At 41.9% G+C, this 72,089-nt stretch overlaps 1 protein-coding gene and 1 long non-coding RNA gene across 3 annotated transcripts; one reads left to right on the forward strand and one right to left on the reverse strand.

Annotated features, from left to right (window-relative positions):
* Nucleotides 1–41,923: 41,923 nt before the first annotated feature.
* Nucleotides 41,924–44,649, reverse strand: MSC (musculin). Its single transcript, XM_060035177.1, has 2 exons — nt 43,947–44,649; nt 41,924–43,078 (listed from the first exon to the last, which is right to left on the reverse strand). Exons 1-2 carry the CDS (start codon nt 44,454–44,456, stop codon nt 42,992–42,994), a joined length of 597 nt encoding a protein of 198 aa, XP_059891160.1. The 5' UTR covers nt 44,457–44,649; the 3' UTR covers nt 41,924–42,991.
* Nucleotides 44,650–44,803: 154 nt separating this feature from the next.
* On the forward strand, nt 44,804–49,200 carry LOC132440203 (uncharacterized). 2 transcript variants are annotated; one of them, XR_009522537.1, is made up of 5 exons: nt 44,804–44,910; nt 45,291–45,345; nt 47,576–47,801; nt 48,336–48,589; nt 48,883–49,200. It is a non-coding gene; the product is annotated as an uncharacterized lncRNA (long non-coding RNA). The 2 variants fall into 2 exon arrangements; XR_009522538.1 differs by lacking the exon at nt 48,336–48,589.
* The last annotated feature ends 22,889 nt before the right edge of the window (nt 49,201–72,089 follow it).

The raw sequence follows: 72,089 nt of genomic DNA on the forward strand, positions 1-72,089 counted from the left end.
AAATCCCAGAATCTAGTCTTCCCCACTACAAGAAATAAGCAATAGGTCCCCAAAAGAAAGATGTTCTTATGCTACTTCTTCTCTACCTAGAGTCACCATTGAACGTCAGGGGAAGAACACTAAATAATGATCAGGGGATCAATCCAAGAAGAAGATATAACAATTGTAAATATTTATGCACCCAACACAGGAGCACCTCAATACATAAGGCAAATGTTAACAGCCATAAAAGGGGAAATCGACAGTAACACAATCATAGTAGGGGACTTTAACATCCCACTTTCACCAATGGTCAGATCATCCAAAATGAAAATAGATAAGGAAACACAAACTTTAAATGATACATTAAACAAGATGGACTTAGTTGATATTTATAGGACATTCCATCCAAAAACAACAGAATACACTCTCTTCTCAAGTGCTCATGGAACATTCTCCAGGATAGATCATATCCTCGGGTCACAAATCAAGCCTTGGTAAATCGAAGAAAATTGAAATCGTACCAAGTAACTTTTCTGACCACAATGCTATGAGACTACATATCAATTACAGGAAAAAATCTGTAAAAAATACAAACACATGGAGGCTAAACAATACACTATTTAATAACCAAGAGATCACTCAGGAAATCAAAAATACCTAGAAACAAATGACAATGAAAACACGACAACACAAAACCTATGGGATGCAGCAAAAGCAGTTCTAAGAGGGAAGTTTATAGCAATACAATCCTACCTCAAGAAACATCTCAAATAAACAAACTAACCTTACACCTAAAGCAATTAGAGAAAGAAGAACAAAAAACGCCAAAATTAGTAGAAGGAAAGAAATCATAAAGGTCAGATCAGAAATAAATGAAAAAGAAATGAAGGAAACAACAGCAAAGATCAATAAAACTAAAACCTGGTTCTTCGAGAAGATAAACAAAATTGATAAACCTTCAGCCAGACTCATCAAGAAAAAAGGGAGAAGACTCAAATCAATAGAATTAGAAATGAAAAAGGAGAAGTAACAACTGACACTGCAGAAATACAAAAGACCATGAGAGATTACAACAAGCAACTATATGCCAATAAAATGGACAACCTGGAAGGAATGGACAAATTCTTAGAAAAGCACAATGTTCCAAGACTGAACCAGGAAGAGATAGAAAATATAAACAGACCAATCACAAGCAATGAAATTGAAACTGTGATTAAAAATCTTCCAGCAAACAAAAGCCCAAGACTAGATGGCTTCACAGGCGAATTATATCAAACATTTAGAGAAGAGCTAACACCTATACTTCTCAAACTCTTCCAAAATATAGCAGAGGGAGGAACACTCCCAAACTCATTCGACGAGGCCACCATCACCCTGATACAAAAACCAGACAAAGATGTCACAAAGAAAGAAAACTACAGGCCAATATCACTGATGAACATAGATGCAAAAATCCTCAACAAAATACTAGCAAACAGAATCCAACAGCACATTAAAAGGATCATACACCATGATCAAGAGGGGTTCATCCCAAGAATGCAAGGATTCTTCAATATACGCAAATCAATCAATGTGATAAACCATATTAACAAATTGAAGGAGAAAAACCATATGATCATCTCAACAGATGCAGAGAAAGCTCTCAACAAAATTCAACACCCATTTATGATAAAAACCCTCCAGAAAGTGGGCATAGAGGGAACTTACCTCAACATAATAATGGCCATATATGACAAACCCACAGCCAACATCATTCTCAATGGTGAAAAGCTGAAACCATTTCAACTAAGATCAGGAGCAAGACAAGGTTGCCCACTCTCACCACTATTATTCAACATAGTTTAGGAAGTTTTAGCCACAGCGGTCAGAAGAAAAAGAAATAAAAGGAATCCAAATCGGAAAAGAAGAAGTAAAGCTGTCACTGTTTGCAGATGACATGATACTATACATAGAGAATCCTAAAGATGATACCAGAAAACTACTAGAGCTAATCAATGAATTTGGTAAAGCAGCAGAATACAAAATTAATGCACAGAAATCTCTTGCATTCCTATACACTAATGATGAACAATCTGAAAGAGAAATTAGGGAAACACTCTCATTTACCATGGCAACAAAAAGAATAAAATACCTAGGAATAGACCTACCTAAGGAGACAGAAGACCTGTATGCAGAAAACTATAAGACACTGATGAAAGAAATTAAAGATGATACAAACAGATGGAGAGATATACCATGTTCTTCGATTGGAAAAAGCAACATTGTGAAAATGACTCTACTGTCCAAAGAAATATAAAAATTCAGTGCAGTCTCTATCAAACTACCAATGGCATTTTCCATAGCACTAAAACAAATAATTTCACAATTTGTATGGAAACACTAAAGACCCAGAAGAGCCAAAGCAATCTTGAGAATGAAAAACAAAGCTGGAGGAATCAGGCGCCTTGATTTCTGACTATACTACAAAGCTACAATAATCAAGACAGTATGGTACTGGCACAAAAACAGAAATATAGATCAATGGAAAGGGACAGAAAGCCCAGAGATAAATCCACACACATATGTCACCTTCTTTTTGATAAAGGAGGCAAGAATATACAATGGAGAAAAGACAGCCTCTTCAATAAGTGGTGCTGGGAAAACTGGACAGCTCCATGTAAAAGAAGGAAATTAGAACACTACCTAACACCATACACAAAAATAAACTCAAAATGGATTAAAGACCTAAACGTAAGGCCAGACACTATAAAACTCTTAGAGGAAAACATAGGCAGAACACTCTATGACATAAATCAGAGCAAGATCCTTTTTGACCCACCTCCTAGAGAAATGGAAGTAAAAACAGAAATAAACAAATGGGACCTAATGAAACATAAAAGCTGTTGCACAGCAAAGGACACCATAAACAAGATGAAAAGACAGCCCTCAGAATGGGAGAAAATATTTGCAAATGAAGCAACTGACAAAGGATTAATCTCCAAAATTTAGAAGCAGCTCATGCAGCTCAATATCAAATAAACAAACAACCCAATCCAAAAATGGGCAGAAGACCTAAATAGACATTTCTCCAAAGAAGATATACAGATTGCCAACAAACACATGAAAGGATGCTCAACATCACTAATCATTAGAGAAATGCAAATCAAAACTACAATGAGGTATCACCTCACACCAGTTAGAATGGTCATCATTAAAAATCTATAAACAATAAATGCTGGAGAGGATGTGGAGAAAAAGGAACGCTCTTGCATTGTTGGTGGGAATGTAAATTGATACAGCCACTATGGAGAACAGTATGGAGGTGCCTTAAAGAACTAAAAATAGAATTACCATACAACCCAGCAATCTCACTACTGGGTATATACCCTGAGAAAACCATAATTCAGAAAGAGTCATGTACCACAATGTTCACTGCAGCTCTATTTACAATAGCCAGGACATGGAAGCAACCTACGTGTCCATCGACAGATGAATGGATAAAGAAGATGTGGCACATATATACTATGGGATATTACTCAGCCATAAAAAGAAACGAAATTGAGTTATCTGTAGTGCAGTGGATGGACCTAGAGTCTGTCATACAGAGTGAAGTAAGTCAGAAAAACAAAAACCGTATGCTAACACATATATATGGAATCTAAAAGAAAAAAAATGGTTCTGAAGAACCTAGGGGCAGGACAGGAATAAAGACGCTGACTTAGAGAATGGACTTGAGGACATGGGGAAGGTTAAGGGGAAGCTGGGATGAAGTGAGAGAGTGGCATGGACATATATACACTACCAAATGTAAAACAGATAGCTAGTGGGAAGCAGCCGCATAGCACAGGGAGATCAGCTCGGTGCTTTGTGACCACCTAGAGGGGTGGGATAGGGAGGGTGGGAGGGAGATGCAAGAGGGAGGGGATATGGGGATATATGTATATGTATACCTGATTCACTTTGTTATAAAGCAGAAACTAACACACCATTGTAAAGCAATACTCCAATAAGGATGTTAAAAAAAAAAAGTCAAGGGGCAGTTTTACTTTTAAAAAGTTGTTTTTATGCTACTCTAAAATTGGTCGTCTCACCTCCAAACTTTTTATAGTTTTTTTTCTGTTTTTTGGGGGGGCATTTCACCGGTTTTTCACCTATCATAGGGAAAGTACAGAGCACACTTTCTTTGGGGAGAATTTCTTCCAGCGAAAAGGAAAAGCCTAAAAATAAATCTGAACAATCCAAACATCCATAAGTGTTTAAAAGCAAATATTAGGATCCCCATATTTATACACATCCAGAGATAGACATATTTTCCTGAAGGTTGGACAAGATCCAACTCCGGCAGTTTCTGCAGTGATGAGAAAAAATAAATAAATGCATATGGAGCTGTGATATAGTGAAACTCTTAGAAGCCTTATTGTTTCATGCCAGATAAAATAAAAGTGAACTGATTGGGAAAGAATTCCTAATAATGCCAGCATCATCAAGAAATAGGCTAAAAGATTTGGGATTGAAATGAGGGCCAAAACAGATAATCATGGGCTTATTCTATAAATAATAATATGTCCTCATATTGTGGTTGTGGCCCATAAATCTTGATTCATTTTTCTGGCAATAGGGATGAATGTGCACTGACCCCCTTCACAGTCTTGTCTGGACCACCTTGTGCTGAGGGTCAGGAATTTATGGATAACAGGTGGGATCTGAGTGTAATCCAGAACATGAATCAGGGGCGTGGCTTTCTGGTCCAAACCTTGTCCTGGCCATGCTGCCATGCGGCTCTAAGCAAATGAGTTAGCACAGGAAGCTGATAGCTTCAACACAATATTTCCAGGGTTACAAAGGATGTTTCATTTACATTCATTGAACTCACACTTCTAAAAAGGTAGCTCCCGGTAGGACTGACATTCAGCAGGCATGGACCAGGACTCCAGCATTTCCTCTGAATATGGTGTCCACGAGTTACAGGTTAGTAAGTATTTTGAATGTCACCCCAAATGATTGCATGGTACAACGTAACCTGATTGTACAACATACCTGTCAAAAGTCTGAAAGCATATTAGATTTGAAAAGATCAATGCAAAATCAGACATTCAGAATCTGATATCTAAAACTGGCCTTGCTTTGTCCACCTAGATATGAGATTTTTAATTTTTGGCTTTGCAGATGAATCTCGTTCCAGAGTTGCCAGTTGATAAATGATTCTTACATGAAGGTATAGGCTTACATCATTAAAGAAATGGTTTAAGTCAACCTTCTATGACCATAGGATCTACCTGCTTAAGTCAATCACTGAGTCTAGAGACAATCTAGACTTCACAGCAGTCTCAAAGTATATATTTAGACATCACAGTTTTGAAAAACTTCCAATACATTTGCCAAGTGCCTTCCCCCCCCACCTTTTAATATTTGAGCAGATTTAAGGGAAATCTAATCCATATGCTTCTGACTTATTTACACTTGAACCATAAATATATTATTATCTAAGAGGCATTTAATATCCAACAGCTTTTTGTCACTTGCAAAAATTTTCAACCTTCTTCCCTTGAAGACAAAACAAAACAAAACAAAAACCAACTTTGAGCAAACTAACATAGAAAATAGGTACAATTCTAGTCCAAAGTTTCTGTTTTGGGTTCATCTTAAACTTGGCAAAGGGTGCTCCTTACATGTTCTCTATTTGTTATGTTAACTTCAGAAGCATGCCAATTTTTCATTCTTTTACTATATAATTATTAACTTTAGTGCCATTGTGGTTCCTGTTAATTCATTCCACACGTTGAATATCCTCTGGAGGCTTTTATTTTTCAAGTATCTTTAAGCTTAGGTCATTTGGGGCTTAAGTAGTAAAAGAAATGGTTTGGGGGGGCAATTTTGCTGTTTTTGGAATGTGAATAATTTTTCGGCAAATAATTTCTTAAAAGGCATATACACTGTGTGATCCACAGCCAGCTCTGAATTATTTTTTTCTTCATTCTGAAAACAAATAAAATTCCAGACAGCACAATCATCCTAGGAAAATCCTCCAAGGAGGCCAACAGCCGTTAATACAGTCCTTGAATTTAAGGTGATTTGAATCGGTATCTGCTGTTTCCAACACACTCATGAATAAAGAGGATTGAAGGACTGGGAACCTCAGAAACACTAGTATTACACATTACTGTATGACAGCCAAAAAGCTTTTATTTTTTTAGCAAATATTATTTTTTCACTTTCTCCAAAAAGTTCATCTTGTTTAATGCATTTCAGTAATGGCCATAGATATGTTTATATTTCTCACTGAAAATATTTCTATTAATTGCTTCCATGTGTTGGTATCCATGCTGATGTAAAGCTGTCTTTGCTGGGAAGCACCCAGTTATTTACTTTGACATGACATTTTAAGTATCCTGTCTTTTCCTTTACATTTAACAGCTTCATATACTTGATGTAGTTCAATTGCTATCAGATTTATAGATCTATCTTGAGAAATAAAATGGAGCCAAAGAATCTTCAGAAGAATTACTGTTGGCCCCTTGAGATATTCCATGCGTCTGTATGTGATCTGGCAAGCGATTTTCCAATGAGTATTTATCATGAGGTATAATTAATACATGACAAGAATATCCAGGCTCCATTAAGCTATTTAATTCAAGATTTAAAAATTCACTTTTCATTAAAAAGGCAACTATAAGCATTCAAATACATCCATGAAGGTTAATTTTGACTCGGAGGTATATCAGAGGTTACTACAGGATTAAGTAAAAACAGTTCAGACTATGTCTACATGGCAAACTCATGGCAGTCTCACAATATGTGAGTCTGCAGTAATACATGGTAGATGCAAAATCAATGGCATGATCAAAAGAACGGTTGGTGTGAGTGGCCTTGTCTTTGTAGCCAGTGATTTGCTGTCCCCACCCCCCTCCAGGAGCCATTTCATCAGCTTATGCACTTGACTGACAGCATCTCAGGACTTTTCTTTCTATTCTCCCATTTCCTTGACACTTGCTCCAGTGCCATCTCTCACCCTCCCTGTCATAATTACACATCCTATTCCCTTCCGAAGCTCCTACCAACATATACAGAAGGAGCTAATATTTTTGAAGAACTCACAGCAATTGAGAAGGCTTTTGTTATCATTTTCCATGACTGATCCAAGTTGGAGAACATAGGAAACTTTCAGTGACCAATAAAATCCTAGGATCACAATGCCTTGCATACCTAAGCATGCTTTGGAGAATCACCTGCTCACTGATAATCTACACAGTGTAATTCACCTCTATGGCTTGGGTGTTTCAAGGAGACACACACAAAAGGTTTTGTCAACTCCTTTCGGAGCCACAGTGCTTAAACGTGAATGGCACGTGTCAAAGAAAAAAAACACTAATATGAGCAGTGCCAGGAATAGCCAATGCTATAATTAAATCCATGTTTTAGATTCCTGATCTTGTCTTAGAAATGAAAATTGCTCTTTTTGATTCCTACTTCAAGCCAGTGAAACAGAACATATATTTTGGGAGTATTGGACAGTATTAAGAAAGTCTCCAAGCAGAAGCCATCTCCCTTAGAGTAGACATTCCAAAGGCTTATTTCTTAAGGACCCATAGTCAATGTTCAGAGAATTTATGTTCTGCATTTCTGACTCCGTCACTGGCTTGGCACACAGCCTAGGGCATGTCACTTGGATACCAAAGTATCGTGAAAAAGTACTATGGAGTATGAAACCGTAGGGTCTTGGTGGAAGGGCCAGCCTGTACTCAGGCCTAGGTATGATTACAAACATTCAAATAGGGGAACCCCTGGTGGTTCACAGTATGGCTGGGGAGCAGAGACAGAGAGGAAGTAGCAGAAGAGATGACCTGGGACCAGACTGAGATAAATTCTTTAAGCCATGATCTTGAGTTTGTACTTCATCCTCATGGCCACAGGCGGCCACTGACATGATTAAGCAGGGGGTTGACAGTCATTTTAGAAAGCTCACTCTGGCTGAAAACAGGGTATTATTGAAGTCTGAGTTCAACAGAAGCACTATGGACCTTACAAGGCAACTCAGCATTATTCTACCAGGCTCAAGGGGGAGGCCACCACTTAACCAAGACCTACATTTTTTTTTTTTTTTTTTTTTTTTTTTTTTTTGCGGTACGCGGGCCTCTCACTGTTGTGGCCTCTCCCATTGCAGAGCACAGGCTCCGGATGCGCAGGCTCAGTGGCCATGGCTCACGGGCCCAGCCACTCCGCGGCATGTGGGATCTTCCCGGACCGGGGCACGAACCCATGTCCCCTGCATCGGCAGGCGGACTCTCAACCACTGCGCCACCAGGGAAGCCCAAGACCTACCTTTTTAATTCTGATAATTATAAAATAGAATAAGGCAGATGGTATTGCATGAGTTATTTTTAATGACAAAAAAGCTTGAAAACTAAGTGCTTCCTCTGTGCACTAAATTCTATGGTTAAAAGAAGAGTCTAGTAACTGTTTTCACCACCTGATTTATCTTTAATACTGCTATTTCTATCTACCAAATTATCAAGTTTATACTAGGTGATAATAAAAGTAAATTATTCCATCTTCTTCTAGGTTATCTTTGGGAGTGAGACAAATTCATCAAATTCTCAATATGATCTTCAGATGTCCTCATGTGACAGTGACTCTGAATAAATTGCTAATGTTACTAAGGGACCAATTTCCTCTTATTCCAAATAAAATATTTTATTGAAGCAGCCATTCCTTTGAATCAATTCCAAACCCATTCCTGGACCACTCGGCTCCTTTAAAACCTATCAGCCTCACTAATATTTCTTTAACTGTGGCACCTGGAAGAGGCTACTGGAAAACTTGTTATGGTGGTCAGAAAGAGAAGGAACGGGAGAAAGACAGCTTGAGGTACCAGCTGAAAGACGATCAAGTGGAGAAAGAGAGTCATTAATCTGCAGGAAGAATTTTGCTCAATTAAACTAGGCCCAAGCTGGGGAGAACAGTTGTTCTGTGATCGCTATTACTTCTGATTGTCATACATTCATTTTCCACTAGAAAAAAAAATTTATTCCACTAGCTGCTCCATATGACTAATAAATAATAAATGGAAACAAGAACTCCATTTGGTACAATTTATTTCAGTGGGTCAAGGCACGTTTTTATTGCTTGCTGTCTAGGACCTTACGTTTGGAGTATGTTCATGTGTCTATTTATCAAGAAACAGGTACTGATATAGGCGGAAGAGGGGGACAACAGGAAATAATCAATTCCAACCCTGTGGTTTCTTTCGAGTTCTCCTGCTGCCAATGCACAGGCTGCATTCAACATTCTAAGAGCCTAGGAAACCACAAGCCAGTAAAATCTGCTTTCCTCTTGCAGTTCTACATCCTGTAGAAGGACAGATTTCCCTGGTTCGGGGTGCACTGTGACATTTGGTGGTGGGGAGGAGGTGGGGGCTGACACTGGCCTTCAGAGAAGGCCTGGCACTATTGACTGTTCAGCCAGCTGTCTGGCGTCACATTACTTGGAAAACAACCCTTCATTTTTCACTCCCCTGAAGCTGGAGGGCGGTAATTCTTGGGCTCATTACCCTTGTCTGTAAAATACTGGAATGTGAGAATGTGCTGGAGTAGGTTTCAAAGCCCTTGGACTTTGTGGTCTTGATATCTACTTGGGTGCCCAGCTCTGCATTTTATGGAACCCTCATCTTGTGTGCTTTGTGGGCATCAGGCTGGACAAGCAGTCTGCTGCAGCCACAGCCCAGAGGACCTGAAGTGACCAGACTATCAGGCTGTCTGTCATAAACACTCTGATTGCATGGAGATAGTTCTAGGCTCTACATTGTGATATGAAAAGAAAGGCTATAAAAGATGGGCAGATATCTGTATGCATATATATGTATGTACTTATGTATATATAAATTTTATAAGTAATACTCATAGGGGGAAATCTGGAAAGCTACACAACAGCGATGTTATAAATAGTTCCTTCTGAATAGCGGGATTTAGGTTAGTTTTTCACATGTTTATTGCCTGTACTATTTTAAGATAGCCAACTCTGGGTTTGAGTTCTGCCTCCACACACAATAATAGCTGGTGATTTGGGATATTACTTAACTTCTCTAAATCTCAGCTTTTCTCTTTGTACAAGTGGAAATAATAATAGTATCCGCTATGAAATGAAATGAAATGAAATATGAGGTTAGGTATATAAAAAGCTTAGTTCAAGTCCTGGTTCGCAATAGGTACTCCACAAATGTTCGTTATTGCTCATATAGTGCTATTCTGTTGGTGCTGTTGTTGTTATTGGTGCAGTATATATATTTGGTGAAACTAATAGGGGCATTTCCCCAGATCTGTGATTTCCTGCTCACATGTGTGTGTCACTCATAGACCCTACGGGCTGGTGTTGTGCCAGCAGCACTTGCCTAGAAGGGTGGAATTGGTGAGTTCCAAGCCCACCTACACCACTCATCAAACTGGCTTGGTCCATCCTTTATCTAAGAAAATCATGTTTTTGCCTTAACTAAAAAGAAAATAGTCTTCAGAGCATAGCTACTCACCAGGATCCTTTGCATTCTCTTCAATCACTAGGGTTGTATTAAATGTCACAGGCAACTTAATCAAAGAGTCCCATGAGGGAATTCAAGAATGAACATCTTGCTCTTATGATCAAGTCCCTCATCTTTATGAAACAAGGAGAAATATCCTCTAGTGCATCATTCTGAGTACAACAGCTGAGAATTGCATACTTGCAAACTATGTTTCATTAGGATGCTGGAAATCCTTACACTTTCAGATGCATCAAAATTGAGACATGTAGGAAGGGTTGTTGACATTTCAGATTGGCCTCTAAGTATTTTGAGCTTCTCCACAAGGTTCAAGATATTTTACCTGAATCTCCACTCTATAAAGCCATGTTGACAAAGCTATGTGCATTTTTATAAGGATAACTGATCTTATGTGAAGGCACCTTCCCACAGATGAGACTCCAAGAACCTCAAACCTCTTCCAAAACAGCAGTTACCATGTGGCTATAGACTGTGTAGATATAGATCCCCCAGCTTCAACCCCACACACACACTCAAGGCCACGTAAACAGAAGACCCAGATCCATAATGTTCTCTAACTCAGTCTCAGACCCAATCCAGAACCAGAAAAGGGCAGGGTAATAACCCTTCATCTGCACAACCATGAGAGCAAGTGTCCACAGAAGGCTCTCGCCCTGCCTCCTTTTCTCCTACCATGGAGGTGGCCAGAGAATCCTGGTCCCGGTGCAACAAGCCATGACAGGATCAGTCCTCATGGTCACCCATCATCCAGTGCAGAAACCTCATCAACAGCTTGTCTCTGGGATAGAAGTTTCATCTGTAGAGATGACTCTACAGATCTTCTACTTAAAGCCAAATTACAGTGGAAAACACCATATTCTTTAGACAAGGCTGTCTAGACATGATTTAGATGATCTCTGAATGTTTTCTGGCCACTCTCTGAAGCTCCCCAGTCACAAGTGGCTTCCCCCCAGGTTGATCAGTGTGGTGATCCTAACTCCAGCAGCACCCAACTTCACGGTCTAAGCTATTCCGTGGGAAAGGGCCTCAAAATCACAGTGAGGGCAGGACACTATGCTTGAAGACCGATGGTAGGGGGCTCAGGCTTGTTCTTTTTTATTTTTTTTTTTTTTTTTTTTTTTGCGGTACACGGGCCTCTCACTGTTGTGGCCTCTCCCATTGCGGAGCACAGGCTCTGGACGCGCAGGCTCAGCGGCCATGGCTCACGAGCCCAGTCGCTCCGCGGCATGTGGGATCTTCCCGGACTGGGGCACAAACCCGTGTCCCCTGCATCGGCAGGCGGACTCTCAACCACTGCACCACCAGGGAAGCCCTCAGGCTTGTTCTTTGACAGAGAGGGCTTCTGAAAGTACAGTGGGGCAACCAGTGGAGCCCTGGTATCTTGAGCTGACAAATGTGAATGATACCCTGTGTCTGTGGACATCATTCAACTCAATCCTTTGAATCCTCAAATTCTTATATTTGACTCAGACAAGATCAGGGTAACAGGACATGGTCGGAAGCTTCCTTGTTCACCTCTAAGTCTCGCGTGAGGGAAAACCCACGTTGATAATTAGAAAAATCAGAGAGTGGCAAAATAAAACAAATGAGATTTTAAAAAATATTTAACAGGGAGAAGCTTGCTGTAACAATAAATCAAGCAGTTAAATAAAGTAGTAGAAAGAGATTTGAAGTCTCTCTCTCAACACACACATGCACACACACACAAATGTACCGAGAATTGACATAACACCAGAAATTTTTTTAAAAAGCCAAAACACTGGAAAAAGGACAAGTCCAGAGTAACTGAATTGTGATGTAGAAGTTGAAAAAATATTAGAAGACGTTATAAAAACACAGAGTCAATGCTTCTGTTCGCAAATTTTGACATTTTGGCTGCCAATCCTATCATTCTGAACTTTGCCATATAAGTCTGCAGAATTAAAAACTAAGCTCCCAATAATGCTTTTCTTCATTATTTGCCCATCATTATAAATGTGTTTTAGAATATTTAGAGACTGTTTTGCTCCGAGAGATTTAATCATAATATTTAGGTACCTGATTCACGCAGGGTGGCAACACTCCCATTCCTCCACCCATACCTTCATGCACTGATGCATTCTTTCATTCTTATGCATGTATTCATTCACCTACTGAGATTTAGAAGCTGAATTCCACTCCAAAATGATCTCATCCTCCTCGCTTAAATCATCCTCTTCTCCGATGTAGATTGTCTCCGGAATGGCAATCCTGTCCTCCACGTCCCTCTTCTCCTTACTAACCACCCCTTTCCCAACACCATGACAAGAATTCTTGAAAATCTAAGTATTGGCTAAATTACCCCCTGCCTCAAACAAGGATCCTCTGATTTTTCTTTGAAGCCCTTATACAAAGAAGATACCTGGTCAGAGTAGGTGTTTAATAAAAATGGAAGGAATGAATGAATGATTCATCCTCTAATTTCTCTCACATCCACATCTTCTTTTTACCCCCAGGATCATAATTCAGGTCTCTAACCCTCTGAGCAGACCATCAAGTCACTTACCAACACAATCTCCATTTCTGTTTTCTCTCCACCACCATCCATTCCTGGCACCATCCCCCTTCAAGCATGTTTCTGATCTCACCACATCTCATGAAGTTTAAAGTCCTTAAGCCGGCATTCATAGCCCTCCACAGCTGGGCTCCAATTTATCTTTTCAGTCCCAACTCTTGCTACACCCCATTAAATCCCTCTTGCTACACCCCATTAAATCCCTGCCTTAACCAGTCCAGGCTACAAAAATGGCTTTGCCAGTGTCTGAATCTTTCTCTCTCTCTAGAATGTTCCTGCCTGTGCACCCATGGCCACCCAATCTCATCCTATCCAAATTCTACTCACTTTGAAGGCTTATTTATACAGAGTCTTAATTAGTGGTTTACTCTGTCTCCTCGGGGTAAATTTTCCTTATTGCATTCATCACATTCTTTCTTACCTTTTGGATTTTGTGACCATATTTTATCTTCCGCTACTATAGTATCATGATGCGGAAAATGTGTGTGTCTTATCTTTCCCCCAGTGTCTAGAAAATGCCTTATACATTTTAGGCGCCCAATAAACGATTCTCATTGAATTGAGCTGAACACGGAAATGCAATATAGTCCTTACCCTTAAAAGAATCAGGGAGAAAATACATGAAAGAACACAGTAGAGTGAAAGCCATCAGTTTTGGGCCCTGGAGATATTTTACTACTAACTAGAAAATGCAGATTTATATACCATGTACTATCAGTGTGCCTGACACCGACAGTATAGGGTTCTCTCTGTTCTAATACCTCTGGCCCAATCAAGATATTAGCAATAAAAAGTTAAACACACATATAAGTTAGCATTTTCAATTGCTAGTGGACTTAAAAGATCTCTTCTAAATCCCTCATATCAAACATGAAGACGCTGAATGAAGTCCAAGGAAGTGAATAACATCCTTGTACATTTATTCAATACTACCTGCCAGGTGCTGTGCTAAATGCTTTATACGCAATTCACCTTGAATATTTATCACCCAATGAAGTGGGCACAGTTATGAGTCCACATTTCATAGGTATGGAAGCTGAGGCTTGAAGAGGTTGAATAACTTGCCCAAGTTACATAAAGCAAGGAGCAGGCAGAATCAGGGTTGAAATATATATTGTCTAGCTCAAACATATTCTTTATTACGTAGGTAATGCAATGTTTTCAAGATCTTTCAATAAATTAGGTAGGTACGAGATGACAACTCGAAATTTCCAACATCTGTTCCACGTCTTCTTCATTTATCACTTTCATTCAGATTTGGCTAGTAAATATCACAAGTTTGCAAGTGCTTAGGAAATGCAAATTAAAATCGAATACAATTTGCTTCATATCCGTGAGTGGTGGTGGGTATTCTTTATCTGTTGTAATGTCTGCTGTGCTTTTCTACATGTTTGAAATTTTCTATAATTAAAAAAGGCTAGGGGCTTCCCTGGTGGCACAGTGGTTAAGAATCCGCCTGCCAATGTAGGGGACACGGGTTCGATCCCTGATACAGGAAGATCCCACATGCCGCGGAGCAACTAAGCCCGTGCGCCACAACTACTGAGCCTGCGCTCTAGAGCCTGCGAGCCACAACAACTGAGCCTGTGTGCTGCAACTACTGAAGCCCGTGTGCTTAGAGACCATGCTCCGCAACAAGAGAAGGCACTGCAGTGAGAAGCCCACGCACCGTAACGAAGAGAAGCCCCCACTTGATGCAACTAGAAGAAAACCTGCGTGCAGCAACGAAGATGCAGCACAGCCAAAAATTTAAAAAATAAAGGAAAATAAAAGAAAAATAAAATTAAAAAGGCTATTCAGCTGATATTTTATAATAACTATAAATGGAGTATAACCTTTAAAACTGTGAATCACTGTATAACTTACATAATATTGTATATCAACTATAGCTCAATTTAAAAAGGAAAAAATTTTAATTAAAAGGCTATGTCCAATAAAATAAAACAAAATAAAATAGGATTTATTATTCTTTAACACTACTAGAGAATCATTCTTTAGGGAAGGGCCGTGTCAAAAGCTCCTTGGCAGGCTTTATTTTATCAAAAATAATCTTTTTTAAGATGATTTTCTACTGAGACTCATCTGGGAGCACAAATTTTAATTTAGCTGTTAAGTTGGCAGAAAAGTGTATCAGAAGGTGAGGGAAGATCAGCATATGTTTGAGATCTGCGAGGGAGCACAACCTTATTCCTTTCACAGGCTGAGCCTGCCCTCTGCTGTAAGAAATAAGCTTTTACAGACCCTCATCGGATTCAACAGCAGAACTCTTATATCAGATGTGCAGCATAAAAGATTGTAGGGTACTAGTGCAACACTTACATTCACCATGTGAAAATCTTATTGCCTTGGATCTGAGAGGCAGAATCTGAGCTTCAGATTGGTGGATTCAGTTAATGAGATGATTTTCATGCACACCTTAAAAATCACCTTTTTTACTTTACAATGATTCCCCAAATGACCAAATCTTATTTCGTGGGAGGTCAGAGCCACTAGCCAGAGCACTTCTTTTACTTTCCTGTCAGAAGGAAGTGCCAAGTCCCCATCGCAGAATAATGGTCCAGATTAAATGAAGTATACAAAGCCCCCAAGCACAAAGCCAGGCACACAGTAATTGCTCAGCAAATACAAGTTTTCCTTATTATCTTTATCTTCATCATACTCATATTAAGAGCAGTATATTCACTTGCTAGCACTGCCACAACAAAATACTCAGGCTGGGTGGCTTAAACAACAGACATTTATTTTCTCACAGTTCTGGAGCGTACAAGTCCAAGATCAGGCGCCATTGGGGTTGGTTTCTGGAGAGACATCTCTTTCTGGCTTGCAGACGGCCACCTTCTCACTGTGTCTGCACGTGGCTTTTCCCCTGTGCATGTGTGAGAAGAGCGAGCTTTCATCTCTTCTTCGTTATGTAAGGATATCAGTCCCATTGGATTAGGTCCCACCCTTATGACCTCACTTAACCTTAATTACCTCTGTAAAGTGCCCGTCTCCAAATATAGTAATGTTGAGGGTGGGGCTTCGACATATGAACTTTGGGAGAACACAGTTTGGTCCATAACAAGGAGGATAATAAAAACATCTCTTGGGCACATCTTGGGATGCACAGACAGGCTGGTTGCCTGCCCTTCCGTCATTTAGATCTGCAGCTAGGTAAAATAAGCACTCAGGTGTGATAAAATAACCCCAAAGCATTGTCCAATTCCCCTGGATCTTCTAGCATGGAATTCACAGGCTGGTCTCCCACATTTCAGGAAGATTTTCAATGAAGACTAAAACAGTTTATATTTAATATAAAAGGGGTTGGATGTATCTTAATTTAAGTTGAAGATTCAACAAGAAAAATCCAGTCCTCAAAGCCATCTGATTAACGGAAGTTTCACTTTTTAAAATTTTTCAGCGGTTTCACCTCACATCTTAAAGCTGGAATAGATTCTAGGGCTGACCAACTACAGAGTGGTCAGCCTGGCCGTGTCGGCATCAGCACTCCAATAGAAGTGAAGCAACTCTTGGTCCTTAGAGGGAGGTTGCTTTGTACTGGAAATAAACATCATGTTGTGCCCACAGGACAATTTTTTGGCCTCCCAAGTTGCTGTTTCATTCACAAGTCATTTAAGATCCAAGGCACTATTTGGCAGAGGGTAGTAACCACAGCAGAAACACTGAACATGCTAAGATCTTTGTGGATTTAGTTTAAAAAACATTCTTATGAGTGCTTCAGCCAGAACATCAACTTTCACGGGGCCCACACCACATTTCTTTTCAAAGAATAACTCAGGAAAATGGGACAAAACATCAACATCACTCCTATTTTGCCTGCTGAGGTTTAAATCTTCCTTGTGCTTTGGGGGTAAGAAATCAAGTAAGAAAAGGGAACAAATTAATACAGAGAAGAAGACAATGAAGCTGTATGTTTGGAACAATGGGCATCGGGCCTCTTCCTTCCCTTACTGTGGAAGTTATTTCATCCTTTGACAAGCAGTCAAAGCTTGTTGCCATAGAGTGCTTTCCTTTCAGAAAATAAAAATCTTTGTGGTTTTAAAAACCTTCTTTGTCCACCCAAAATTATTCCCATCAGTTTCCTGAGGTGTAGCTGATACTTTGGAACTTCATTCTTTCAGGGATCTCAAGGGACTTTCTAGGGATGAGACTTCTCAGCCAGGCCAGCCAGGCTCTTGAGAATCCAGCTTCAGGCTCCCTTTCCAGACACACCTACCCTCACCTTCTCCTCCCTCTGACCAACCAACTCACTGGTCCCTAAGCATGCTGGAATTACTCTCTTCAATCTCCATACCTTTGCATAAGTTGCAAAGAAGACGAAGACGTTCTGTCTAGAACGTCTCTCCAACCCCATCTTGCTTGCCTGTCAAACTTGTAATCATTTACATTTTAGATTAAATCTTCTGACCCTCTGGAACATCTTCATGATCACTACAGAATTCATTTTTTAATAGAACATACTTCTCTTACAGCACTTCTTATAATGAAAGGCAACTATTTCTTTACATAATAATAGGTAATATTTTTCGAGTACATAATATGGTAAGAACACTGTTGTATATTTTACATGCATTATTTCTACTCTTCCTACTAAATTGTACAGATGTGGAAACTGAGGCTTAGAGGAATTAAGTGATTTGCCTGTGATGACACAGCTTGGGTGTGTGGAGCTCAGATGTAAACCTGTTTTCTTTCAGTTCGCAAGCCATGCAATTTGTCACTACCTTACGCTGCCATTCTATTCACCGTCCCCACTAGATGATGAACTCCTTTATGTCAGGCTCACAATGGATTCCTTTTGGTAGTCCTACTGTAAAGCACGGTGCCCTGTATATAATTGTTGTGTTAAAATGCATGCTGAATGAATAAATGGAAATTAACAAATCACTGTAAAAGTTTTTTGAAATAAAGATTAATTAATAAGAACTCTACTTTCTAAGGTTGAGAAAGGAGGTGCTCCGAGGTAGTCAACATGAACTACTCCCGGTCCAGCCCCATATCCTCTCCTCCCACCCACTTCCCTGACTGTTCCCTGTCCCTTGCAATTCAGTCTAACAGAGCTGTTTGATGTCCACTTCCTCAGAACTGCCAGTGCAGCTGCCCAAGTTACACTGGCTGTTCCCACTCCTCTCTCACCTTCCTCGCCAAGTCCCTTCTCTTTTTCATCCATGCAGCTTGTAAAACCCAGACTCCCTGACAACAACACTTTCCTGGATTAATCAGACGAGGAGTAAAGCACGAATACGAAAAGCTGTAAAGGGCCAACCCATGGGGCAGCAGTGTGGAGTGGTCAGATGTGAAGGCTCTGGAGTCAGACACACTTGAGTTCATTCGACGGTGCTGCCACTTACTGCTGCATCATTCTGGAAAAGTAGCTAAAGATCTCCACGTTAGGGAACCGCTGACCAAAACCACCCACCTTGGCCAGGCATGATCATAATTACTTGCATGAGTTATCTCACCACAGGGGGTCCCGGTAAGAACACAGTGCTGCCACCAAAAATTAACCTGGAGAATTCGGGAAGGGCCAGAAGGAGGGAGGAGATGCCAGCCCATAATATGTCCTGCCAACTTCCCAGAAACCCTCACACTAGAATCCATCTGGGCTGAGAGATGTGCGCACCACCAGGAAGGACCCTGAGTCAGACCAAATATGGGGACAACCAAGATGATTGGCCAGAAACAACCCAGAAACTAACCCCATTACCATAAACCCTGAGACTGCGAGCCATGTGGCAGAGCAGTTCTCCTGGGTTCCCTTACCCTGCTGCTCTCTACCTGGGTGCCCTTTCCCAATAAAGCCTTTTGCTTTGTCAGTACATGTGTCTCCTTGGACAATTCATTTCCTGGTGTTAGACAAGAGCCCACTCTCGGGCCCTGGAAGGGGTCTCCCTCCCTACAACATACACGGCAATCATTCTAAGTCTGTCCATCTCCTAGGGTACTTCTGAGAATTCACTCCTCTAAAGCTTAGGATCTGGTACAATATAAACACTCAAGGAATATTAGCTAATATTATTAATAAAACAGAAAAGGAAACTGTAACCTTTTGCAGATGAGTGGTCGTGCAGAATGGGAAGGGAGGAGTGATTTTTAACCTCTCTCCAGAGTTCAAGGCCCAACTTTTAGTGTTGTTATGAAAAAAAGTAACTCCTGGTCTATGCACATGGATGTGACCATTGTCTATGAGTCTTTCCTTGAAAGCACGTTGAAATTTGGGATCAGAAAGCAAAAACTATAGACCTCCATCTAGTAAGTCAGGTCCCAACTCCACACCCTGTGATTTTTGGCAGGAAGATGGATTCTTGGGCAACAGTTCAGGAAAAACAAGCTATTTCTTGTTTTATGGAAACGGCTCATAAACACATGGGCTATAGTCTTTGAACTCAAGCACGTCAGGTCTCCAGAGACTCATGTTCATAGAAATTCTTAATTGCAAGGCAGGGACGCTTAACAAGTGTTGAGTCTCATAGAAAATTAAATTAATGATGATTTCTTCAGAGCTACAAAGAGGGAACATGGTGGAGTGTGGGTGAGAAAAAACAGGCTCCTACAAGGAGCAGGGACGCATGCAAAGACAAGTGGGAATGTTATTAAACGCCAAGTCCGTGTGCCCGACCCACAGTGAGGTCAAACAGTACCTGAAGGTCGGAGTTTGGAGCAGAGAAAGGTTTACTGCAGGGCCACGCAAGGAGACGGGTGGCTCAGGCCTTAACCCCAAACTCCCCGAAAGTAAAGCCCTTTTATAGGAAAGGTGAGCGAGGGGCGTGCTTAGTTGGTGCAAACTTCTTGGTGTCAGATCCTTTGTTCCTGAGGTCAGAGAACGATGTTCCTGTAAACCTCCACCGAAACAAATGTTATTCTCTGTTCTGACGAGAAAGGGCAAGGTCCCAAGGCTCAACTTTCGCCCTCCGAGGTCCAGGCCCTGGCTTGGTTACCCTGCCCAGGAGCGTTCCTCCAGCACCAGGTCTGGGTCCTCCCGCCAGTGCCCAGGCCCAGCTGAGGAGGCAGATCCCAGCTGGTGGCGCCCTCAGGGCCAGGTCCCCAGACCCTAACCCAGCCGTCATCACTGAGGGAGCCAGGTGCCCAAGACCCAGCCGGCCCTCAGGCTTTTCATTTAAACTGGAGAGAATCATTGTATAGGATCAATAGGAATACGTGTTGCAGCGAACACCGATCCCCAGCTCACAATAACTGCCCTTCGTTGACAACAGTGCCAACCACGGAGGAGGACGTGAAGTAGTGATGGGCGAAGTCCTGGCAACTTACCCCTGACCTCTGGCCACCTGCTAGGGGTCGACAACTGACCCAAGCTGTACCAATTTCTGACACATGAATGGAGAGACTTAAGCTGGTTGAAGCTCTTACCTGAATAGCAGTGTCTATATCCTCCAGCTGCTGAGGCCTCCATGGACCGCGACCCGTGGAGACGGCCTCCACCATTACGTCAAGGCCCGGGCGTGGTCAGCGGGCAGCTGTGGCGAGGGCTCTGGAGCTCTGCACGACACAGCCCTCTGCCTGTCGCCGGGTCCCCCAGCTCCCCTGCCGGCCCCGAGGCCGGAGGGCCTGGAGCGCTCCAGGGAGAAAGCCGCAGCCCACCTCTCTCCACATTCTCCGGCACTGCGAGGCTGCCTTTTGGCGGACCAGGCCCGCTCGCGCCGCCGAAGGTCTCGCGATAACGGCTGCGGGCTTGCTCTGCCCCTATTGCCGGACGAGAGTACTGCCCCACAGGCTTCATTTCTAATCTTTCTTCTCGTAGTGAGCTACGTACGTCGTCGTTTACTCTTTGACCTATAGATTTCCCAACAACTTTTTTAACAAATAAAGGGAGCATTTTCTCTTCCTAAGTGTCCCTTTGAACTAAAGGCTATGCCCCCAAACAATGCTTCCTTGGGGGAAAAAAAAAACACAAAACTTTGGAGGAAGCAGTAGAATGTGGTCAAAGCAAGAGCTTGAAGTGAGGTAGCCCTGGCTTCGATCCCAGCTCTGTCGCTCAGGCAACCTTGGCACTTAATCTCCCTGAATCTTGGGTTTTTTCACTGTAGTAATGTGGATAAATAATTTCCACTTCAGAAAGTTATTGTAGGGATTCAATGCAAACATCTATGAAACATCCTTAGCCTGGTGCTGGCACTCAACATTTGCTAACTATTTATATAAATAGATAAATAAACAAACAAATAAATATTTGTAATTAACCAAAACTATATTTCTGGTAGATTCTCAATGCCCTATGATAATACATCTATTTTATTTTAATTTTTATTTTTTATTGAAGCATAGCTGATTTACAATATTGTGTTAGTTTCTGATGTACAGCAAAGTGATTCGTGTATCACTTTTTCAGGTTCTTTTCCATTATACATTATTATAAGATATTGAATATAGTCCCCTGTGCTATAAAGTAAATCCTTGTTGTTTATTTTATATATAGTGGCGTGTATCTGTTAATCCCATCCTCCTAATTTATCCCTTCCTCCCCCTTCCCCTTTAGTAACCATAAGTTTGTTTTTTATGTCTATTTTAAATGCTAAACAGAATGACAAAGTCCATCCATAGTCCATTCATTCCCAAAGTCATCTTGCTACTCTAGGGATCATCACAGGTGCATGGATATGTCAGGTTGGCATAGTTTTCATCTTAGGGGATCTTCCAGTTTGGTTATAATTGGTGGAAAAATCCAGCTCATTATTCTGAGGGAGCAAGCAACTTGACCAAGTTAAGCTGAGTCTGATTTTCTTTGTAAGCAATTCAAGCCCTGGCTCAAGAGAGAAAGCTACTGTGTAGAAATTGCTAGAGAGTGCTAGCGATAGATTGTTTGGGTTCCTACCCTAGAAGTGAAAACATTGCAGGTCACTCACTGGGGCAAGCATCTGACTGTGCTTGAGAATGATCCAACTGTCCTACTAGAATAGTCAGCATTGGCTTCTCAGTAATAATCTTAGGTTAAGGAGAGAAGGTATTGAGAAAACTAGCATAAAATGGAATAAGCTCAAATTCAGCATCTCCACCTTAATAGAAATTGCTGTACATGTTACCCTTCTCTCCTCCTTCTTCCTCAACTAGAGCAAAAGCTTCTGAGGGTGGGGAGCAGATCTCGTGCTAAGCGCCCCAGGCAGAAGGTACTCAATAAAAGTCTATGGAATTGAGTCGAATTTACTGTGACATTGAAACACAAACTTTCAAGAGTATAGTACTGTCTGTTCCTGCTCTGTCTTCACAGGGAATTGTATTTGCCAAGCTCCACTTCCCCTGATTATAGTCAGGAAAAAAGGCACGTGAGTATTGCATTGGCTAAGAGCCCATCCTAATGAGAATGTCTGAACCGTAAATTGTGTGTTTGCTGGAAATGAATAAAAACAAGTTAAGTTTTAAAAAGACAAATCGGGCTTCCCTGGTGGCGCAGTGGTTGAGGGTCCGCCTGCCGATGCAGGGGACGTGGGTTCGTGCCCCGGTCCGGGAAGATCCCACATGCCGCGGAGCAGCTGGGCCCGTGAGCCATGGCCATTGAGCCTGCGTGTCCGGAATCTGTGCTCCGCAACAGGAGAGGCCACAACAGTGAGAGGCCCACATACTGCAAAAAAAAAAAAAAAAAAAAAGACAAATCATTGGTATATATTTATAAATTCTCTAGCCACTGATCACTTCAACTTGTCTTCTAGAAATATGGTATATGATATTTATAAATGGAAAATTCTTAGAAAATGTATATTATCAATAAAAGAGCAAAACTTTCTTATATATCCCACAACCTTCCCTAGTAACATAGAATAGGTGAACAGTGATTACATCAGTGCAGTTTTCATACCCAATCAGAATATACAGACAGAGAGCTCTCGCTGAATGCTTAATGGTGAAACTGATATTAAGCTTGAAAGTGACATTAAAAATTCTATAAGTTAAGGCATTCTCTCCAGGTAGAAAAGTCTGGCAGGAGGAGAAAGGGTGGGTCCCAGACTACTTTGGTTTTGTGCCTGCCATTCACCTTAAAATGCTATTTTTATTACTAATAAATTTAATGCCTTTTGTGTTTCTTTCCTGAATCCCACTCCATTCTTTCTCCAAGGGATAACCTCCATGGTTAATTGGGTGTTTATTATTTCTATGCGTTTCTTTTACTTTTGCTAGATAGGTGTGTACCTTCAAGCAACATATAGCATAACTTTGCCTGTGTTTCCACTTTATATAAGTAGAATTCTGCTATATGTTTCTACAATTTTTTGCTACATAGCAAGAAAAAGATTTATAAGTTTTCTTATATTAATTTTTAAAACTTCTGATTAACAGAAGACCTGAGGCAGAAGGAACAATTCTCAGATAGGGAGAAGATATTTGTAGAACTCATAACTAATGATCACCACCCAGAAACTAATCTGACAATTTATGTCAGGCCGAAACTTGAATCTATAGCATTCACTTTTCAGGCCGCTGGACAAATGCAGCCCACGATGCTCCAAACGATAATGTCATTAGAACTGGTCCCACAAAGCCTTCCTGTCATATTACAGCTGCTCAGTAATGAGAACAGATCAGAAATTGAGATCAAGTTCAGACAGTTGGTTTGGAGACCACCCAGAAAATATGTTGTCTGTGCCAAGAAATCCAACCCCAGCTAAATTAGACAAGCTAGATGATACCAAAGAAAAGAAAAGAGAAAGAAACTGGGGGTAGGGTGAGTAATTGGTGGTGACTGATGAGCTTATATAAGAAGCTTAAAAAGGAAAACTAAAAAGCCAACTAAAGTGACAACCAGAGTCCTTGGTATCATGGAACCCGAGTCCATAGGATGACCCATTGTAGTGAGTTGAATGTGTCCCCCCAAAAGATATGTCCTCGTTCTACTTTCTACTCTCTGGAACCTATAAATGTGACCTTATTTGGGAAAACAGTCTTTGCAGATATAATGAAGTTAAAGATCTCAAGATGGGATCATCCTGGATAATCCAGCTGGGGCCTAAATCCAATGACAAGTGTCTTATAAGAAACAAAAGAGCAGAAGACACAGAATGGGAGAAAGTGAACCGTATTCTCATTGTCTAAGTTCTTTTTTTTTTTTTTTTTTTGATTAGACCGTTTCCCATATTTAAAGAGAGCTGGCCTCCTCTGTTCTCTGTTAACCTCCAGACCTGCTGAGCTATCTGAATCTTCCACAAGTAGGTGGAGACTGAAAGACTCTTTCAATCTCCCAAATAGGGAAAAAAAATTGAGAAATTAATAAAACCTCACAGCAAATGGCTAGAGACTCCATTGTTCATTTAATTGGGGCCCACAACTAAAAAAAAAAAAAATTACAGGCTAATTTTAGCTTGCCAGTTTAACGTTAAATGCGCAGACATGCAAAGTTATAAATTGGGGATAAAAAGACACAACTGTGCAAGTAGAGATTAAATAGGTTAGCGGTAGAATGTGTGAAAAAGAAACTAAATCACCTGGAGTTGGGACACAGAGGGAAGACCATGTAAGGACACAGAGAGGAGACTTCTGGGCAGCTACAAGCCAAGGAGAGAGGCCCTTAGAAGAAACCAACCATGCCAACACCTTGATCTTGAACCTCTAGCCTCCAGAACCAGAGAAAATAAATGACCCTTGTTGAAGTCAAAAAAAAAAAAAAAGAATTGAAAGTGACATGCTTGTCAATAGCAACAATTCTGGGCTGCATTAATAAGAATGTAATGAATAGAGCAAAGGAGACAGTAGGCTAGGTCTCCTCTGCCGGATGCCGTTCCTGGAATCCATCCCATGCTGAGAGCAACATCTGCAAACTTGAACTCCTCACCCAAGGGAGGGCAGCTAGGCCTCTAGAGTGTAGGTGTCATGACCAGTGAACAAGCAGATGAAAGAGTTCATGATTCTCAGCTTGGAGAGAATCTTTAGAATGAATGTGATGCTGTTTTCTCGCCTTCAAAGGACCATCATAGGAATTAGATTGGACTCTGTGTACCAGTGGGCAGAAGCAGGTAGAGGCAGCTGGGTCTTCAAGGGACTAACAAGAAATAGCCAGGGAAGGGTGGGGGGGGGGCGGTGTGGGAACCGAGAGTGTGCTGTATCATAGAAGCCGAGGGACAGCTCCCAGCCTTGTGATGTTTGGGTGGAAAGAGACCCATGACATGGTGCGGATTGCCAGTCACCATGGCCGTGCAAACTGAAAGACCAGGAAGGAGATACAGGACTTTTCCAGAAAGGGAGAAATCTTCGAAGACTCTCACATTCACATTCTGTGTCTTGTCACGTATCTATATGTCCTTGATTTTGGCTAATCTGGAAAAAAAAAATTCACTGCTGCCAACCACCTGTGAGCAAAATTCCTGAAGGCTATTGGAGGAAAAGTTAAAACAAGGTAGTAAGTTTTCCAGTTGAAAGGGCTGCTCTTCATTTTGAAATAACCTCCTTCCTACATTTTTTTCTGAGTGGCAAATACTCTGTCATTTTTGAAATCATGATAATAGTTGGAACTTGAGTTTTTAAGTGTCTGATTTTGGCAACATAAAAATTGACCGTCCCTTTTGTGGATTTTTTTTTTTTTTTTTGGTGAAATTTCCTCTTCTCGTAAATCCAAAAATCTGAGATCCAGGGCTCCAGAATACAACAGAAGGAAAAATAAGATTACTTTTTAAAATTCAAAGGAGGAATCTCAAAATTATCATTGAAGAGCTTTTTCCTACGAAATTAATAAGGAAGGAAAAGATGTTTAGATAGGTTACTTAGATTTTGGAAAGGTTTTAAAATGCATTTAAGGTGGATTTTTAATATAGAATCAAATAAATTAGAATTAGATGTGAACTAATTCAGTTACAAGTGTTTACGTTTAGTGTTTCAGTTGAGGTCATTCTAGTTTAACAGAGGAAGGCATCATCCCTTTTGTGCTCACCTGGGCCAGGTACAGAGCAAAGTCTTTTCAGTTTCAGCTACTCTCAGCCACTCTCTCAGGTATTCACTCCATTTTACAGAAGAGGAAACTGAGAGTTTGGAGAAGTTAACTGATCATGAAAGAATTTAATTCTGCACCATAGTAATAACCACCACAGTACAAGCAGTTTCCCAAAATCACTGCATTTCTTTCTCACTGGCACAGGCTCATTCCTGTGATACCACTATCAACCACAAGGGAGAAGCATAGACCCATATTTTAATGTGTTCATTTTAAATGACCAGTTTTACATATTCTTAGATTAATTAAAGCAGTACAAAGCGCAAAAATCTATGTTAACATTTTTTCGATGCTTCTGTTTTTATCCATAATATTATTTTCCTGGAGTGAAGAGCCAAAATGGACAAAGTGAACAGAACTCGGTACTGCTCTAGAACGTGTGTTCTCATCTGAAAACACAGACGTTGGTTGAGTTTGTACATGTGGGATGCAGATTTTCCATGAAAAGGAGCAGAATGAGTCTAGTATTTTCATAAAAATACAGCAAATGAATCTACCACTTCGTATTTATTCTTTTTTTATTTTTGAAATAAATTTAAATCGACACAAAAGTTGCAAGATTAATATACAGACCTCCTGTATTCTGTCCGGATTCGCTAACTTTTAACATTTTCGACATTTGTCTCCTCTCTCCTGAGACAAGGATATTCTTTTTTTTTTTTCTCTCTAACATCAATTCTTTATTGTATCAATGCTAGCTGAATCAAATACCACAAACACCAAAGGCTTCTAAAACATCATATTTACACTGTATTTGTTCTTAAAGACAAGGTCTGGGTCTAACACGTGTAAAGTGGTGATAATTATAATAATCTTCCCCACTTATCTCATCACACAGGACCGTTGGAGGTTCAAATGAAATGATCATCTCTGGCCCTTCCTTGAATAACTACTCCCTCCTCCCAACGCAAAAAATAAAAATCCTCTAAGAACTGTAACATTGCTTGCAAATGTGACCAAATCACAAGGCAACAGGAGCTAGCTATATATCTGTATCTCATTAATAAACAGAGTAGTTATGGGTAACTTCCTAAATCGATTTTCTAGACGGGCTCTGATGGCAAGAGTGTCCTTGCAGAATTACTACAGGGGATCTGAGAACCTCCAGATGGCCCACAGGCAAAAGAAACAGTGGCTGTGTCGTGGGCGCCCCTAACATGTGGACACACTTGCAGAGACCAGTTTATAGGCCTCTTTGGCTTCCCTCCAACAGGGTTAAGTCTCCAGAGACACCCCTTCCACCGGCTGCTTTTTTTTCTTTTTTCTTTTTTTTGCGGTACGCGGCCCTCTCACTGCTGTGGCCTCTCCCGCTGCGGAGCACAGGCTCCGGACGCGCAGGCTCAGCGGCCATGGCTCACGGGCCCAGCCGCTCCGCGGCACGGGGGATCTTCCTGGACCGGGGCACGAACCCGTATCCCCTGCATCGGCAGGCGGACTCTCAACCACTGCGCCACCAGGGAAGCCCAACTGACTGCTTTCTTGATGGTTGAGGAGGAAGAAGTTCCACCTCCAGGGAAGTAAATTTTGCTGAACACCATGGCTGTCTTCAGGAAGCGGACCACGTAGCCAGGAGGGAATCGTGACTTTGGGGGTGGGAGTAGGGGCGTCATCAAAGCGGGGCTGTGTCGTCGGAAGCGGGCGAGGCCTGGCACCACGTGGTGCCCAGGCAGGAGTACTGGAGAAGACTCCGGGGTGGGGCGCACCTCGAGGAAAGGGAGATGGAGCGGGTAGGAAATTCACCGCCATCCCTCCCGCAGGACCTCCACCAGCACCACCACCCTTTGGGGACCCGGTAGATTCCTGCGGCCTATCTGAGGACGTCCTGCTAGTCCCCAAACTGTAACCAGCTTCGCTCTTCACCACCTGAGGTTTGCTCTCCCTCCTTCCCTGCCTCGCTCCCATTTCCCTCCACTTCCTCTCTCCTGTGATCGCAGTTCCCCAAGAAGGTGTTAGCACGGACGCTTTGGCTTCAGGCTCTGTCCCCTAGGGAATCCAGGATGAGACAGAGTGTTTTGTTATTTTAGAATTTGAAGTCTTCAAGAAGGCGTGTAACCCCGGCCTTTGTGTTCATGACCAGTGACCTAAACCACTCGAGCTTGGAAAGGCAGAAAGTAACCTCGGGGTTAATGTATGCAGGCTAAGGGTTTGCTGCAACTTGTAAATTGGCCACTAGATGGCGCGCTAACCACATCCTTTCATGATGGCCCCTTGTATGCAGCTCAAAACCTTTTTCAATTCAGTTATTTTTCTGATTGAATCCTGTGGTAAGAGCTTGAGCTGCAGAGAGTTCTCAAAATAGCAGAAACAGTGGTTATGTAAGTAAATAATATAGTGTGGAAACGTCTATCGACAGATGTTTTTACTGCCCTTGAAGGTGGGTTTCAAATGACTCTTTTCTTATACTTGATGAAATTCACCTGACACATTTTAGTGTGAATAATTTAGTGACATTTGTTACATTGACAGTGTTGTGCAACCACCATCTCCAACTAGTTCCAAAACATTTCCATCATTACAAACTAAAACCCCTTTTAAGCAGTCTCTCTCCCCGTTTCCCCTCATCCCAGCCCCTGGCAACCACCCAATCTGCATTTTTGTCCTGATGGATTGATTTATCTATTCAGGACATTTCATATAAATTGAATCATACAATATGTGATCTTTTGTGCCTGGTTTCTTTCACTTAGCGTAACGTTTTCAGGGTTCATCCACATTGTGGCATTTATTCATTTTTCTGACTTCATAATATTCTATTGTATGGTGATACCACAGTTTGTTTATTCGGGACATTTGGGCTGTTTCCATTTATAGACTATTGTGAATTGTGCTGCTATAAACATTCGTATGCATATACTTGGTGAGGAGCTGTTTTCAATCCTAGGAGTGGAATTGGTTGGTCACATGGCAACTCTATGTTTAACTTTTAGAAGAACTCCCAAACTGTTTTCCATATCAGCTGAACCATTTAACATTTCCACCAACAATGCAGGAGGGTTACAATTTCTCTATATCCTCACCAATACTTGTTCTCGTCCTTTTTTTATTATTAGCATAACCATCCTAGTGGGTGTAAAGTAGTACCTCATTGTGGTTTTGATTTAAATTTCACTAATGACTAATGATAATAAGCATTTTTCATGTGTTTGTTGACCACTAGTATATCTTCTTTGGAGAAATATCTATTTAAATTCTTTGCTCATTTAAAAAAAATTTGGATTGTTTTCCCTTTTGTTATTGGGTTATAAGAATCCTTTATATTCTCTGGTTCCTAGATCCTTATCAGAATACAATTTGCAAATGTTTTCTCTCATTCTGTAGGTTATCTTTCCATTTTCTTGGTAATATTCTTTGATGCACAAAAGTTTTTAATTTTGCTGAAGTCAAATGTCTCTATTTTTTATTGTTGCTCCTGCTTTTGGTATTATATCCACTGCCAGATCCAATGTCTTGAATATTTACCCCTACATTTTCTTCTAATAGTTTCATGGTTTTAGCTGTTATATTTAAGTCATTTATGCATTTTGAATTAATTTTTGGTGTGAGATAGAGGTCCAGCTTCATTCTTTGGCCTGTGGATACCTCGTTGTCCCAATACCATGTTTTGAAGAGACCATTATTCTCCATTGGATGGTCTTGGCACTCTTTTGAAAATCAATTGGCCATAGAGTATAGGTTTATTTCTGGATTCTCAATTCTAGTCCATTGGTCTTGAAGTCTATCTATATGCTAGTACCACATTGTTTTGATTGGTATAACATTGTAATAAGTTTTGAAATTGGGAAATGTGAGTCCTCCCGATTCCTTCTTTTTTGAGATTGTTTTGACTAGCTGGGGTTCCTTGCAATTTCACACAAATTTGAGGATTAGCTTTTCTATTTCTGCCTAAAAAGCCATTGGAATTTTTATAGAGATTGCGCTGAATTTGTAGCTAACTTTGTGTAGTACTGACATCCTAACAATATTTAGTCTTTCAATCCATGAACACAGGATGCCTTTCCATTTATTTGGTTGTTCGAGTTCTTTAAGCAATGTTTTATGGTTTTCAGTGTACAAGTCTTTCACCTTCTTGGTTGAATTTATTCCTAGTTGTTTTATACTTTCGGATGCTATTGTAAATGGAATTTTCTTAATATTCTTTTCAGGTTGACCATTGCTAGTGTGTTGAAACAGCTGACTTGTGTGTGCAGATCTTGTACCTTGCAACTTTGCTGAATTCATTTATTAGCTCCTGTAGCTTTTAGTGGATTCTTTTGTGTGTATAGGATCGTGTCATCTGAGAATGGAGACAGTTTTAATTCTTCCTTTTAAATTCGGATGCCTTTTATTTATTTTTTTTATCTAATTGCTCTGCATAGAAATTCCAATGCAATATTGAAGAGCAGAGGTGAAAGTGGGCATCTGTGTCTTGTTCCTGATCTTACGGGTACAGCTTTCAGTCTTTCACCATTGAGTTTGATGTTACCTGTGGGTTCTTCATAAATGCCCTTTATGATATCGAGGAAGTTCCTTCTTTTTATAGTTTTCTGAATGTTTTCATCATGAAAGGGTGTTGAGTTTTGTCAATGGCTTTTTCTGGGTCATTTGAGATGGTCATGTAGTTTTTTTCCCTTCATTCCACAATGTGATATATTACATTGATTGATTTGCTTATGTTAAAACCACCCTTGCAGTCCTGGGCATATATTTTAATAGCTTTTAAAAAAATGAAGACAGGGGCTTCCCTGGTGGCGCAGTGGTTGAGAGTCCGCCTGCCAATGCAGGGGACACGGGTTCGTGCCCCAGTCCGGGAGGATCCCACGTGCCGCGGAGCGGCTGGGCCCGTGAGCCACGGCCGCTGAGCCTGCGCGTCCGGAGCCTGTGCTCCTCAACGGGAGAGGCCACAGCAGTGAGAGGCCCGCGTACCGCAAAAAAAAAAAAAAAAAAAAAAAAAAAAAATGAAGACATATATAAAGTGTTGCAAGAATACAGAAGACGTAGAATTAATTCTGCAGATCAGGGAGGATGGTATAGTGAAAAGGATGAGTGGAAAGAAGGAAGAGGAAGACAAACCAGCCAGTAAAAAACAGATAAGAAATGACCTTAAATGATACAGGAATGAAAGCCCAATCTTCAAGCAGAGACTTTCTTTAATCCCAGATAGTTGAGAAGCCATATCCGATTTTCAAAGATCCAGATTCACTTTCCTTATTTATAAAATGAATAGATTATTTTGGTTTTGATTATCATTATTAAAATTATAATTTCTTATCTACTCATATCATAAGCCTTTCCTATGTAGTTACACAATTTGGGGACCATAAGTTTTAATTGTTGTATAAGAGCCCATGGTTAGGTGATCACAGTAGGCATTTAGATTAGTCTTTATTTTTCATTATTTTTAGCATACTATGATGAACACAAAGTAGATTATCTATGAGACACCTTCTAGCTCTAAAATGCTGTGACTTTGCGATTCTATGAAATGGATACCACAGGTCCTACCCACAATTCCTAATCCCTAATCCTAGATGGTTAGAAAACCTCTCTACCAGATAACTTCCTTAGGTCTACCCTAATTCTCACATGTCTCAGTTCAGACATACTGTCCCTTGTCCTGTCCTTGTGAAAATGGGTAATAGTGAATCACCTGTTGCCGGTGGAAAGTTGTCTGTTCCTCAATTCACTTACACAATTCTCTATTACACATATCTAATCTGATTGGTTAATCTAGACAGAGTTGGGGGGGTGCCTCCACTGCTGGGCTCTCCAGGAGTATGTAATTCTGTGAGCTAAATATCCCACCTGAGGATAGATCTACCTCTTTTAGCTCAGCACACAGACATCAGGCATGTTTCAAATCACCTTCGTTAGGAGATAAATAAGAAAACATAACCAAAAAGAAACATGTCTTTATAGATGACAAGTGGCTTTCCCTGATGACTCTGGTTAGCACTGCCCACTAAGCAGACAGACCCTGGCTCCTTTCCCCACATGCAGGCTGTTTTAAGCACTCAGAACCAGGTATAACTCTGTGACGCATCCATTGTCCCAAGTTCACACCCAAGGCTAAGGTGGCCTGGTTGGTGGGCACCATTTTCCCACCAGCTTCCTTTCTACCTGGGAGACATCCTTGGGGAGGCAATGCGATGGGGCTGGTTAAGGGTTTAGATTCTGAGCTAAAGAGAACCAAATTTAAACACTGAGTCTATCACCTATCCCCCGTGTGGCCCTCGGCAAGTCACTGAAGCTCTGTGGCCCTCAGTGTTCCTACCTGTAAATGAAGAATATCAGAGACTTCCTAATGGTCTAAGGAGAGATTTAAATGAGATACTGTCTGTAAAGTGCATAGCATGAGACTTAGCCTGTTGACAATGTTAGCGTCTCTTCCTATTTTAAAGCTTTTGTCCTATATAATACTCATGCAATGAGTTTCCTTTCTGTCTGAGGGATCCCGAGAACCATCAGATTCTGTGCAGAGCTGATGCACTGCACGTGTGGCAGGAACTAGTGTAGCTTGTCAAGCCAGTGTCCTGGTTGCCTGTGATGATTATTTATCTCAGGTGTCTCTAAAGAATGGACTTTCCCAAATCACCATCATTTCACAACAGAAAAATAACTTAAACCAAAGAGTAGCAGTAACTGTTCTCTTTTAGGACTAATTCATTAAATAGTTATTGAGCACTTGCTTTGTTCCAGGGTTATGATTTCATAAAAACACAAAATGAAAAACCATGATCCCTGATCTGAAGACATTTACAATTTAAGGACAGAAGAAAGTCAAGCTCGTGCAAAACCAGGGCAAGGTCATTGTTTCCAAGATTTGTGTTTCTGAACGGAGGAGTCCTTGCCTCTCTTTCAGCTTCTAGTTGTTAGAGTACGCCCTTCGAATCAGAACCCCTAGAACAAGACTAAATTGAATAAAAATCTTGTTAGGCAAGTGGGTGGTAGAGTTCCTAAATGAACGGAAGAGTTTCTAAATTCTGTACTCTTTTAAACTTACCCTTTTAACTTTTAGTGGTAAATGATGACTCATGATGCACTGTTCACTGTCTGGCCCAAGTTAGAAACTTTGTAGTCATCATTAATTTCTCCCTGTCTTTCGACCCACGTCCAGTTCACAAGCCAGTCAGTTCAATTCTAGCAGCAAAATGTCTCTTGAATCCACCCCTTGTGTTCCCACCGCCACCCTCAGCCTAAGGGCTCAGTTTCTCTTGCCTTGTCTGCCCAGTTCACATGTCCGTCAGCCCATCCTGCGCGCCGCAAGCCAGGGAGCGTTCCAAGAGCCCCGGCTCAGGTGAATCACATCTCATCTCTAGATGTGCAACAACTTCACAGGTGTAAAATGCTAAAGCACCAATCAAGATTTTGAGAAATCACAAAGGCGAAAAGTACTAAAGGAAAGCGATGGGAAAATATCCTACCTAAAGAGGGAAAAAATTCACCAGATTCTTGGAAAAATAGACCAGATTTGAACATTTCCTAGGCCTCTAGGAGTTTAAAGAAAGCCATCTTTTTTTTTTTCCTGAAGTTTATTTTATTTAGATCAGTGTTTTTCCACTATAATTGTTAGTGTGAGGTAAATCAAATATAATTTTCAGACGCTTGTTCAAAGGGCTGACCAATCTCCTTGTCTTATCATTTTTTAAAACTAATGAGAATCTGCCTTTAGAAGGAAATAGCTTTAAGTACCACAATTGCTGCACTTACTTGATTTTTATACCACACTGAAGAAGCCTTTAGTACCTTTGTAAGACTGAGCATTTATAATGGAAAGGAAGAGTCTGCAGTGAAGTTTCTACTTGACAATAAAGTGACAAGGGAACAGCACAGTTGTTCTGTAGAAGTCAGAAGACACCTGAGGGGTTTGAGCTCATCTAAAACATTTAAGGTGGATTTTGTCCTTCTGCTCAGGGGTTCAGCCTCCCTGTTTGTAAGGTACCAATGAACTGCATCACTGATGCCATTCAGAAGACCTGTAAGAAATAGAGCATTTTAGAACTGACAGAGACTGGAGGCTTCATCTAGCCCAGGCCCCTCGTTTTCAATGAGAAGCCATAGTTGGAAAAGGGAGCGATGGCCCCAGGCCACCCAACTAGTCAGTTTCTCAGATGGCCCCAATTGTCACCCTAGGCAGACTCCCCATGTGCTTGGCTGGTGTACATCGAAAGCAGCTGCAGAAAATAGCTGTCATGGTGCCAAATTCTTATCTGCTGGTGTCCTTCAGATCAGGAGGGCTGAATGCCAATGGGAACCTCAGAGTCTGTGAATTCTAATCCTGGACAGTTCTGGTCACAGGGTCTTAAATTTCCCTCCAGAGCAGAGGTTCTGGGTCACATCAGAGGGGAGCTGGAAAGCATGAGTGCATCCTGTGGGTGCATCTGAATCTGTGCAGATTGTTGGTGCTGTTTATAACCTCAGTATGTTATAATGGCCATATCATCAATCTATGCATTGTTCTATCCAGCTGACCTGACCCTACAGATATATTTTAACAATCTCTTCTCGCATCCCAAAGTGAGCTAGATGTGTTGCTTGTTGTGCAAATCAATACCTTGAAGATTTCAAAATTCTAAAAGGCCAATCCCTTTAGAGGAGAGCTGAAACAGAATCACAGTTAAAGGCTTAGAATTGTCAGATTTAAGGAAAAATAAGGGGCTCTGAATGGTCAGGGACCCTTTGCACTTTCTCCTACATGCTAGGAAGATGACTCTTCCCAAATGGTCATCTCAAAGTGGAGATGACGGTGATGCTGACACTGATACTTAACAGATGAACATTTGTTGATGACCTACGATGCCAGGCACTAAGTGTTTGACATTCACTGTTGCTTTGAACCTTCACAAACAACCCCATCAGGTAGGTTCTATTATATCTTCATTCTACAAGCGAGGAAACTGAGATTCAGTGATTTTAAGTCACCGGTAAGAGTCCATGCTGTTCACCACCATACTAGGCCTTAACGTCAGTCACTAGACCAGTATTGGAAGGCCTCCATGACTTACAGTTCTTTCTGGGAAGCCCTTCCCCTGCCTTGTCCCCTGGCCTCACCTGTCAGCTCTCTGGGAAGCCCTCCATGGAGATCCAAGGTTGGGTGTTGTACCCTTCCTCCTGGAGGGCCATGTCCCCTCATAGCACACAGCACCCCATGCTTCAAGGATCAGTCCATTCGTCCACTTCTCTGTTCCTTTGCAGCTCTTTGAGGTGAGGCAAGTATGTCATTCATTTCATTCATCCAACGCTGTCCTGGCTCATAGCTGATGATCCATAAGTGTTTCTTGAATAACTGGCTAATGTGGAAATTGACAATATGTTTGTTATCTATCGCTGAGTCATAAACCACCCCCAATTTAGTAGCTTAAAGCAACTCTATTATTATCTCCCACAATTCTGTGGATCAGGAATTAGGACAGGGCCCAGTAGAGATGGCTCACCTCTGCCATCTGTCCTCCATGGCCCCTTCATTTTCCATGAGATGCTCCCCAGTTGGCCCCGCTGGGATCTTCCATCTCACTGATCTTGCCGTCAGCTGGGTCCTCCATTCTCGGGTGTGGACTCAGGGTTTCTGTCTCTCTTGTGTGGCCTCTCCATGTGGTCCCATCAGAAATGTGGTTGGAATTCTCACATGGAAGCTCAAGGATCTCAAATAAGTACAAGCAGAAATGGCTGATCCTTAAGGCTCAGGCCTGGAACTGTCAGAGAGTCGCCTCCACCACCTTCTATTGGTTAGAGCAGGTCCCTGGGCCAGCCCTACACAAGGGCGCGGGCAATGGGGCGCCTGGTTCATCAGGGACCATCTTTGGTGATTAGATACCCCATCATCTAGTAGAACCAAACCCATCCCAGCCCAAGTCTCCAAAGAAATGGTGTCAGTCAGAGGAGGACCAAGACAGAGAAGGTGGATAGCTTGGCCTATTCCATCACCACTATTTGAGGGAAAACCTATAATTAAAGCCCATAGAAGTTAGGGATTGCCAGAGAGCTCTGTGCATGTGAACAGCCAGTAGAACAGGGCCTGGTGAGAAACACTTAAGATGTTCTGTTTAGAACATAACCTATAGCCTATATCCAGCAAGGCAGAGGTCTGAGATAGCGTTAGAACCATGGTCTTTCCACCCATTACAGTTCCCTCCTTTTCTCTGTGTACATTCGGTTTACCCATCTTGTCCCCTCAGGCTCCTGAGGCCTTGGTTTCCACTCCTTCAAGCACTGCCCTATGCAATTTTTTTTTTTTTTTTTTTTGCGGTACGCGGGCCTCTCACTGCTGTGGCCTCTCCCGTTGTGGAGCACAGGCTCCGGACGCGCAGGCTCAGCGGCCATGGCTCACGGGCCCAGCCGCTCCGCGGCATGTGGGATCTTCCCGGACCGGGGCACGAACCCACGTCCCCTGCATCGGCAGGCGGACTCTCAACCACTGCGCCACCAGGGAAGCCCTGCCCTATGCAATTTTGATGCTCCTTAGTTGGATTTAGCCTGAGGAGTTTCTGCTATTACTTTTGCACAGATGATACTCCCTCCCACTGCCTGGCTCTTGGAACAGTTTCTTTAAGGATCATTCGAGTCTCTTAGACTCACGTCGCTGAGCTTTGTGTTTTGTGGGATCCTTTCTTTGCATTTGAAGACGATTGCTTCCAAGGCATTTGAGGATTCTCTGGGGTTTTGTTGTTGTTTGTTTTTATTTCTTTTCTACTCAAATTATGCATGTCAAGGCATTTAGTTACTTTAGTAATGTGCCCAGTATAAGTTAATCAATATTATCATGAATAAACATATTTTCCCTTACTTGGCAAGCCTACAGATAAAAAAATTCTTTATTGAGGAATACTGAAAATGATTCCTATGCTTCCTTAAATAAATTTCTTCATTAGTATGATATAATGACTATGATTCTAATAAAGCCCTTGGATAATATTAATATATGGACAAAAGAAATGGGATTTTGCAGTCCTGAACTTTGGGCATCACTTTCCCTTTCATCTGAAAATCAGGTCCAGCCCTGAAGCTACAAAGGCTCAAAATTAAGAGCCTGTAGGAGACAGGAGAGATGGGTATGAGGCAGAAAGAGCAGGAAGCCATACAGAGATTCCTCTGAGAGCAGCCTTTATGGAACCAGTGCACACGTTGATCCTGCTGACTTTCCTGCTAGACTACAGTGGCATCACACGGAGAAAGCCCTTCCCATCTCAGCTGTCATCCCAACCTCTCTAGAGAATCTTTCTGATCAAGTGTTTGCTCCTATATCCAATCTAGACTGATCTATATAGGCTCCTGACCTACTGAGATGGCCACAAAATCAAGAAAACATGAATCTTACCAATGAAAAGGGCCTTAGGAATGATCTAGGCCCGTGGTTCCTAAACTTTTTTTTGCCTCTGATTTTCTTTTTACACTTTTAAAAGATCTTAAAGACCCTGAAAAGCTTTTGGTTATGTGGCTTCTATCTGTTGATATTTACTGGATTCGAATAGTCAAAACTGAGAGAAAACATCTGCTAATTCATCATGAACTAATTACATGTGAAAGCAAATAACATATTTTCAATAAAAATAACTCTGTTTTCCAAAACATTTTAATAGGAAAAGTGGCACAGTTTTATATTTATGCACATCTCTTTAATATCTGACTTTGTAGAATGTGGCTGGATTTTCATTTCTGTTTTCTACATCAATCTGTTGTGATACGTTATTTTGATCGACATGTGAAGAAAGTCCAGCCTCACACAGATATGTAGTTGTAAAGAGAAGAAGTATTTTCCTGACTACTTCAGGTAATTGTGGCTATTTTTTGATGCTACACCAAGACTCCACAAGTATAATTTCTGAAAGGTTGGCTGCAATGTGAAATCTGAAATCACATCAACGAACTTTTTGTGTTGTTACATCAGAAACCATTGGTCTATCTTATGCTCCTAAATGAATTTGGATTTTTTGTCCCGTGGATAATTTTTGATATTGAGCATTATGATCTTTATTTTTTTAAGAGAAAACCAAATGAAAGTTTCTACTTAGTGGCAACAAAAAGAAAGGTCAGTGCAGGAAAACTAGAGGTGGCATAAAAGAGCAAGGTGATAAAAGTGGTAATGGGGAATGATGGGAGAAATTTGCAGGAGAACTAAGGACATCTGAACTACTGTTAGAGGAAAGGAAAGAAATCAAGACTTCATATTTTTTGTTTTCTTTTCTTTGTTTTTGTGTGTGTGTTTTCGGTACGCGGGCCTCTCACCGCCGCGGCCTCTCGTGCCGCGGAGCACAGGCTCCAGACGCGCAGGCCCAGCGGCCATGGCTCACGGGCCCAGCCGTTCCGCGGCATGTGGGATCTTCCCGGACCGGGGTATGAACCTGCGCGCCCTGCATCGGCAGGCGGACCCCCAACCTCTGCGCCACCAGGGAAGCCCCCAAGACTTCATATTTTTTTTTAAAATTAGTATTTATGGAACATTGCCCAGGTGCTTAATAGAATTATCTTATTTAATCCATTTTCAATACTGTCTATGATGTAGGATGTATTATTCTTGTCTCACAGGGAAAAGGGAAAGTGCGTGAGGATGCAGAGCTGTGAAATGGTGGGACTAGACTGAAACCAGCTACATCGGACACAGCACAGTGCAATCTTTTAAGAAATATGAGTTTTAAAAATCCCAAAAATAATATATAAAATTTTTAACAAAGAAAAGTAAAAGATAAAACCTCTTGCTCTTTGCTCCCCACTCCTCCCCATTTCTACTGATGAGAGTAATAGTCAATACAAATACCATATTTTCACCAAACTGAAAGCCCCTGCTCTTAACTGTTCCACAAGCTTCTTTACCACAAGCAATGAAAGACACCAAAGTTGATTCGTAACCCATGTTGGTGATAGCAGAGCCACAAGGGCTGAGAAAATTCAAGGCACTAGTACTTTAGTGCTAATTATGTTTACAACATTACATGTAGATTTCAGGTTCTGGCTACTTCCTAGAACTTCTCAGAGTCATGGATTCCAAGGAATTTTCTGGATCGTTTTTCACTGTTGTGGGAGAGAGAAGAAAAGAGAATACAAAGGGCAAACAGCATAGAAAAGGAGATGAATGGTGAGTGCAAAGATGCAAGCACTCTGACAGTCCTCAGGTGGATAAACAGAAATGCCCAGGGAAAAGAGAGTGGCCAGGTGACCAGTTACAAAGGCGACCAATCCTCGCCTCCTAGTGAATTCTCCCGGAAGTTAGATGCTGGGCAGTGAGAAGTCAATTATGAACTTACCTGTTTTTTGCCCTTCCAGACATTACTAAAATGAATTTCTTGGTTATCATTTTAACTTACTTAAAAAGTATCAGCCAAAATACCTACCTATTATCTACTAAAATAGGATGTGTTCCATTTAGTTCTTTTTATAGAGGAGGGGGATGTCTTTCTTATTTATTTTTGACTTATGAAGCTTTTATTACCAGGGGAAAAGCTGTGCCTGTAAAAAAAAAAAATCTCCTCTGGAAAGTAACGGTCATTGTCAACTGTCTGCTGAAGGAGCCATCAGACTATTAAAATAAAGTTGTAACTTGAAGCTCAGTGCAAAAGACCATGCCCCCAATCAATTTTACATCCACAACCAAGAGAAACGCCTAAATGTTTCAAAATTACAGTGCCGAAAGCATTTCTTTTAAAATATTCATCTTAGGAAGAGCCTGTGAAAGGGGATTTTTGTTCTCTTTGATTGAGTCACTCTCACTAATAATAAAGCTTTGGTCCCTCAAAAAGCCCCCGAAGAGTATTTTTCAATTTACTCATTTGATTTGTTTATTCAGTACTTTTTACATTTCTTAAACTTTTTTTTCCTTCAACTTTTCTCTCACAGCAGTATAATCAAATTGAAATAACCCTAAGGACAAACTTACTTCTCTCTCTTTTTTTAATTCGCTGATTACCCCAGCCCCCAACTCCTATTTCTCCAACCCAAATCCCTAAAGGAAAATGATGAAGGGAAAAAATAAGGATGGTTTTGGGATGCCTTTCTACCACTTAGAGCTCATGATAGTCACAGTAGATCAAGAAAGGACTGGTTCAAGGTGCTTCAGGCCTCTCCCAACAGCAACCCTTGCCCAGAAGCTTGAGCAATTTGAACTGATTCATTGGGACTTACTAGAAACTGGCCCCTTTCTTCTTTTTTTCATAACATAATTCTTGACATTGGACTTTTTACAGAAACCATGGAGCAAAAAATTCTCGAGAAAGTATTTTTTCTTCTCTATAAATTATCAGATTATCAAGTGCAATAAAAAATGAGTTTGCAGAGAACAACATTCTGGGTATGTGAGTCAGTGAAAGCACCCCCTTATTTGGGATGGGAGCAGAGTAGGGGCAGAAAATCTGTGGGTTTGACCCTGAAGTGTCCTGAAAGAATATAGTAACAAAATATTTTTTATTTATGAAAATGTGCCCTAATATTTCCTTGTTTATTCAAATGCTTTTTCTTATCTGTATTCACCACAAATATAGTCTCTCTTTTTTTTTTCTTTTCTTTCTGTTTCTGTTTCTGCTCTGGTGGGGCACTTCTCTCTCACTGTTTTAATCCAGGCATTTCAAAACAGGACCTAGTCTTAAAGACCGGATTCCTGAAATGTCCCACCTGTTTCAAGTGTCCTCATTTGCCGAAGCCTCCCCTCCCTTTTCCTTTAGTTATCAGTCAGCCTTTAGGGGCGTTGCTCACTGCCTTAGAAGGGTTGCTTAAATATTATCACATTCGTAACTGACGGCAATCTTCCAAGGTGGCCACTGTTATTACCCCATTTTGTAGACAGGGAAACTGAGGCGGAGTGGGGTTGCACAGGGTCACTAGTCTGGGGGGTGGCAGAGCTTGGATTCCAGGCTTGGTTCTGCAGACCTTCAGGTTCACCTTAACAAGATACAACAATGCCTCCTTTTCTCGAAAAGGACCTCATTTCCTGGAAGCTTTGGAAAAGATCTTGACTCGGAGCTGGCTTCGAGCAGACGCCCCACCCCCAAGAAGCCTGGCTTCCAGTGCTTACAAAAGGCCTGAGTGCCTTTAACCACCGTGATGAGGTTTTCTGTAACTAGTTACTCCCAAGTTCTCCTTTAACCAGAGCGCCCTGCTGAAACCCCCTGCTGACTTCTGCCACTGAAGACTGGATCCCCACCGGGTATGAACAAAGGCCCAAGAAAATGGTGCCAGAAAGCAGTTCTCCGGAGCTTGGGTTCGGTTTAGTTCAACACAGGAAACCATGTTCCCTCACCTCACTCTCACCTCCTAAACTCCAGCTGTAATTTCTCTGTCTGGGCAAGAAAACTGCCTTTCAATTTCATAAAATAATGGACACACCCCAAATCAGGCAGTTGTTTAGGTAGTTCTAGCCTTCACACTTTTCTAAAGTTTCTAAAGTTTCTACAAAGAGAATGCTCCTTTAAAAAAGACCTGTGTTTAGAAAACCATGTGATGGGTTTCCCAAGTTATTACTTCCTGCGTAAACTGCAGGTAGTTACGTCAAAAAGTCTATATAAACAATATTTGAAAAAAAGAAACTCTCGACTGAAGTACAAATTGGCGCCTTGTATTGTGGTTTTATTCTGCTAGTTAGACCTGAGACCCATCCTTCACTTCCGGTATGTGGGCCTGTAAGGGGTTCTTGAACTACTTGCAATTGTTAGCACTGGTTTAGGCTGGAGAAATCGTAGTGTATGTGTGTGTGTGTGTGTGGGTGTGAAAGAAAAAAGTGCACATATATTACTTTGAAGAGTGTATACCTTTCAACGTGGCTCAGGCCCCAAAAGGTTCTTAGGGCCTAACAAGCCTCCAGTTCCTGGCTTCCAGTAACCCTTGCCTTGAGAAGATGAATCATAGAAAGAGAGTTACGCTTGAAGTTGCAGTGATCTACATGTGATCAACCCCCTCGGCCGACAATGACCTAATCCCCGTCCAGAGCCAAGAGGGCACCTTTAAATTAATTCCCAGACCAAACTCAGTCAAGGGCAACAAAGACCACATTCTGACGCCCCAGGGGCACTCGGTTTTCACAACGCGTTTTATTATTCATACAAAAATAAATTTATTTACATTTGCTAATTACTGCGGTAGTGCGGCCTGGCGCAGCGGCGCGTTCCCCCGGAGCAGGGTCACTAGGTACGGAACAGCCTCGACGGCCCGCCCCGCCGGAGGAAGAACGTGGACGCCGAGAGGCAGTGTTGGAGGCGGGGGCCACCCCAAGCGGGGAGGCCAGCTGGGAACAGTCAGGAGTGGGGGGGAGGGGAGCTGCAAGTAGGTGTGGGAGGAGGGAGCAGAGGGAGGCGCGGAAGGAGACCCGAGCCGGCTTCAGTGGGGAGAGCCGGATGGGAGGCTCAAGCCTAGAAGGGGAGGGGGGAGACGGAAGCCAGGTTACGGAGAGATGGGCGCCTGGGGGGAGTGAGAGGCGTGACCGCACCTGAAAGCCGAACCGCCAGGGCCACTCCTGGCAAACCCAGCTGAGTTGGTCTCAGAAAGCGCGCCTCCACCTCTCCCCGAGCGGAGACTGCATCGTGTGCCCGCCAGGAGGGCGCTGCCCCGTGGGATACAAACCTGGCCCAGGTGTGCCACACTCTCTTTGCAACTTAAAGACGCGCCCCAGGTAGGTCTCACGTGAAGACCTCCGTCTTTGAAGCCGATTGTCGAGAGCGCGCTCTAACAATTACCTAACCGCGAAAGGCCTGGGCTGCGCGGACTCGTGCCATCACCCACGTACATCTGGCTCAGCCTGGGAACGAACGCCCAGGTGGCTGCGCGCTGGGCTCAGACTGCAACGCCGGCGTTAGTCTACACTGCTAAAGCCCGAGGTTGGAGCTGGGTCCGCGTGTAAAGTGTCGTCGCCCAAACCCGCGGCAGCCTAGCCGTCCGCACCTGCGATGACGGCCGCGCCGCGGAACCCTGGGGCTCTGCACCCAACGCCCGCCACCTGTCGAGTTCACAGTCCCGGGGTGGAAGTCTAGGAGAATCCAATGGAACTGTCCTCCCATTCTTGGGAGTTCTCACGCTCTCTCCCTTCTCTCCCTGACTCCCAAACACACTCGCTTAACCAATAATCCCTTCAAGTGAGTTCGAGTTCGATCTAAGCAGTGGTTCCACATAATCTGTTGGCTGCGGAAACTTCCTTGGTGTCAGAGTCGGGTCGTCCCGAGACCACAAATGGCCATGTCTGTAAAATCAAAAAGAGCATCAGATACTGGAGGAGAAACGACCGTTTCAAACCGAAACCGCTCTCCAAACGGAACCCTGGAATATCCCCGGCTTTGAGTAGCTCAAATTTTATCAGTATTCTGGGAATCTGCGTGTCTTCTCTCTAAACTAAGACTTTAACTTTACTGTATTTTGATCACGTGAGACGGGAGGTGTCCGTCCATGCTGTCCTCACGATGATTCCGCGAAATTTGCATGAATTTGGAATTCTGTTGCTTAGTTCCCTTCCCCCAACACACACACACACACACACACACACACACACACACACACACACACACACACCAATCAGCCATTCGCTCCAAATAGGAACTGGGATATGATCTTTCTCAAGCCTGGAGAATTGGCAGGTCGGAAAGGGACTTTCCAGACAAATCCCGTTTGGGGAAACCTCTGCTGTTCTTCAAGAATTGAAAAACCCAAAGGCTTTCGAAAAGAGATCGGCCTTCCCTCCTTCCTTTCAGAAAGTAAGGCTTGTTGATTCAAACCTGTCTGACGCTTAGCTGGAAAAAGCTAGGAAGGGAGATTTGCCAATCAATCTACAACGGGACAGAGGACTCAGATGGAACTTAGATTTAGCCCGGAAGCAGGATATTAGACAATAGCTGTCACTGGGTGATGCAAACACAGAAGGGTGGATGGTTCTCCTCCAGGAAAATGGCTGGCCCCTCCGGTGATCTGGGAGAAACTAAACTGGCCTCCTCACCACCCATACCGGAAACCCCCTACCCCCGGTTTTCCCCAGCGGTCAGACTCTGCCCGGCACCCGGGAGCGCGCCGGGCATCTCTCGGCCGCCCGCCCCGGGCCTCGCGCGCCGGGCCCCTACCAGGTTCACCGGGTGCACGTAGCCGTTCTCGTAGCGGTCCTCCTGCAGCAGCTGCCGCAGGTGCGCGATGTAACTGGAAGCCAGCCGGAGCGTGTCCAGCTTGGAAAGCTTGGTGTCGGGGGGCACCCAGGGCAGGCTGGTCTTGAGCCTGGAGAAGGCTTTGCTCAGCACGCGCATCCGGGCGCGCTCGCGGGCGTTGGCCGCGTTCCTCTGCGACTGCTTGCACTCGGCCGCCGAGCCCTTGGGCGGGAGGGGCTTCTTGCCACCGCCGCCCCCCGCCACCCCGGGCCGTTTCCTCTTGCAGCCTCCGGCGCCGCCGGCCGCTCCCAGCGTACAGCGCTCCTCCTCGCCGTCGGGGTCTTCCTCCTCCGCGGACGAGTTGTCACTGGGTGAGATGTAGCTGCGCTCGGCGCCGCGGAGGGGCGGCCTCTTGGAGACGGGGACCGGGTACCCGCGCTGCAGCTCCCGCAGCTCCATCTCCTCGGGGTCGCTCCCCGAGCTGGTGGACATCGCCGTGTCCCCCACGCCCCCGCCTTCCGCCCCCAGGCCAGTCTCGCGGCCTCCGCCTTCCGCTCCCTCGCGGAGGCGGGGGCCAGGCTGAACTCCGGTGAGGACCAGAGATCCGGGTCGGGAAGCGCGGAGCCCAGAGAACGAGCCCCGCCGCTGACCCGGGAGAGCGTGGCCGAGAAGTCGTCGCCCGGGCCCAGGCTCGGCGCGCACCACGGCGCGCAGCGCCTTTTGACAGGACTATTTATCTGTACTCCTCGGAAGAAACCACCCAGGGCAAAGAAGAGGGGGTTGGAAAGGGGGGCAAGAGGTGGGGCGGGGGCGTGGAAGGGGTGGGGACCATTTTCAGAGTGCAGAGGATCTGCTGGTGGAGGCGGGGAAGGGACGTCTCTGTTGAGCCGGGATTTGGGCCCCTGTCCCCGACGGACCCATCAAGTGCGAGATGACTGTGCGCAGGGTGAGTGAAGGAGGGGACCTTGTTCGTACCCATGTACCCAACCCATTTCCACCCCGCGACTGATCTTAGCGATGGCGAAGGTTTCCAGACACGTGGAAACCCCAGGATCGCGACCTCTGCTTCTTTCCCGAGTCTTTTCAGCAGAACAGTATTTTCCAAGTTCATCACTCATAACGTCTGACTGCCTATTCAAGCCTGGCCCGACAAAAGAGTAAAAGCAAAACAAGCAGGCAACACCAAACAGTCCGCGAGTTACCTCTCATCTCTCTCCCCTCCTTTCCTTTAACTTCGCTGTATGATTTCCAGAGCGCTTTCATCTACATTGGTTCCTTTCATTTTCAGACATCTGTGACTTAAATGTTATTATCTCCACTTTGCAGAACTTGAAGCTAAGCCGCAGAGATATTAAATAAAGGACCCCAAATCAACAGGCTGGTAAGTAGAATATGGACTCAAAATCCGTGAGTAGAATCCCTGGCCCCTCGGTATTCCAGTCGCTACACGCCTCCCCGCCGCACAGCACAGATGCTTATATTTGCTATTTTTTGCTGTCTTGAGAGTTCCATGTGTTAATTTTGTTTTTAACACCACCGTGCGTAAGATAGAGGATCCTGCCCAGCGGTTGAGTTATAGTCTAGGGACTCGATGACTATTTTAGATGGTATGTTGAAGAGCGCGCTCCTGGATGCAGGATGTAAGTCAACACAATCGTCCAAAGTAAAATACAAAAACAAAAAACCCCCGACAAAACGGCACCTAGAAGTATGCCCCTCAAAGGAGACAAACCATAACTGCGGTCTTATCGTTTTCTCACTCGAAGGGCCTTTGCAATACGTGGTCTGGGGATGTGTACTTCATTTTGGAAGTGGACACCAATGGCCAGCTATTGAATGCGTGCTGTGTGCCAGGCACTGCATTAGGCGCCCTGTGCCTGCCCACTGAGTAATTGAAACAAACACACAAAACTAAAACAACAACAAAATAATTCAAACCCTATGAGGTTGGGTTGGCGTTAGTTACTCCGTTCTGAGGAAACTGAATCTTCACACCCGAATTAGGTGTTTACTGTCCTTTCCCTACAAGCCCACAGCTTCCCAAGCTGAGCGAAGCTTAAGGAGAGACTGATGGGCAGTTAGCTGGGGACGGAGCGGGCAGAAGCCGCGGCTCCTCCAGCAGAACAAATGCGCCCGGCTCCATGCCTGAAGGGCCGCAACAGGTGGCTGGCCCGGGCTGACTTCATCACTCAGGCATCATCGTTCCACCTTCGTCTCCCAGGCCAGGCCTCCCCCGTGGGGGTGTTTCGCCAAACCCTTCCCGCTCGCCGCCGTTTGCAGAGGTTTTCTCCCGGTATATTTTGTCATTTGGTTGGGAGGCGGGGGTGGAGAGTAGGGGGAGGGGCTCCTTTGGGATCAGTTGAATAAAAAGATCGCTCGCTCTCAGTTCTCTCTGGTCTGGGAAAACGCAGGGTATACTTGACAGAGCGTAGACATCGTTCCTGAAACGCTTGAACTTGAACTTGACTCTAGGTGCGCCAGGTGAAGGAGAAAAGCAAAAAAAAAAAAAAAAAAAAAAAAAAAAAAGAGAGAGAGAGAGAGAAGGGGGAGCAAATAAATATAAAGAGGAGATCTCAGGCAGCTTTTTGCATCGCCTATTGATGACTTGAAGCTATCAGCATAAATACAGAGTCTCACACATTAGAGGCAGGCATATAGGTTTTAAAAATCGAGATTGTTTATACAGGTGCAGAACAAAGTCTTTTCTTTAGAAAAGATTAATGGCAGGGAGAGCGCTAGATTTTCTCTAAACAGTCGCAAAAACTGTACCCAGCCTCAACGCGAAGTGGGTCATGGCCAGTTTCTTTTCCTTGAAGGAATTGCCTGACCCCAAGGATTCTTTTTTTTTTTTATATATAGCTCTTTCCTTTTTCCTTCTTTTTTCTTTTCCCTTCCTCCCCCCCTTCCTTCCTTCCTTCCTCCCTCCCTCCCCTCTCTTCTTCCCTTTCTCCCTCTGATCTCTTTCAAGAAAGACAGCTATTTTCGCTATTTTCTTTTATCTTGTTTTCATTTCCCCTTTCACTCCATTTCTTTCTAGTTACATTTTTATTCTTTCACTCTTTTTTTCAAGTTGCAGACTCCTAATGAAGATTAAGAAATGTATCTTCATCTACATTTCATGTTAGTATATAACTACAGTTTGCTTTAACAGGTTTGTAATGACATCTGACATTCGTCACCTCTTTAGACTTTCAAAATGCTTTTACTTTTCCTTCTCTCTCAGTGATTACAAAAACCCCGTGAGCTGAACAGTGCAAGTATAACTATCTCTTTTGAAAAACCTGTCGTTTTAATTGTTTTGGCAACTTCCCAAGTGAATATTGCAAACGAACATTGCAAATGAATAATGAAATCTTTACTTTTGTATTTTTTCTCAAAGTTTTATAAAATAAACTCGTATTTTTGAAAAGTTCTATATTTACAGAAAAGTCATAAAGATAGTACAGAGAGTTCTCATATATTTCACACCCAGTTTCCCCTATAATTAATATCTTACATTAGTAAGGTATATTTGTCACAATTAATGAACCAATATTGCTACATTATGATTAATGACATTCCACACTTTACTCCTATTTCCTTTTTTACCTGATGCCCTTTTTCTGTTCCAGGATCCCATTGTAATAATCAACCTTGATAGTCTGTAATTGATGATTTGACATCTTGAAGTCATGCCAAAACTGTTGACGTCCCTACCACCCCTGTGGTTTTACAGCACACAGAAATCATATTACTAACCTTCCAACTACTAAATAAAGAAGTGGTGGGGAGTTGTCTGGTGGGGATGTCCCCTACTTAGCAGGAAGCAAATACAGATGTTGGAGTTTGTGTTGGAAGGTTAGTACTTTTGTATTTTAAAAAAGCACGTTGAAAGCAATTCCTATCTGACCATGCTTTACAACCTTTTATATTTGTAACACAAATATACAGTTGTCTATGGTATATATTGATGATTTTGAAATTCTTTAAGATGTTCTCTTTAAGTATGCAGTGGGAGGTGGGGTTAAAGTTACAGTCTCAAACATTAATACATTTAATAATAATTAATAAATTAATAATCCTGGCTCTCCTGCTTATTAGCTGTATGACCTTTGGCAATTTACTTTTTCTGAGGCTTAGATTACTGATCAGTATAATATGAAATATCTAACTTGTTGTGAGGAAGGGGGAGTATCTGAGCAATTGCCCAGGCCACAGCCTGATGCACTGGAGAAAATCAATAAATCCTAGTTATTTTTATTACTATGAACTGCCTTGCCCAACATCACACACCTAATAAAGTGTCAGGGCCCAGAACTGACCCAGGTTTTGTACACCACGGCTTGATGTGGATTTCAGACAGCACAAGATGTTTCTTTGCTTTAACTGCAGGCTTCTAGGGTGTGAAGTGCATGGTCCCCTTGCCGGACAATTTCCACAGGCCTCATAAGAGACATCACGGAGGGAAAATGGATGGGACTGCATCAGAAACTTTCTTTCTCCAAGTTTTCTCACCATAAAGTCACAGCACTTCTCCAAGCCTCACTTCCCCTATTTGAAAACTGGGATAAAACTTCTAAATCAGTAACTGAAAAGGATTAAATGAGATTGTGGAGAAGCAGCACACTAAGTGTAACAGAGAAAAGGTGCTTAATTTGCTAAAATAAAAAAAAATGTAGACTTTGGTTTTTAAAAAGGGAGAATGAGGTGGATTATAATTACAGACCATAGAAAAGAAGGCCATTTAATGCCACCTTCCCCTTCCTCCGAAGTAAATACTGGGTAAGGAAGTGTAAAGTTGGTCAGGTCAAGTGGGTTTAGAGTTTGTTTGCGGGTGGGAGGTGGATACCAAGTCAAAGCATGTGGTAAGTAGGTGCTTAAGAAATGTTTGTTGTTGGAATGCATTTCCCATATGTCTTTCCTGGTGGTGTCTCCCCAGAGCCTCCTGATGTTCTGGCTTTGTCCAGTTGGCTGAAGAAATTGCCCACACCTTTGACCTAGAAAAACAAAGAGTCTAGACCAGCACTGTCCAATATGGATGTCACCAGCCACATGAGGTGATTGAGCACTTGGAATGTGGCTAGTCATGTACAGTATTGTAAAATACACACCGGATATTGAAGACAATATGAAGAAAAGAATGTAAAATATCTCACTAATTTTTTTTAAAATATATGTCAAACGATGATGATAGTTTTGATATACTGGGTTAAAGGAAGTATATTTTACCATTAAAAATAAATTATAAATTTTTACCGTTAAAAATTTTAAAAATGACCGTTGCTTTGTATTTTTACTATGTGGCTACTAGAAATTGGGAATTACAGATGTGGCTCGCATTATATTTCTATTGTATAATTCAGGGATTAACGAGGCAATTGTGCACTGAGTGTCTAGTGTTTGCTGTGGCAGGTGTTGGTGAGCCAGTCTCCCGCCCACTCGGAAGGCACATTCTCGTGGGAAAAAGCACCATAATGCGGGAAGCACACATTACAGCACGTCTGCTCTCACTAATCCCTGTCATCTCGGCTGTATCTCTCCACGTGTACCCGACCCCGTCTAATCCCTCCAACCGTAGAACACGCTGAGAAACGCTTCCAGTTGGTTTGGATTTCCGCAGCTCGTTGCACTGGGAAAATTTACAATGAGGCGTCCATTCCCCAGGCAGGATGGCCACCCCGCGGACACCGACCAGGGCTCCAGTGCTCAGAGCAACCCTGGGTACCGAGTACTACGCCCAGGCCCGGAAGCTGCAAGTTCCGGGTTAAGCGGTGCGCACGTCACGTGGTATACGGCTCACGTGATACGCCGTCTCACGGGGACGGGGAGGGGTCACGTGGGGGGCGTAGGTTTAGGCCCGCCACGTTTCTTTGTCTCGCGAAGCCGGAGCTGGCTTGTGTTCCGGGGTTGTCCCCAGGCTGCCTGACCTGGAAGGAAAGGAACTCCTGGCTCCTGTCTTCCCGCCATCCACGTGGTCAGGTATCTGAGGGAACAGTGAAGCTCGCGGGAGGAGGTCTCTGTCACCCAGGACACAGGCGGCCCTCCCCCGCTCGTTTATCTAAGATTTGCGACCAGATTTTTGCCTCCTTGGAGCCCCGTGAGGCCTTAGCGTTTAGACAGGCCAGGGCCTGGACACATCAGGTGTGCAGAGGCTGAAGGTAGAAAGGCCCGAGTTAAGAATGAAAAAGGAGCACACAACATTGTTAATCAACTATACTCTAATATAAAATTAATTTTTTTTTTTTTTTTTTTTGCGGTACGCGGGCCTCTCACTGTTGTGGCCTCTCCCGCCGTGGAGCACAGGCTCCGGACACGCAGGCCCAGCGGCCATGGCTCACGGGCCCAGCCGCTCCGCGGCATGTGGGATCTTCCAGGACCGGGGCACGAACCAGTGTCCCCTGCATCGGCAGGCGGACTCTCAACCACTGCGCCACCAGGGAAGCCCTAAAATTAGAATTTTTAAAAAATGAAGAAGGAGAGAGGAAAGGTGATAAGACTCAGAGACCTCATTTTCTCTGCCATTTAGGACAGAAGGAAAAAAATCATCATTGATCGTCTCGTCAACTAAAACGCAGGTGACTTTGAAAAAGATTTTTGTTTTTTTAAAGCAATTTGTGTGGGAGCCAATGCCAAGGCGTAACTGTTCTGCAAACCCCAGATAAGGAATAGAAAGCTGCGGGGCTTCTGCAAATGACTTTGAATGCTCCATTAACAGAGATAAGTAGCTCCACCCTCAAGAAGAAAAGCCCCGTGGCACAGCTTCCAGAGGCTTGTCTGCAGAATCCCTGGACTTCACTCGTTTGGAGGATCCTGAAGGGCGAGCTGGGCTGGGCTGTGGCTCATGGGTCTGATAGCAATCTTATTTTTAAAAATCCCTCGAGACAGCCTTTCATTCTTAGGCAAAAGCTAAGAAACTCTGTCTTAGAAGTTTTTTCTTTTACTGTTGATTTTTATCGGCAGTACTTTGGAAGTGTGAAAATACGCCATTACCAAAACAGCCCTTGAAATGTAGCACACAGCTCTGGTTTCCAGTATGTGGTCCCAAGCCTTGGATTTAATTGTGGAGTTAACCTGGGAGAGAATGACATTCTGCCATGTGGCACGTACTGGAAAAAAGCCCCTCTGCTGTGGACATTAGGAGATCTCTGCCTATCAGCTCCGTGGCCTTGGGCCACTTGCTGGCCTTCTTGGAGCTGTTTCTCTGTTTGTAGCCCACCTCTCCAGTGGTGACGAGGGTCAACAAGATTGCCCGGCAGCGCGCAGGCTCTCCTGGAAAGTATAGAACATGGTACAAGGTCAGTTATTACATTATTGTCCTCATTCTCTCTCCTAGGGGCTCATTCTTCTCCTACCCCCTCACCCAGTAGTCGGACCTGCGCAGTGTCACTCTCGTTTTAGTAGCCCTCCACCCTCTACCCCTTTCCCTGCAGTGCCTCATCCCCTATAGAACATCAAGTGAAAACAAAATGCCGCCTGGCGCCAGAAGGAAGTTCTCTTGTAATAGATACTTTGTGGTGTCAGAGAGAAGGGATTCTGTGCACTTTGTCAACCGGTCCCTTAAAATCTTCTGTAAAAGCGGGCCTGGCTTATTTACATACAAGTTTTGCTTCCCTAGCCCCAAGCCCTTTTAAGCTCCAATTCTGAAGTGAGCTCTCATAACATCAGAGAACAGGGAGGTGTTGGGGGCAATGTGCGCACTTTTTCTTGATTTTTTTTTTCCTTTGGATTATTTGTGCTGCTTTGCCCAATTAGCAAGGATAATGAGGCAATTAGCTTGCAGAGGAGGCTGCTACGTTTTCGCTGTAGGTTTCGGTCTCCAAGAGAACTCCTTGAGGATGTTGGAAACAGAATTGCATAAGATATCCTCATGCCGGTTTCATCACCCTGCCACTACTCCTTAGATTGCCACATTCAGGCAACTTCCTTTCGGCAAGACAGTCGAGGAATTAAAATAAACAATAAGAAAACGAAAAGACTAAACGGTCAACTCAATAAAGGCGGAGACTGTGCCTTGTTCAGCTGGGTATTCCCAGATGCCTAGCACTACCTGTGAAAGGTACTACCTAAATATTCGGTGACGAAAATCATTTGCAAACACGTGAGCACAATCTAGTATTCACCCATAATTAACGGGAGACACACACTGAAACCATTATTTGCCCTTCATTTAACCAACTCAGTCCAATGTGCTCTACCCCACTATCAGCCCTTACAGAGATCCAGTTCCATTTCTCATTAACTGAATGGATGATATATAGCTATGATCTATATCATAATGTAAGAGATGTCTATGTACTTACACTATACTTGCCACAACTCCAGAGTTCATCCTAAATAACTGAAGAATTACGTGTAATGTAAATATCCCAGCAATAAGAGTTCTTATAAAAATGAAACCTGGCTTTAAAAACTGTAACTGCTCTTCCTGATTGGAAGAAAATCAGAACTTTGATACAATTTCAGGGGATCACAGATCTACAGAGCCTCCGATTAAACCTTTATCATAGAGTAAGGGGAGAATGGAGCCCTAAAAGGCCCACCCATTTAATGGGTGAGTAGAGAGGGGGGATTCAGAGAAAGAAAGACAGTCATCAGAGAGGTGAGACGAAACCAAGAGTGGTGTTTTTGAGAGCAAGGGAGGGGTTTCCGGAAATAATGGGTGGGGACTTCCAGTTGAAGTGGTATGGTAAGGTCACATTTTGACGCTTCTCTTGTACTCTAAACACATGGCAATAAGAGTTAAAGTGTAACAGTAGGAAACTAAAAAGACATAACCATGTTCAGAAGCAACAAAAATACCTCTGTGGACTAGGAGTAGAACAGAAACCGAAGGTTGAGTGGGGTCGAAGCTCCTGGCAAATCCCTGGGGGATCCTCCAGGCAGGAGAGTCCAGGAGTTGAGTTCCTTTGCAGAAAGGGGGGACATAACTGGCCCATGCGAGGAGGGAGACTGGCCTGAGTCACTGCCTAAATTAGGATTCTGGAGCAGGGCTACACCTTAGTGAATGCAGCCACTGGGGAAACAAAAGAAAGCAAGCCCAGTCAGCGTATTGGCTCTGTGACCGGATCACTTTCAATTGTTTTTTCTCTTAATTGTGGGTCACCGTTTCCCACTTCTTTGCATGCCTGGTGACTTTTGTTTGGAGGCCAGACATCGTGAATTTTGCCTGTTGGGTGCTGGATATCTGTGTTTCCTCATAAATATTATCGATCTTTGTTCTGGGATGAAGTTAAGTTACTTGGAAATAGTGTAATCCTTTCCAGTCTTGCTTTTAAGATCAGTAGAAGGAATCAGCCGTGCTCCTTCTGAGGCTAATTTTTCCCTCTACTGAGGCAAGACTCTTCTGAGCACTCAGCCTAAAGCCCTGTGAATCATGAGATTTTCCAGTCTGGCTGGAGCAGGTATTATTCCTGGCCCTGTGTGAGTACCTGACTCACACCTGACTTTAATCTTTTTTGGTGGGAATTCCTTCAGCCTCAGGTAGTTTCCTCTATGCTTGTGCTGATCAGCTGAAAACTCCGGACGGATCCTCTGCAGATCTCTGGAGTTCTCTCTCTGTGCAGCTCCCTTCTCTCTGGTCCTCTGTTCTGTGAATTCTAGCTGCCTCGTTCTCTCTGCTCTCTCAGCTCTGTCGTCTCCACTCAGGGGGCCTGCCTGGATTCTCCCTTTCTGCTCCTCAGCCTGGAAACTTCTTCGGTGGCAACAGCTGGGGCAGCTGTAGCAATGACAGGGCTTTTCTTGTTTGTTTCCCATCTCTTAGGGTCCACTGCCTTTTACTGCCTCATGCCCCGTGTTAGGAGAACCATTGTTTCGTACATACATTTTGCCTGTTGTGTGGTTGTTTGAGGCAGAGAGGTGAGTCTTATCTCTGGAAGTCAATTTCGGCCACAAGTGGAAGTCTTTGGAATTACACCTTAGTAGGAAACTAGTTTTTTTTTGTTTTGTTTTTAAGGGTTAGAGTTGCTTAAGGATGCTTATATTTTGAGGAAGAAATTAAAGATATTAAAAATGTGAGAAACAGAAGGGAATAGTGATGGGCCAAGTTCCCACGGGAGGTGGAAGGAGATGGGGGGGTAGCTTTGACGAGCAAAAGATACACCCCTTTGACTGAAATGAGTCAAAAATCAATAATGTAGGATGCCACCGTAGATCAGGAGAGGTTTCTTATGGGAAGAGGTTAGCCCCTGATGGGCTTTGTTTGCTCAGTGGAGTATACCTCAAGGTTATCAGTGTAGGATAGGTGAATAGGCATGAGGTATCCAGGTTAACAGAAGTGGGAAATGTGAGGAGCAGCCATTTTGGGGAATGGAAGAAAGGACCGGGTAGGTAAGGAAAAGTCTTTCAAAGCAGTGTTAAGGGCCCTGATAACTTTGACACATTAACAAATGTGAAGTTTTCTAGCACAGTGGTTGATATGTAATGGTTATTAGTTAGAAATAGTTGAATCTTGATGATAAGATTCCCTGTTTACATCTCTGGTAACAAGAACTTGCAAGGATAAGCCACTAATGGGTTCATCAGGTTTTGACGAGGTCGAGTGGCAGTTTAGGAAAATGGAGTTTAGGGGAGATACTCTTAGAGATTTAGATGAGGCTTCAGTAGTTGGAGACCCATGGTATGAAGGAGGAAGCAAAAATGAAGGCATATTTTTTTTTTCTTTTGGGGTTAGTGGAAAGGATTTGCAGACACAGTACCACTGTGTTGTGTAAGTTTTGACATAGACATTGACATAGAATACAATGTGGAAGAATACAAAGTGGAAGAATCCATATATTTAATTATTATTTATATATTATTTATTTTTATTATTTCTTATATTTTTCAGTTGTGCCTTGACCTTACATCCAAAATACATAAATGCATGCATACATGCATACAGACACACGAACTATACTTCAAAATTTAGGCTACCTGGAGATACTAGCAGATTTCTTTCAATATATCCCACAGCAATTTAGAACACAGCAAATATTGGGTATTTTAAATCAATGCTAGGCCCCCTGATTTCTTAATATTAGCCATAGGGCACTCACTGGCATGCGATATACAGTTTAATGGGGAAAAAAGGTAGAGTAGGTCAGGTTAGTCCCCAACTGCCCTTATCTTCTCACTCTTCACACTAAACTTCGATATTTACCCACATTTTACAATAAAGGTACCAAAGTTAAGAGAGGTGAAGTCCCTTGCTGAGAGATAGTTGAAGGGGGAACACAGATTTCCAGACTAGGCGTCTAGCACTCTGGTTACCATATCATGCCCATGATGGTTAACTTTGTGTGTTGGTTTGGTATAGGCCACAGTTCCCAGATATTTGGTCAGACGTTGTTCTAGATGTTTTTGTGGAGGTATTTCTTTTCTTTTCTCTCTCTCTCTCTTTTTTTTTTTTTTGGATCAGATTCACATTTAAAACAGTAGACTTAGAGTGAAACAGATTATCCTCCTTAATGTGAGTAGGCCTTATCTGATCAGTTGACTGTCTTAATAGAAAAAGACTGACCTCCCTAGAAGAAAAAGAGGAGATTCTGCCAGGAGACCACCTTCAGACTTGAACTCCATCTCTTTCTTCTGTGTCCAGCCTGCTGGCCTACCCTTCAGATAATGTTTTTAAACAAAGACTGTTAAATCCTAGAGAATTTGTAATCAGGATCATGTATAATATCAGGCATTTCTAAATTGAGAGTGTTTAAATTATAAAGGGATAGTGAATCTCACAGTCCTTGATATTTAGTCCTCATTTTAGAAGTCATGGAAAAATTAGTCTAGCCAGGGAGGAAAATGCCCCAAGTAACTATAAAGTATCAACACATTGACTTTTCATATTTTTTTGATATTACTGTGCTACTTGGTTGAAAAATACTGACCTTAATTAAAAATTTTTCTTTACAATCATTGTTTGGATGGATATAACCACTGAATCTTTTCCTTTAATAGAAATATAATTCTCATACCATAAACTTCACCCTTTACAAATATGCAATTCATTGTTTTTTAGTATATTCACAAGGTTGTACAACCAATACCATTATGTATTTTCCAAACATTTTTATAATCCCAGAATAAAACCCCATAATGATTAGCAGTTAACTCCTCACCTCCTGGGATCTCTTCTGCAGTTTCTGGAAACCACTAATCTTTCTGTCTCTGTGTCTTTGTCTATTCTGGACATTATTACATAAATGGAATCATCTAATTCCATTTATAAGCCAGCCATATGGTAAGCTACAGACCTTTGTGCCTTATTTTATTTCACTAAGCATAATGTTTTTACAAGGTTTATCCATATTTTAGCATATATTAGTACTTCATTTTTACATGGATGGATAATATTCCATTGTGTGTATATACCAAATTTTGTTTATCCATTCATCAATTGATGGGCATTTAGGTTGTTTCCACTCTTTGGCTATTATAAATAATGATGTTATGAATATTTTTATACAAGGTTTGTGTGAACATATGTTTCAAGTCTCTTGGGTGTACATGTAGGAGTGGAAATGCTGAGTTATATGGTAGCTATGTTTAACTTTTTGAGAATCTATCAGATGGTTTTCCAAAGTGGCTGTACCATTTTATATTTCCAGAAGCAACGCAGAAAGGTTCCAATTTCTCTACATCCTCACCAACACTCTTTATTGTACTTTGCTCTGATTGTAGGCATCCCAGTGGGTGTCATGTGATGTCTCATTGTGGTTTTGATTTGCATTTCCCTAATGACTAATGATGTTCGGCATCTTTTTACGTGCTTGTTGACTGTTTGTATATCTTCTTTAAAGAAAAGTCTATTCAAGTCTTTTGTCCATTTTTAAATTGGATTGTTTGTCTTTTTGTTGTTGAATTGTAAGGATTCTTTATTTATTCTTCATACTATACCTTAATCAAATATATGATTTGCAAATATGTTCTCCCATTCTGTGGGTCGTGTTTTCACTTGATAGTGTCCTTTAAAGCACAAAATTTTTATAGAAATACCATACAACCCAGCAATCCCACTACTTGGCATATACCCTGAGAAAACCATAATTCAAGAAGAGTCATGTGCCACAATGTTCATTGCAGCTCTAATTACAATAGCCAGGACATGGAAGCAACTTAAGTGTCCATCGACAGATGAATGGATAAAGAAGATGAGGCACAATATACAATGGAATATTACTCAGCCATAAAAAGAAATGAAATTGAGTTATTTGTAGTGAGGTGGATGGGCCTAGGCACTGTCATGCAGAGTGAAGTAAGGCAGAAAGAGAAAAACAAATACTGTATGCTAACATATATATGGAATCTAAAAAAAAAAAAAGGTTCTGAAGAACCTAGGGGCAGGACAGGAATAAAGACGCAGACACAGAGAATGTACTTGAGGACACGGAGGGGGGAAGGGTAAGCTGTGACAAAGTGAGAGAGTGGCATGGACATGTATACACTACCAAACGTAAAATAGATAGCTAGTGGGAAACAGCCACATAGCACAGGGAGATCAGTTTGTTGCTTTGTGTCCACCTAGAGGGGTGGGTTAGGGAGGGTGGGAGGGAGACGCAAGAGGGAGGAGATATGGGATGTGTGTATATGTATAGCTGATTCACTTTGTTATACAGCAGAAACTAGCACACCACTGTAAAGCAATTACACTCCAATAAAGATGTTTAAAAAAAAGCACAAGATTTTTAATTTTGACAAAGTCTATTTCTTTTCTTTGATTGCTTAGGTTTTGGGTGTCATGTCTAAGAAACCATTATATAATCCATGGTCACAAAGATTTACTTCTGTTTTCTTATAAGAGTTTTATAGTGTCATTTTGTCTAGCTCTGTGGTTGATTTTTAGTTAACTTTTCTGTATGGTATGAGGTAGAGATCCAAATCCTTCTCTTTTTTTGCATGTGGATATCCACTTGTCCCAGCACCATTTGTGAAAATGTTGTTCTTTCCTGCATTGAATTGTCTTGATATTGACCAAAATGAGTTGACCATAAATATAAGGGAATATTAATGGACTCTCGATTCTATTCCACTGATCTATATGTCTGTTCTTATACCAATAACATAAAGTCTTAATTACTGTAGCTTTCTAATAAGTTTTCAAATTGGGGATCCTTTTCAAGATTGTTCTGGTTATTCTGCATCCCTTGAATTTCCATGTGAGTTTTTTTTTTTTTTCTGAGGTACGCTGGCCTCTCAGTGCTGCGGCCTCTTCCATTGCGGAGCACAGGCTCCGAACGCGCAGGCCCAGCGGCCATGGCCCACGCGCCCAGCCGCTCCGCGGCACGTGGGACCCCCCCAGACCGGGGCACGAACCCGCGTCCCCTGCATCGGCAGGCGGACTCCCAACCACTGCGCCACCAGGGAAGTCCCTCCATGTGAGTTTTATGATAAGCTTGTCAATTTCTCAGCCAGCTAGAATTTTGATAGGAATGGCATTGAATCTGTAGATTAACTGGGGAGAGTATTGCCATCTTAATATTAAATCTTCTGATCGATTAACATGGGATCGTGATTCATTTATATGTTTGTTACTATCTTTCAACATGCTTTGTAGTTTTCAGGGTATAGCTTTTACACTTCATTTGTTAGATTTAGTCCTAAATATTATTTTATTTTATTTTAATTTTTTGCGGTACGCGGGCTTCTCACTGTTGTGGCCTCTCCCGTTGCGGAGCACAGGCTCCGGACGTGCAGGCTCAGCGGCCATGGCTCACGGGCCCAGCCGCTCCGCGGCATGGGGGATCTTCCTGGACCGGGGCACGAACCTGCGTCCCCTGAATCGGCAGGCGGACTCTCAACCACTGCGCCACCGGGGAAGCCCGGAATTGTTTTCTTAATTTCGGTTTTGGATTGTTCATTGCTAGTGAATATAAATACAATTAATTCTTTGCATATTATTCTTGCACCCTGCAACCTTTTTGTACTCTTTTATTAGTTCCAATGGTTTTTAGTAGATTCCTTAGGATTTTCTATATATAAGGTTATGTCATCTTCAAATGTAGTTTTACTTCTTTCTTTCCAATTTGGATGCCTCTTCCTTTCTTCTTTCCTCCCCCTCTCTCTTTCTCCCTCAGTCTCTCTCTCTCTCTCTTCTTCCCTCCCTTCCTTCCTCCCTCCCTCCCTGTCTCTTGCTTTCTTGCTTTTACTTTTTGGTTTAATTGTCTTAGCTAGAATGTTGAAAAGAAGAGGAAGAGTGTAAATCCTTCTCTTATTCCTGATCTTAGGGGAAAGCATTCATTCTTTGACCAATAGGTATGATGTTAGCTGGAGATTTTTTATAGATGTACTTTGTGATATTGAGGAAGTATCATTCTATTCCCAGTTTGTTTTATCATGAAGGGGTTTGGATTTTTTAAAATGCTTTCTCTACATCTATTGAGATAATCATGTGATTTTTTTTTGTACTTTATTCAATTGATATGTTGAATTAATTGGCTTTTGGGTGTTAAACCAACTTTGTGTTCCTGGAATAAATCCCACTTGGTCCTGATGTGTAATCCTTTTTATATGTTACTGGGTTTGGTTTGCTAATATTTTATCAAGGATATTTATGTCTATATTTATAAGAGATATTGATTTTCTTTTCTTGTTATATCTTTTTCTGTTTTTGGTATCAGGGTAATACTGGCATCATAGAACGAGTTAGGAAGTGTTCTCTCCACGTCTGCTTTTTGAAAGAATTTGCGAAGGATTGGTGTTAATTGTTCTTTAAATGTTTAGAAGGATTCACCAGTGCATTTGTAGGCTTTTCTCTGGGAAATTTTGTGATTACTCATTTAATCTCTTGTCACATGTCTATTCAGAAATTTTATTTCTTCTTGAATCAGTTTTGGTAGTTTGTGTCTTTGTCTGAATTTGTACATTTAATCTAGATTATCTAATTTGTTGGCATACAATTGTTCATAACATCTCCTTGTTCATAATATCTCCTAAAATCCTTTTTATTTTTTGTAAAGTCAGTAGGAATGTTCCGTCTTTAATTCTTGATTTTGGTAACTTGAGTCCAGTCTCTTCTTTTTGGTCAGTCTAACTGAAGGTTTGATTTTGTTGATCTTTTCAAAAAACAAACTTTTGATTTTGTTGATTATTTTTTATTTTTATGTTCTCTGTTTTATTTCCATAGTAAGCAGTGTCTTCTTCCTTCTGCTTGCATTTGGGTTACTTTACTCTTCTTCTTCTGGTTTCTTAAGGTAGAAGGTTAGGTTATTGGTTTGAAGTCTTTTCTTTTTTAATATAGGCATTTACAGGTGTGATGGATAATTTTATGTGTCAGCTTGGGCTAAGGGATGCCCAGATATCTGGGAAAACCTTGTTTCTGGATGCATCTGTGTGGGTGTCTCCAGCAGAGATTGACATTTGAATCAGTAGACTGCATAAAAATGATCACCCTCACCAATGTGGATGGGCTTTATCCAATCCGCTGAAGGTTCTGAATAGAACAAAAAGGTGGAAGGGGGCTTCCCTGGTGGCACAGTGGTTGAGAGTCCGCCTACCAATGCAGGGGACGTGGGTTCGTGCCCCGGTCCGGGAAGATCCCACATGCCGCGGATCGGCTGGGCCCGTGAGCCATGGCCGCTGAGCCTGCGCGTCCGGAGCCTGTGTTCCGCAACGGGAGAGGCCACAACAGTGAGAGGCCCGCGTATGGCAAAAAAAAAAAAAAAAAAGGTGGAGGAAGGGAAAGTTCACTCTCTGCTTGAGCTGAGATATCCATCTTCTCCTGCCTATGGACATCAGCTGTCCTGGTTCTTGGGCCTTCAGACAGACTGAATTACACTACAAACTTTCCTGCTTCTCCAGCTCGCAGATGGCAAATTGTGGGACTTCTCAGCCTCCATGATCCTGTGAGCCAGTTCCTGTAATAAATCTCCTCTTACATGTATCCTATTGGTTTTGTTTCTCTGGAGAACCCTAATATAAAAGATATAAATTTCCCTGAGGCAGTGCTTTAGTTATATTTCTTAAGTTTTGGTTTGTTGTGTCTTCATTTTCTTCCATCAAAGTATTTTTTAATTTCCTTTGTGATTTCTTCTTTGACCCATTGGCTTTTTAAGGAGTGTGTTGTTTAATTTCTACATATTTGTGAATTCACAAATATCCTTCTATAATTGGAGAAATACTTTGTATTACTTCAGGCTTTTAATTTACTGAGACTTGTTTTATGATGTAGCATGTGGCCTATCACGGAGAAAGTTCCATGTGCATTTGAGAAGAATTTGTATTCTACTGTTGTTGTGTGGAGAGTTCTATAGATGTCTGTGAGGGCTGCATGTTTGATAGTATTGTTCAACTATTGTTTCTTTGTTGATCTTTCTAGTTCTACCAATTATTGAAAATGGGATATTGAAGATCCAACTATTATTTTTGATTTTTTGTAATTATTCCTTTAATTCTGACAGTTTTTGCTTTATGTATTTTGGAGCTCTGCATATAAGTTTATAATTGTTGTATTTTCTTGGTGAATTGACCCTTTTATTATTATTATTATTTAATCTCATAAAATATATTAAAGTCCATTTTGCCTGATATTGGCATGGCCACTGTAGCTCTTTTGGTGACTATTTGCAAGGTATATCTTTTCCATCCTTTTACTTTCAACCTATTTGTGTCTTAGAAGCTAGAGAATATCTTTTGCAAATAGCATATGGTTAGACCATGTTTTTTTAATCCATTCAGCCAATTTCTGCTTTTTAATTGGAGAGTTTAATTCATTTATATATATTGCAATAACCAGTGAGGTGGGGTTTATGCCTACCATCTTACTGTTTGTTTTTTGTATATCTTATGTCTTTTTTACTTCTCTGTTCTTCCATTACTGCCTATTTTGTGTGTTAAATAGATATTTTATGGTGTATGATTTTAATTCTTTTGTCATTTCTTTTACCATATATTTTTGGAATTATTTTCTTTTTGGTTGCCCTGAGGTTTACAATTAATATCTTAATTTATAACAATCAATTTTAGATTAATACCAACTTAATTTCAGTACCATTCAAAAACTTTGCTCCCATAGAGCTCTGTTCTCTTCCCCTTCTTTTTTCTGTTATTGTCATACAAATTACATCTTTGTGCATTGAAAGTCCATCACCACAGATTTATAACTATTGCCTATGCAGCTGTCTTTGAAATCAAATTGAGGAGTTACCAACAACAGAAAACATTTATATTGTCTTTTATATTTACCTTTTTATATGTACCTACATGGTTATCTTTACCAGTGCTCTGTTTTTCTTTATCTATATTCAAGAATTTGAGTTACTATCTAGTATTCTTTCTTTTCAGACTGCAGAGCTCCCTTTACTATATCTTACAGGGCAAGTTAGATAGTGACACATTTTCTCAGTTTGTTTTTTTAAATCTGAGAATGTCTTAATTTGCTTTAATTTTTGAAAAATAGCTTTGCTGGATATTGAATATTTTCTGTCAGCAATTTGAGTTTGTCATTCCATTGCCATGTAGTTTCCATGGTTTCTGAGAAGAAATCAGCTATTAATCTTATTGGGGATCTCTTTTATGTGATGAGTCACTTCTCTCTTGCTGTTTCAGGACTCCCTCTTTGTCTTTGTTTTTTTCACAGTTTGATTTTGATGTGTCTCACTGTGGATATCTGAATTTATCCTGTCATGATTTATTGAGTTTCTGGAATGTGTAGATTCATGCTTGTCATCAAATGTGTGAAAATTTCAGCCATTATTTCGCAAATATTTTTTTATGCTTTTTTCTCTCTCTCCTTTCCTTTGGGACTCCCATAATTCATATAGTATGTTGTGTTCTACAGGTCTCTAGTCTCTTCTATATTTTTTATTCATTTTTATTTCTGTTTCTTAGATGATATTTTCAATTCAGCTTTCTTCTAGTTCACTAGTTCTTTCTTCTGGCTGCTGAAATCTATTGAAACCTCTCTGGTGAATTTTTCGTTTAAATTTATGTACTTTCAATTTCCAGAATTTCTATTTGATTTCTTTTTATAATTTCTGTCTCTGTTGATAGTCTTTATTCAGTGAGAAATCATTCTCAGACTTACCTTTAGTCTTTAGATGTGATTTTCTTTTAAAAGTTCTTTGAATATGTTGATATTTAGAATATATAACTTAAAAAATTTGTCTGGTTAAGTCCAATGTCTCGGCTTCCTTAGATATAGTTTTCTATTGGTGGCTTTTTCCCCTCGTGTATGGGCCATGCTTTATTGTTTCTTCGCATGCCTCATAATTTTTATAGATAACCAGACATTTAAAATAATGTAATGTGGCAACTCTGGAAATTAGAACTTCCTCCTCCCCTGGGTTTGCTGTTGTTTGTTGTTGTTTTTGTTTGTTTAGTGACTTTTCTGCACTAATTACTGTATTCTTGTTTGTTTTTCTACTTGGTTAGCTTAGGGGTCTGCTGATGATTCGACAGAGATTTGCTTAAATGCCTGGAACCAATAAATCCAGTCTTTGCTGAGTGGCTCTCTGTCTGTGTTGGGGCACAGCTTCAACACTTAGCAGACAGTTTACAGCTCTGCCTTCACCTTCCCTTCCTGCTTGCACAGAGCCTCAAGATTATCCAGAAGCGAGAGTTTAGGGCCTTTTAGGTCTTTCTTAAGCATGTACACAGCTCTGAGAATGTGCACAGACCTACTTGTGTTTGTAGCTTTCTCCATTCCCAGAAGCATGTCAGACCTTTTCAAAGCCTGTGTAGAATTCTCATTCCCAAGCTTTTCCTTTTAACATTTTTGGTTAGCCTATTATTTTCCCAAAACATTATTTAAAATCTTAGGCAGCTTCAAAGTTAAGTAGTTGACTGTAATTTTTGATAAATTCACCTGGAGAAAAGACTTTTTGCACTGAGTGAGTTCTGAGTCAGGTTAAATAAAGATATCACTTCAAGTGGGGTCTTCCAGGGAACTAACAGGTCACGTAATGACAGAGCTCCACCTCATGCTGCTCCCTTCAGTGGCTGCCAGTCTGCTGATTTTCACTGTGATTGTCAGTTTTCAAGGCTACTGTGGAGCTGGAGAGGAGGAATGGGCACAGGGCAAATTAAAATGCCTCAGACCACACTGTTCTTACCAAGATTAAGCTGTTTTTCTTGAAAAGCCACTACCCAGATTGCCAGGATCTTTTGGTTAATTTCTAGCATTCATACAATATTGATCCTGACAATTTTTTGGGAGTTTTCTTATTGCTTTAATGGAGGATATGGAGGAGAGAATTTTTGGAGGTCCTTAATCTGCCATTTCTGCTGACACCATCCACTGAATTGTGGATGTATGTTCCCACTGAATTGTGATGTATGTTATATATATCATGAGATCCAGTTAGAAAGGCAATAAATGAAGTGCCAGTTATGCTTTGCATGTGTAGGAAGGAGAATGTTGAGAGGCCTCACGTGTGTTGAGGAATTTACTTTCAGTCTTCTTTCAACTCCCCTTGGTGCAAGAATCAGGGGAATCAAGAAGCAGCTAGCCACTGGGGTTCAGCAAGACTGTTCTCACATTGCTTGTCTACCACACTGTCCCATGTAAACCACACTCCTGTGCATTTGTGCATTTGTGTTTTTGCCTCTCCATCTTCCTTAATAACGTTTCTGTGGTTAAGACTTTCCACGGCAAGGACTGACTCATTCCCTTGAGAGAGTCCGGTGTGCTAGCCACTGTGTTCTAAAGACTTTTCCTCTATACCCAAGAGGGAAAGCTACTTAGAAGAAGGGGTGCTCTTAACTATTTGTATCTATGATGATGTCAAGTTAATATTATTTAATACTTTTGTAAAACAGTTCCTAGGTTAATAAAAATAAACAAAATGTATTTAGTTTCTTTCTTTTATTCTTATTTCCCTAATACTTTCACATATAAACACAAGTCTTCTGTTACTAACAAGTAGCAATAGTCATTTCAGCAGATATTCAGTCAATAAATTCTGTAATGAACCCAGTTAATTTAAGTTCACTCTTTCAGCAAGGACATGGTGAGCACCTACTATGGACTAGGCATGTGATTAAATCTGTTGCTCTTATTCTTCCAGCATTCTCCTATTCCTTCCATATCCTGGCTGTAAACTATGGACTATGAGATTGACTTCTTTACTTCCTCTTGCTGTATCCATAAACACAGAACCAAATGATCTAGATGTCACACAAAATATTCAGTGTTGTTTCTTTCTCTCTCTCTCTCTCTTTCTTTCTCTCTCTCTCTTTCACACACACACACACACTTACACACACAAAGTGAAATAGAAAAACCACCTATAAAACCAATGAATGTTAAGGGCAAATAATGTTTTAAGCTCACACCACTTCTTCGTATGAGACAAGGCATACTAAAGTACGGTCATCAGTTAGTTTTTTCTCCACTGGTCTTGCGCAATATCCAGAGATATGTTCAGATACTGATTTGAGATTGTGAGGTTGTGGGGGAAATTCTCCTCTTGAAAGTTTCCACCTCTACATTCAACACGTGCAAGGTATCATTTTTTAAAATATTTCATCAGTTTACTGTGTAGAGTTCAGAATTTGCTGGTTCAGTCTTGGAGTTAATGAGATTGCCAAGATTTTCCAATTTCCTGTGTGTCACCTTGTTTCCTCTTTGTACGTAAGCAGGCATAGTCCGCATGGGGCTTGATGCTCCCAGTCGTGTGGAGGAGGGTGGGAACATCGGCAGCTGCCAGCACGGCTGTGGTGGTGGACGGCTGGATGCAGGTGCACAGCCTGCCTCCATCTGACAGGCTTTAAGGCTTGCATTCTCTCTAGTGATATCCAATATCCTGGCCGATAGGGTCCTTCAAAACAACTGAAACAACCCAGTAACACAGTTTCACCAGGGCATCCAGTTGCATAATGTTCACTCAAGTCTACATGGATAAAACATCTTCAGTGTGTTATTTTTGTGATCTGCGGGACAGGTAGTAACTGCTGGATGAGTTGTTCTTCTGGTAGAATGTTCGTGCAGAATTCTGAAGCTGTAGAATGTTGGTGTGCCTCTGATTAGAAGAGTCTAGTCTCATCGTCTGATGACCTGGACTTAGTGCCATTCCACCACTAACTCACTAGACCATGGATGAGTCACTTAACTTTTCTAAATCTCCATTTTCTTGGCTGTAAATTGAAAGGAATAATCCCTGCCTGGCAGTCTCACAAGGTGGTTTTGAGAATGAAATGATAAGAATGCATGTGAAAGTAGTTTGGAAATGGCTGTTAGAGGCAGATAAGAGCTCAGGATTACCTCTCCTCCCTGCCAGGTTCTCACCTATAGAGGGAAGACTCACTAGCCAGATGGGGGTTCAGAGCATCATCCTGTTAGGCAGAGATGTAGAGAACAAAATTCAGGGCTCTGGGAGATCTACACTGGAGAACGTGGCTTAGACCTGAGGCCAAAATTGTGTCCCCTGCCTCCCAAGCCAAATAAAAACCTTTGGATTTGCAAAGAGAGCCGAATCTGCTGGGCAGCCTCCAGTCCACTCAGTGCCAGTTCCAGGGCTGCTTCTGCAGGGCGGGAGGAGCTGGAACACAGAGAGAATGGCAAGTATCCCTGCGGGTGGAGCAGGCCCTTCCGAAGAGGTCAGTGCTCAGAGACAGGAGGAGGAGGGGGCTGTCCTTGCCTGAGCCCGGGTGGTCAAAGAGAACTAGCCGCCCTGCCACAGGCGAGGAGTGACCTGTCATCTCATCAAGCAGAGAAACAGGCTCTCGTGGAAGCCAGGCTCCCACCAAACATATTAGCAGCCCTCCATCCTGAGGGGAGGAACAAGGAAAGGAGGAAGGAGACAGGGAGTGTTGACTTCATCACTCTCCAGAGGGAGGAGGAGACTGGCAGTCTGCCTCTCTATGGATTTGTGAGGGAGGGCAAGAGTCCCCTCCTGTCGCTCAGCCGTGGCAGTGAGGCCTCCAAAGGGATCAGGATTTGCCTTTATAGAGTTTGCCTCAGTGAAAAGTCTGAGGAAGTTGTTCATTAAGGTACATTAGAGATTATTTAAACAGGCCCCTTGTTTTACAGGGAGAAGGGGCCAAGGGCAAGTGGGTGACTGGCTCAACGAGTTGATGTCAGTTGTCTAGTTCTCAGAAAGACTAGGTCCAGAGAACAGGACGCTCACCAGGGAGGGTAGGACTTTAGTGGGGGGCCCTGGGCTACCAGAGAGACCAGTAAGGGAGCAGGGGAGTGTGTTCTCAAATAGGAGAGGAGAGAGCAAAATGGATGTGGAGGAGATGAAGATCACAGTTTTGTTTAAAGCAGGTTTCTTCAAATATTAAATCATAGCTATGATTTAGATAATCAAGGTGAAGTGAGTTTAATTATGTAAAGAAGGAATAGGTATTTTCTTCTCACTCCCCTTCGAAGGTACATTTTCCCCTCTGTAGGATTTATCCTCCAAGTCCTTATGATGAAAAAAATACACGAGGTTCCTTTGGGCACTACCACTCCCCACCACATGGGCAAGATGGGGCTGACCTACTCCCAAGGCTAATGGGTGGTCTGCTGACTCAGACCTGGCCACTAGGAACATTTTATTTCCCTGACCACAGAAACTGGTTCAGGGAAGGGCATGTGCCCCAATCCAGGCAAATGACACCCTTTCCCGGACCTCTTGGCATTGAAAATTCCCTTTGCTGGAGGGTCTGCTGCTGAGATGGTATGGTATAACCTAAATATAAAGCATCTTGTCACCAGGAGGAGGAAGTTGGCTTGAGAATAAAGCCAGCCCAGAGGAAAATGAAACTGAAAGATGGAGAGAAACATATTTTTAATGATATTTTTGAACAGCTTAATCAGGCATGTCCAAGGTCAGCATCTCAATACAATTTTCAGTTACGTGGACCAATACCCTCCATACTTCCCTTTATTTTTTTTAAAGCAGTTTAATTATGGTTTCCATCACAAAGTCAAAAGAATCCTGACTAATACACTTTCTCTTTCTCTTTGGCACCTTTCAAACATGTTACCTGTGAGTAGCATTTTTCTTTTCTCCTCATCTTCCTTTCTCCTCTTTATTCACCAAAGTATATCCTAACTTGAATAATAAAACAAAAAAATCATATCTCATTTATCAAATGTTAGGAGAATGTTCTATTTTTCAGCAATATTAAGCTATTTTTTCCCTAGGCTGACTTTAGATTCACAGTATAGTAATATCACAGAAGAAAATTTTTTGCAGTTATTTATTGCTAAATAAATATTTATTTATTATATTTACCCCAAAACTTTGTGCTTACAGCAGCAGTCATTTTATCATCTTATGATGTTGTCTGTCAGGAATTTAGCTAGAGATCAGTGGATGATTTTTCTTCTCCATATGGCATCAGCTGAGGTCACTTGGACATGTTAAACTGATGGCTGGCCTGGTCTGGCTGGTCCAGGATGGCTTATGCCTGGCATCTTGATGGGGATGGCTGGAAGGCTGGGTTCAGCTGGGGCCCCTTCCTATTTAGTCTTGGGGCCTCTTTACGTGTTCTCTCATGGCAGCTCAGGACTTCATGAGTGATCGTTCAAGAGGTCTCAGGTGTAAGCTGCAAGACTTATTAAAGCCTTACCTGATTCTAATGGTCAAGCAAGTTCCTAAGGCCAACCCAGATTCAAGGGGGAAAGACAATTAGACTCCATCCTTCAATTAGAAGAGTAGCAAGGTATTTGCCACCACCTTTAATCTACCACAGGGTGGGATATCGGTGGGAAGAGCTTGAGCTTTGGGCTAGGACAAACTTGTCTAAGAGGGCTTCATCACTTCCTAGCTGTAATTACTTACCTCAGTTTGTAAAATAGGGGTTAATATAATCTCTCTCAGAGACTTCTGAGAATCAAGTGAAATAATTTGTTTGAAGTACCCTAGGATAATGCCCGGTACATAGTAGTCACTCAGTGAGTTGTAGTTGGATTGCTTTAAAGAGATTTATCTTTTGCTGATAGAAGTTCTCTTTTGGCCAAGAGTACAGTCTCTCTCAATTGTGACAGATTGTTAAATGTGCTGAGATTTTGTCTCCATCTGTTACCTCTCACTGTGTGGAGGCGTTCTGGGTGGTCAGAAGCTAATTCATGAACTCTAGCTGCCTCTTCTTGGTTCCAGAGCTTACCTAATTACAGGTTGTTACCGATAATATCAATCTACCTGGTGCCAGAATCACTTATTTTGTAGAAGAACAGTGTCATCAAAAGGTAATAAGTCCAGCATCTTTCTGCAGACTGCAGTTCCCTTTCAGCATGGGGTTTCTCAGTTCACCATTGCCCTTGCTGCAAACTCGACTCAGATCAGAGCTGAGTAGAGTTTAGCTGTGGAGTGTCATTGAAGGCATTAGAAAATCCAGTCAAGAGCTCAGCAGTTCATCTGTATAGAAATCTCATCCACGACATCTGGGATCCCCAGTCAGCCTCAGAATCCCCTTGGTGTTGACATCAGTGCAAAGAGGTGATTCTATATTTGTGAAGTCCCTTCCTCTTGACCCATAGGCCCCCCTTCTTTGTGTCATTATAATCATAATAAATTGGCTCTACATTATGGCTGCCTGGATGGAAATAAATTTTATGGTTCTAGTATAATGGGAAAAAAGAAGAAACATGCATAATACTCACACTTGGAATTACTAAACTTGGAGCCATTATTGTTATACCGATAGCTGAGTCTGTGGGTTTGCATTTGGTATATGAATTCCTAAGTGCTACTTCTGAAAGTTATGTGCAGGAGGTGTTGTTACTGAATTATGAGTCTTCTGTACTAGAAGGCTTAATATTTTGTTCAGTGCTTTGCATTAAATTGTGCAAGCGTCATGAGTAGTATGTGGGTCTTGCATCATTCTTCACTTGTTTGAGAAAAATAGTACCTTTTAAAGGCCTCTCATTTAAAGTTTTGTAAAAGAGTCATCCTTGTATTTCCACTGATTGTCTCTTAAGCTATTGTGTTTTTATTTCTGTAAGGCATCTCACATTGCAACATTGAGGCAATCTGAAATGTGGGTTTGCAAGTTCTGTCCTGAGCAGCAGGCCAGCTGGTAGCCCTGCACAGATACCATGAGCCACTGCTGTGGGAAAATAGAAACCTCTCTCACCACTAATGACCCCTATAGAGTCAATCAATTTTTAAAAAAGATGTATATATATATATTTTTTTTTTTTAATTAATTAATTTATTTTTGGCTGCACTGGGTCTTCATTGCTGCGCATGGGCTTTCTCTAGTTGAGGCGAGCGGGGTCTACTCTTCATTGCAGTGCGCAGGCTTCTCATTGCGGTGGCTTCTCTTCTTTGCAGAGAACGGACTCTAGGCGCGTGGGCTTCAGTAGTTGTGGCACGAAGGCTCAGCAGTTGTGGCTCACGGGCTTAGTTGCTCCGTGGCACGTGGGATCTTCCTGGACCAGGGCTTGAACCGTGTCCCCTGCATTGGCAGGCGGATTCTTAACCACTGCACCACCAGGGAAGTCCCTAAAAAGATACATATTTTTAATAGCAGCTATTAAAAATCTCAACTTTTAAAATGAAGATATTTCTACTCAAACATTTAGAAGAAATGAAAGAAAGAGAAAAAGGATGATAAATTATCATAACTTTTTAAATGGATGGTAATGTCAATCAGGTCAACAGTAGATTATTAACCAAGGTATTACATATCTCATCTATCCAATTTCGAATTTTGAGATCACTTTAGGCAAGGAGATAGCTTTAAGGAATTATACTTTAGGTTGAAAATTACAGTCACTCCTTGGTAGATCAACATATTATTTTCCTGATAATTTAGGCATTAAACTAAGTCTCTAGGAGGTAAAAAATTCCAGGCTTTGCTCTACTCATTGTTCTGCCTCATTAAGTGCTTCGTAGTCACTATCAAGCTGTTTGAACTGTGTTTGCTCCAGTAAACTATGGCCACAGTAAGACCTCCTCTGTTCTATTACATGAAAACGTTCATTGGATAGTATTTGTACAGTGCTTTGAATTCCTCCAAAGTATGCACATTGTTCCCCAAATTCAATATGTGCTAAGTCTCATAAAATACCCCAAATAATTTTTCTTCATAATTACTTTAAAACAACACACTTTTAGAAGATATGAGTCCTATTAACTAAAATATCTACCCTCCTTCCTACTTCCTTTAACAGAAGTGCCACCACCTACCTATTTTCTCTGTGTGGTTACATTTTATCACACAGACAACATAAGTATTTCTACACTAACAGAAGAACAGTCACACTGAACCAATTAAAGCAAGCAAAGGAAGAATTAGAGAAAATCCGTGGTGTTTAATGGATGTGATTTCATGTACAATATCATACCTCACAGTATCATAACTCACAGACTTCTTACTTTCTTAATGAGTGACAATAGCAAATCTGGGAAACATCTGCCTTGAAAAAGAACACTAACTGCTCTCTGCTTAAAAAATGTTGCTTGGCTATTACTGTATAGCAGCCATGCGTATCATATTGTGGTATGAGATGTCTTGGTTGCAAGAAATTAACATTCTCCTGTTTGATTTCAGATTGTCTAGAACAGAATCCCAGCATAATTCAAATCATTGTAAAGCCACAGTTGCAATAAAGAACATGATTTACTATTAGCAAATCTCCAACACTGCTACTCAATTCCCAGCAATCGTTACGACTCGGGTGAAGGAAATTTAGCAAACTATTGTGTGATTTTCTGCCATCTAAAAAAGAAAACCTGCAATATAAAAAGAAAATCTAAAAATAACCTCTCATTTATATAGCTAACCATTTCAAGTGGTTAGCAACTTTTGGCTGTACAAGTAAAGTATATTCTTTAAATCTCATTACCGCCTCAAGAGCAGCTGCTATCAGAATACATCTGTCAAGGGAATTCGCTGGCGGCCCAGTCATCAGGACTCGGCACTTTCACTGCCAGGCCCACGTTTGATCCCTAGTTGGGGAACTAAGATTCCGCAAGCTGCGCGGTGCGGCCAAAAAATAAAAAATTAAATAAATAAATAAAAGAATAAGTTTATTAACATTCCCACCTGTGTTTCTATTATGGACAAGTATATTTTTCCTTTCCTCTCATAACCAATGGATAGGTGTTTGGAAGATGAAAGAATGACACTTTTAGAAGGAACAAGAAACAATTCCAGTATGATTTTTGCATTGAATGTCCTAATTTTTCGAGTTGTCAAATAGGTCTGAAAATTAAAAGTAGCTGTTCATTTTTATTTCTCTTGAGGGTGGGAAGTAAGATCACAGTAAACTGCTTTCTCACTTTGAATATAATGTTC

This window comes from Delphinus delphis, chromosome 17 (assembly GCF_949987515.2).
Source record: "Delphinus delphis chromosome 17, mDelDel1.2, whole genome shotgun sequence".
Taxonomy (NCBI): Eukaryota; Metazoa; Chordata; class Mammalia; order Artiodactyla; family Delphinidae; genus Delphinus; species Delphinus delphis.

Coding starts and splice junctions, on each gene's coding strand:
- MSC (XM_060035177.1), bottom strand. CDS start 44,456: ATGTCCACCAGCTCGGGGAGCGACCCCGAGGAGATGGAGCTGCGGGAG. Junction 43,079..43,946: donor ACGTGCACCCGGTGAACCTG/GTAGGGGCCCGG, acceptor TTGATTTTACAG/ACATGGCCATTTGTGGTCTC.